At 49.3% G+C, this 72,089-nt stretch overlaps 1 pseudogene; it reads left to right on the top strand.

Moving 5' to 3' along the window:
* Positions 1-23,047: 23,047 nt before the first annotated feature.
* LOC122210610 lies at positions 23,048-65,317 on the top strand (annotated as a pseudogene).
* Positions 65,318-72,089: the final 6,772 nt, after the last annotated feature.

Raw genomic sequence — 72,089 nt, 5'->3', positions numbered from 1 at the left:
GGAAGGATAAATCAGAGTCAGCCAACATCCCACGTTAGTTACATGCAAGGGCGGGTGGGATTCTGTGTAGTTTCGACTTTCCCAACTGTGTTATGTTTCCCAAACCCAAGGGAAAAATCAAGAAGGTCAGGGGATAAAAAGTAAAAGGGAGTATGGGGGTGTGGGGGTGGCTCAGTTCATTAAGCGTCTGTTGCTGATTTTGGCTCAGATCATGATCTCCCTGGTTCGTGGGTTCGAGACCCACCGAGAAGCCTGCGTAGGACTCTGTCTTTCTCTTTCTCTGCCTCTCACCCTCTGTGAATGCCTCCTCTCTCTCTTCCTCTCTTTCTCTCTCTCTCTCAAAATAAATAAATAAACCTTAAAAGAAAAAGTAAAATGGACTACAAACAAATAAATGAACCTAACTGTATTTCAAATGAATAATATAACCAAATTTAAGAAAGGCAAAAAAAGAGAGAGAGAGAGAGACTGAGAACTGGGATAGTTCTCACACACAGTAGTTGGACTAAATAGCCTCCAAGCTAAAGACTAAAAGAACTGTCCACAAATACCAAACTTCAGGTAGGGGGTTTGTTTTTAACAGCGGTGTGGTTTGGCCATTCTCCAGTGATATAATATATATTCTTGGATTGAATAAATGAGATTCGGTCTGCTCATGGTCAGAAAAAGAGAGTTTCCAATATGGTGTTGAGCTGGAATTGGAGGCCTATGTGTGAACTTACAGTTTTAATAAAGAGGAAGAGAGACAGAGACAGAGAGACAGATATATGCATATGCAGATATATACACAGAGAGTGATATATATATATACATATCGCAACTGCATATTTTTAAATATATTTTATAAATTATATTTAAAAAGCAAGGAACTGTATAGTTTGGGAATTGCTAGATTAAACCTAACAAATTTCCTTACTGCAAGGTTCCACGGGGTCTTTAATTCCCTAATGCGAATGAAAGGCCAGCAAGACAATGTAATATCCCCTGGTTTCCAAAACTCTCTGACCACGGAACCCTCTCATAGGGTAGGACACAGGACTAGGGCTCATTCTAGAGATTGGAAGCTGAGAAGAGTGGGGTTAGAGGTTCCGTGCCTTTCTAGCTGGCAGATGTGGGCAAGCTCCCTGCATCTACCAAAACTAGGGGAACGTGATGAAATTCTCCGGGGTGCGGTGAACATTAAAAGCTCACTCTCAGGCGCCTTATTAGTTTTCTCTTTCTCTTCTGTCCCCGATCCCCTTCTCTTTCCCTCCCTGCTTTCCTCCAGCTCTCCCATCCCATCGCCTTTGCAGCCAGCTTCCCGGCAGAGCCCCTGTTAGCACCGTGCAGAGAGTACAAATGAGGTGGCCTGCCAGCCCGAGAGCAATTAGCTTTGTGGAACCATGGCCTTTTCTTTCCTTCCTTTGAAACTGGCTCTGCCTGAGCTCAGCACCTGGGTGACAAGTTGGATTTGATTTACACCAAAGAAAGTAGGGAAAAAAAAAAAGTGGAAGGCAATTAGCATGGCTTGCAGAAAAATTATAAGCTCCTCATTCTGATCTTCAGGAGGCGAGAATCGTGGCAAGGGGAGGGCAGAAGGACCCCCTCATCCTTTGGCCCTACAGAGAGGCTGTTTTCCTCAAGGAGGCGAAAAGCTTCTTTCTCTTGGTTTAGTTCAGTCTTGGCTGGCAAGATCTGGGTCACGGGTTGCAGACTGAGCAAGCAGCTCCGATTGCTTGGGAAACCCTCCACCGATTTTAAATGCATTTAAAGTGAGCCAAACCCAGAGGAACCTGTGCGTTCAGACAGTTGGAGAAGGGAGGGTCGACATTAGTCCACTGTGATTTCTCCTCGTTTTATTTCCTCCAGTGGGTAATCACTCAGCCCCGCCTGCAGCTTCAGCCTCGAAGCTCAGCAATTCCCCACGTGGGGATCAGAAGTGACTGACGAGCCCCCTGGCAGCAAGACACACGGAGGCCAGGCAGGGTGGTTTAGGTGACCAAGGCCAAGGGCATCTGTTCCATCCATGGGAGTCGCAGCTGTGTTCCTCCTCCTTCCCTCCTGCCCCTGCTCACAATGGTAATGAGAATGGGTGCTGTCTATGAGTCAACACCACGCTAAGTATGTAGTGTGTATATTTATTAACTCTCCCATTGAATCCTCATAAGGACCCTGCAAAAGACATTCATTTCATTAACAATAGGTATGAACCTACCGAACACATTCTACACGCCAGAAGCTGTGCAGAAACTGAGGCCCAGAGTGGTTCCATGACATGCTCAAGGTCACCCATCCAAGGAAGGGGTCAAACTCTTCTTGGAAGTCTCCAGAAGGGAAAGTAGGATTCTAGTTTGGAATTTCCCTGAAAACGGACTTCCAGTACTGATTTCCTATGAGGAAGAATGTTCCCAAGTTAGAGCTGTCCTGTGATAAAGTAGAGGCGGGAGGATAGAACTGTCCGAGCAGGAAGACACAAAGGGTGACGGCAGAGTTGGAGAGGGGGTTTCGGTATCCTGGAGGAGGGTGTTCTACACCGTCCTGACTGCTTGGGCCGGAACAGATTGGCCATGCCGCCATGTCGGTACCTAGGAGTCCTTTCCACATAGAGACTGTCTGCAGAACTAACGTTAGCACCGCAAACCTCTGGTTCCTGGTCCAGGGGCCTGCCCACCACCCACTTCTCCTAAAGAAGCCTAGCGCGGCGATGTCATCAGTGATGAGAGGCGGCCGAGTGGCCCGGCTGAGAGAACTGGCATGGGGAACAAGGATGCCCTTAAACACACGGGAAGTTGCCCGATCTCACGCATAATAAGAGAAATGCACACACACACACACACACACACACAGGTCAACAAGCTGTTCCACTGATGAGGCTGAATAGGAAACCCTCCATCCTGCTGGTGTCACGTATATCAGTGTGAGCATTGGGGAAGATGGTTTGACGATATCAGTCAAAATCACAAATTCATACAGCCTCTAATCCGCGATCCTACTTCTGGGAATTTATCCTGCGGCTATACTGGCATCGTGCGGAATGACATGTACACGAATTTAATCATTGCAAGCAGGGCCCGGAAGGACCAGAGATAGAAAGGTTCTAAACGTCCACCGGTAGGGAACTGGGGGAAATACTATGGCTCCTCCGCGATGGCTACTGTGCAGCCACAGGGGGACACAATGAGGACACTGGGGATTGCTCTGGAAAGAAGTTATGTTGTTAAGGTGAAAATTCCTGGAAAGTGGAGAACGCAATAGCATTTACCAAATTAGCTTTCAGTAACAAGGAAGAAAAGATTGTATGTTCCTGTATCTTACATTTGCATAAACCCTAGAAGGAAACTAACAAATATGATAGTGATCGTCTGGAGGTGGGGAAACTAGGTGGCTGGGGGGGTGGGTGGGGTTGGCAATGACCGTTTTCACTACTTTTTCTTTTGTATTGTTTGAAAAATCAATACAAAAAGGAAAGCTAGTTTGGCGTCTCACAGACCTGGGTTTAAATTCTAACTACATAGACTGTTATACATAACACATGTAATATATAACATGTTCTTCCTCTTAATAATAAATAGTAGCATTTTTTTAAAGGTTACATGGGGCACCTGGGTGGTTCAGTCTGTTGAGCATCAGACTCTTGATCTCGGCTCAGGTCACGATCTCAAAGTTCATGAGTTCAAGCCCCATGGCAGGCTCAGCACTGGCAGCAGGGAGCCTGCTTGGGATTCTCTCTCTCCCTCTCTCACTCTGTCCCGCCCCTGCTCTCACTCTCTCTGTCTCTCAAAATAAATAAATAAACTTAAAAAAAGGTATTTAAAAAGCCACATGGGGATTTTCTAGGTTGTGGATTGTTTTATTTTGTGTGTGTGTGTTTTTTTTATATATGGTGGAGAAAACACAGGTGAACATCGGATAGAATTAATTCCTCCAAATGTCAGTTTCCTTAAAGGAGCATGATGATATATCTATTTGGGGGAGCGAGGGGTGAAGGTTAAGTGAGATAACGCTATAGGCATTTAGCTCATGGTCTGGTGCATAATAGTGCACCACACATAACTACAGATTTTTGTTCTTGTTATGAGAACTTCCAAGATCTACTCTAAAGTAGACGGTTTTTAAATTTTTTTTTTAATGTTTATTTCTGAGACAGAGAGGGACAGAGTGTGAATGGGGGAGGGGCAAAGAGAGAGGGAGACACAGAATCAGGAGCAGGCTCCAGGCTCCAAGCTATCAGCACAGAGCCCGACGCGGGACTTGAACTCACAGACCTCGAGATCGTGACCTGAGCCGAAGTCGGCCGCCCAACCGACTGAGCCACCCAGGCGCCCCTAAAGTAGACGGGTTTCAAACCAACAAAGCCATAGAGCAAAGGCATTTTCAAACTAAATAATAACAAGACTGTAGCTGCTTCCAGCTGACAGGTACTCCAGATTGCACAAGACACCACGCAGGAGGAAGAAATGGAGCCACGGTGAGAAACACCCAGAACATTGACGAGATTCTCCTCCTGCGCTCCTGGGTCACAGAGGCTGGATTGATTAAATGACCTGGGGTAGATCAGAAAATCTGGCTTTGGTGAAATGTCCAAAATATTGCTGAAGAACAAGTGCTAGGAATCAAAATACTCCCAGCAAACCTACTTATCTGACCATACGTCAGCTCAGGTTATTTACTAAAGGAACGATCATATAATAAAAAAAAAAAAAGAAAAAAATCAGTTTTTTAATTTAACAGTTACTATAATTTTGTTATTTTCTACAGATTCTTTTTTTTTTTAATGTTTATTTGTTTTTGAGAGAGACAGCATGAGTGGGGGAGGGACAGAGAGAGGGAGACACAGAATCCGAAGCAGGCTCCAGGCTCTGAGCTGTCAGCACAAAGCCCAACGCAGGGCTTGAACTCACAGATTGCGAGATCATGACCTGAGCCGAAGTCGGAGGCTTAACCGACTAAACCCCCCGGGCGCCCTTCCACAGATTCATTTTTAAAAATGGACAGATTCGATAGACGTGGTTTCCTCCTGCTCACCATCTCCTTGGGGAACCGCTCCTCACCAAACTTCGGTCCTTGGATTTGGGGGGACACCTGATGGAAGCCTGTCCAAGCAGACGATTTCAGTTCTCAGCCTAGAGGGATCGTTCAGAGCTGGCATAGGACCTAACGATGGTAATTAGGGACAATCCTGGGACTCTGACCAAAGCTGTCATCTCCAAAACGAACCATCTCTTTCAAATGAGTTTACCTCGCTGGTAGACTGGAAGTTTGGAATGACTACTGGGAAAAACCAAAGTGGATGGTCCCAGGAGCGTTCCGGGGACAGCCCAAAGCATTTGCCACCCGGGCTTCATTTATGCCAGCCAACACCAGCCAGAGGCTGACCATCAAACTCCCATGACAGTCCAGAAATGCCAATGAGTTAACACCTTAACCAAGGAGAGAAGAAGCCAAGGATAAATGTCATAGTTCTGAGGAAAATTCTCAGGCAGACAACTCTGAGATGCTTTCTTAACACTCCTCGGAAAGTCTGGGTCAGAATCAAGCCCCAGTTGCCCATAGCAGTGATTTTGACAACATACCTATATTAGGGTTCTCCCGGGAAACTCATTTATAATGAGAGACATTTATTTTAAGGAATTGGCTCATGTGTTGTGAGACCTGGCAGGTCAAAAATCCGTAGAGCAGGGCAGAAGCCTAGAGATTCAAGTAAGAGATGTGGCTGCAATCTTGAGTCTGAAATCCACAGGCTGGAAACTCAAACAGGTTTTTTTCTGTGCTGCAACCTGAAGGTAGAGTTTCCTCTTCTTCGGGAAAACTCACATTTTGCACTCAGGGCCTTCAACTGATTGGATGAGGCCCACCCACGTTATGGACGTCAGTATGCTTTTTTTCAAAGGCTACTGATTTGAACATTAATCACGCGTAAAGAATACCTTTACAGCAACACCTGGACTAGAGTTTGACCAAGCAACTGGGCACCGTAGCCCAGCCAAGTTGACACATAAAGTTGGCCATCACAACACTCTTAGATTGGCTTTTCTCTTCCACTCGTTCTCCCCACTCCTCACTTCTGTTCCCTGCGATTACTTCCCACATGAACAACCTGCATGCAAGGCCTCGTCTCAGGCTCTGCTTTCGGGGGAGCCCAAGACGCACCCCATAGAACACGACTGGCCATCTTGCCTGGCTCCGATTCTTCATAAATTTCACTATTTAACCATTTCACACTTCTTTCCAATTTCTTTCAAAAGCACGTTGTATACACGTAACATAACTATGAATAATATAAAGCAGCCTTATTTAAGCGAGGGCTACCGTTTACAAATACTGTGACTAGGAAAGAGGTGATGCCTACAGGTTGTTACGGTCAGAAAAGGTTTTAAGAAGGAGCTGAACTTTTTATTTTTTTATTTTTATTTTTTTTAATTTTTTTTAACGTTTATTTATTTTTGAGACAGAGAGAGACAGAGCATGAACAGGGGAGGGGCAGAGAGAGAGGGAGACACAGAATCGGAAACAGGCTCCAGGCTCTGAGCTGTCAGCACAGAGCCCGACGCGGGGCTCGAACTCGCGGACCGTGAGATCATGACCTGAGCTGAAGTCGGACGCTTAACCGACCAAGCCACCCAGGCGCCCCAGGAGCTAAACTTTTTATCTGGCGCTTGGAAGGTGTGGGAGATTCAGATGGGTGGGGAAGGGAGGGACAGTGCTTCCAGAAGGAACTATTGTCCAGAGACAATACCTGGCATTCAGAGAGCGTGTACTACATGCCCATCCTTCTTCTCAGCCCTGTTCTTGGATGACTTCAGCTAATCATCATAATAACCTTGTGACATATGTATATTATTTATACCTTATAGACGAGGAGACAGACATAGAGAGGTTTAAGGGGCTTGCCCAGGGTCTGATGGAGCTGGAATTCAGACTCAGCATCCAACACCTGGTCCCACACTGGAAACCACTATACTGCACCCTTCTCGCTAGGCTACAATGCATCTCTCTTGAGCTGAGAGGAGGAGCTAGGTTTTTAGTTTCGTTTTAATTGTGGTAAAATACACATCACATAAAATTTACCATCTTAAGCATTCCTAAGGGTAAAGTTCAGCCGTGGCAAGTATATTGACATTGTTCTACCTGTAGAATCTTCGGAAAATGTTCAAGTTGCGAAACTGAAACTCCATACCCCTTAAACGCCAAACTCTCATTTCCCCCTCCCCTAAGAAGTCCCCGGCAACCCCCGTTGTATTTTCTGTCTCTACGAGTTTGATCGCTCCTGGACGTCTCCTAGTAGTGGCATCATGCAGTATTTATCCTTTTGCGTCTGCTTTTTTTTCCACATGGCACAGCATCTTCGAGTTTCATCCACGTTGGAGCCTGTGTGAGAATTTCCTTCCTTTGTAAGGCTAACATTCTCTTGTACATGTACAGCAAATTTTGTTTGTCTTTTTATCAGCCAGTGAACCTACGGGTGGAAGCCTTTTGGCTACTGTGAACAATGCCACCAGGAACACGGACACCCAAGTATCTGTCAAAGACCCTCTTTCGATTCTTCTGGCTGTATGCCCAGAAGTGCTAAATCATACGATAATTCTACTTCTAATTTTTTGAGGATCCACCATAGTGTTTTCCATAGCGACGGTGCCATTTTACATTCCCACCTACGGGGCGCAAGGCTTCCCATGTGTCCGTATCCCCAGAGGAGCTAGGTTTGGACCCTTCTGAATGACCGCCGCTCAGGTGACAGGACGGTGTAGTTGACACGTTCGAGATTTCTCCAACAAAAAGGGAGAGAAGCCATGAAAGATAAATGAGTTCACGGAGACAGTGGAGGGAGGAGAACAGGGGGTGAGGACTAAGCCTTGGGGGACGGCCCAGTTGGGTGGCACATCAATTCACCAATGGTGGCTGCTGATTGTTTTTAAAAAGCTCATTCTCTAAGTTAAACGTTCCCCTGCAACTCCCGGATTTGCTCAGCAAACTCCTTTGCAGAAAATAAATACTAACTCATCTCTGATGGAGTTGGTTGGCCAAAATCAAAATTAGAGACTCCAGGGGCGCCTGGGTGGCTCAGTCGGTTGGGCGTCCGCCTTCCGCTCAGGTCAGGATCTCGTGGTCCGTGAGTTCGAGCCCTGAGTCGGGCTCTCAGCACAGAGCCCGGAGCCTGCTTCCGATTCTGTGTCTCCCTCTTCCTATGCCCTCCCCCATTCACGCTCTGTCTCTCTCTGTCTCAAAAATAAACATTAAAAAAAAATTTTTTTTTTAAAAATTAGAGACTCCAGGGATGGTTAACATCTGTATTATTTTTCATATATGTAATCCTTATAACAACCCCGTGGGGTAGAGATTGGCATTTGTACTATGGTCCTTGAGGTGGGAGGCAAAACAATGAGTGCCTCCGGGGAAGGGACAGGCTGTCCTGACCCTGGTGCTTACCCCCACCCAGGTGGGGGCATTAGAAGGGAAGGATCAGACGTGGGGCACTGAGAATGATGTGTTTGCCAGTTGGCAGGAACACTGCGCATTTAAAGGATATGCATAAAGATCAGTGGTTGTCAGGGCTTTGGGGAGAGGGAGGGATGAGTAGGAGGAGAACAGGGAATTTTTAGGGCAGAGAAACTATTCTGTATGATACTGTGACGGTAGATACAAGGCATTGCACATTTGCCAAAACCCATGGAATGAACGACATGAAGAGTGAACCCTAATGCACCTTAGTTAGTAATAACTAACTTAGTCTTGGAGGTAGAGGAGCCTAGACCCAAGCTCAGATCTTCTGCTACTGGAGTCTGTCCTCCTTCTATGACTTCACCCCACTTCTCTAGAGAAATACGGTCTCCTTTGATATTTAAAATTTTTTTTCTGACTTCTGAAGCTTCTAGTTCTCCAGCCATTCAAGAGAAGCCGACGACAGCGCACGCGTGTGGGCACGTGCCCGTCTGGTAACATCTGAGTCTCCTTCCGCAAGATGTTACGGTCTTCCGGCACCTCAAGTGCCACGTTTAGTATGGGGCAGGGCTAGCCCTACGCAGAATCACACCAGGAAACACAGCAAGACGACCAAAAGTAGGGCGAGGACTAGGACAATGAATCACATGGAGATACCCAGGACTGTATGTCCTGCAGGAGAATGATCTTTCTGTTTGGGGAGGAAGACTACGATGGACTCCGTCATTCAGTAAACATTCATTGAGACCTTGGGACGTGGATGAGTAAGACATAGCTGTTGCCCTCAAACAGATCACCGTCTCAAGGGTGGGGTAGGTAAGGAGAGTTAACATATAATTGTACGCAGGGGTAATGCTCAAAACATCTTGCAACCGGAAGAGCACGGAAGCCAACCATACGAATGGATGCTCAAGCACCCAGAACACACGCCAGCTATACATAAGCCACCTGGACGTACCCCTATGTATTCGTCGGTTCAGGCTGCCCTAACCATAGACTGGGTGGCTTAAACATAGATAGCACGACCGGGCTGGAACTGCTCTGAAGGAGCTGATCGTGGGGTGCTTGGAGATAAGGTCTTGTAGGAGGGGAGACTGGAGCCAGCTTTTGAAGGACGAATAGAAGTGGACTCAGACGAGAAAAGCGGAGGAAGGGCTTTCCAGAAAGTTGGACAAGTCGGTGCAAAGCAAGTTGCTGTGACCGGGCAGAGTACATTTAGAAAATGACAAAGTATGATCAGGCTGGAGCCAGAAGTAGGTCCGAGGGAGCAAAGGAGAGTGAAAACCAGCCCCCGTGTGCCATGTTAGGGAGCGTGAGTATGACCAGAAGGCAGTTAGCAGACCACAGAGACTCATTAAGTATGATTTCTTATTTAATTCAATAATGTCCACACAGGACAATGATTTCCTACTTACATATCCTGGAATAAATAATACAGTTTTATCTCATTTTTTTGTTCTCTTTTCTTTATTAGTAATATTCTCTGTATTACAAAAGTAGTACAGGTTTATTCTTTCCCTTTTAAGATCTAGGACGTGATGCATAAATAGTATTGTGTTCAGGTGGTTTCATAATTTTTAAAAAAAATTTTTTAAATATTTATTTTTGAAAGAGAGAGACAGAGCATAAGTGGGAAGGGGCAGAGAGAGGGGGAGACACAGAATCTGAAGCAGGCTCCAGGCTCCAAGCTGTCAGCACAGAGCCTGACGTGGGGCTTGAACTCACGGACTGCGAGATCATGACCTGAGCCAAAGCTGGACGCTTAACCGACTGAGCCACCCAGTCGCCCCTTGTAACTTTTTTATAAGCAAATCTCTGCTCAAAAAGAATCCAGAGCTGAATCCCAATAAACAGCAAAGAGCAAAAAGGTCAAGCTGGCTGGTTAAGGGGGACAGAGGGGACAAGTGTCCCATGCTGTCAACCTCCCCTCCCCCTCACATGCTGAGACTTCTCTGAGGAACTCAAGGGCACCACACTGTAACATTTCTAAAAAGTCACTACCCTCAGGATGACTCAGTCAGTTAGGTGCCCAACTTCAGCTCAGGTCATGATCCCAGGATTCATGAGTTCAAGCCCCGCGTCAGGCTCTGTGCTGACAGCTTAGGGACCGGAGCCTGCTTCGGATTCTGTGTCTCCCCCTCTCTCTGCCCCTTCCCACTTATGCTCTGTCTAAGGGAAGTTGTTTCTTTTCGCATCACAACGACTCTATAAAGTTAGGTGACATTGGTCCCTCCGTTACACAGATGAGGAGCTTGAGGTCCGATGAGGTAAAGTAATTTGCCTGGGACCGCACAGCTAGCAGGTGGAGAAGCCAGGAGGTGAAGGAAAGTGATCTCCCCAATACCCCTGCCATCTCTTTCTTCTAATATTTGGTCTCTGACCCTGGTTCCTGGCACCGAGCTCCTAAATTCCTTGGAATTTCCTAGGTGGTAGGAGTGTCTTTTGTTTAATGAGTCGACTCTTGGGGGGAGGACTCCGGGCTAGCTTCAGGATGGGGCTGGTCACCAGAAAGACCAAGCTGCAATTAGAAAACTTGGAAGGGGGGAGAGGCTAGAGATCGCATTAATGCTCAGTCGCGCCTATGTGCTTGAACCACACGGATTCTGCGTCTCCTTCTCCCTCTGCCCCTCCCCGTCTCATGCTCTGTCTCTCACCGCCTCTCAAAAATAAATAAAAAACATTTACAAATACGTTTTAAAATAAAAACAACGAGAAAAATTAGCGTTGATTCGTTACCATTAATAAGTTATTTTCACACCATCTTTTTTGGATTCAGTGCAAACCAGCCGCTCCGAGAGAGGTTCAGCGCCTTGCCCCAGGCCCCACAACTAGTAAGGGACCCAGAGCATGGCTTTAAACTAAGTCTTTAGCCCCAGGGACCAGGCTCAGCAGCCCGAAGGGGACTTACTGCACCCAGCTCTCCCCAGCCCCGGCCGTCCTCTGAATTTTCCTCTACTTGCAGGTTGTGGGTGGCCCTTTAAAATATTCCTCAAGGGGCGCCTGGGTGGCTTGGTCGGTTAAGCGGCCGACTTCGGCTCAGGTCATGATCTCACGGTCTGTGAGTTCGAGCCCCGCATCGGGCTCTGTGCTGACCGCTCAGAGCCTGGAGCCTGTTTCAGATGCTGTGTCTCCCTCTCTCTCTGCCCCTCCCCTGTTCATGCTCTGTCTCTCTCCGTCTCAAAAATAAATAAACGTTAATAAATAAATAAATAAATAAATAAATAAATAAATAAAATATTCCTCAAGACCATATTTCATTCTTTCTCATTGCCACGTAGTATTCCATCGTGTATATCAACCACAATTTCTTTATCCATTCGTCGGTTGATGGACCTGTAGGCTCTTTCCATAATTTGGCTGTTGTTGAGAGTGCTGCTATAAACATTGGGGTACAAGTGCCCCTCTGCATCAGCACTCCTGTATCCCTTGGGTAAATTCCTAGCAGTAATGAAATACGGCCTTTTGTAGCAACGTGGAAGGAAGTGGAGAGTGTTACGCTAAGTGAAATAAGTCATGCAGAGAAGGACAGGTTCCGTATGTTTTCACTCCTATGTGGATCCTGAGGAACCTACCAGAAGACCATGGGGGGAGGGGAAGAAAAAAAATGGTTAAAGAAGGAGGGAGCCAACACATAAGAGACCCTAAAACCTGAGAACAAACTGAGGGTGGAAGGGGGGTGGGGGGGAGGGGGAGGTGGGTGACGGGCATGGAGGAGGGCACCTGTTGGGATGAGCACTGGGCGTTGTATGGAAACCAATTTGACAATAAAAAATATTTTAAAAAATATTTAAAAAAATAAAAAATAATTTGACAATAAATAAAAAAACCAACTTGACAATAAAAGATATTTAAAAAAATTAAAAAAAATAAAAATAAAAATAAAATAAAATAAAATAAAATAATAAAATAAAATAAAACATTCCTCAAGGGCAGAAAGGAACTCTTCATCCTGCTGCTGCTTTTCCAGGCCAGGCCTCCACCAGGACTCGAAATGCTCAGGCCCCAAGCAAGCTCTCGATGCTAGAACCTCTCACAAAAGGTGAAGCAGACGTGCAAAAAGAAAAATCTCAGGCCTCGGCAGAGTTCACGCCGTAAATACCGTTCTAGGTCCCGGGGACACAGCGGTGAACAACGCAGTCAAAAGCTTATGTTCTAGCGAAGACTATGTTCTCCAGAGGAACAAACAGACGACAAAAGCAGGTGGTGCTAAATGCTCTGAAAATAAAGCAGAATGAAGAGCCGGAGGGTGGAATTGTAGAAGAGAGGGCCCGGTGGGGGCACATTTCAGCAGATTGGAATGAGCGAGACAGCGAACCAGACCCAGAGCGGGCGAAGAGTGTGCCAGCCGAGCGAGCCAAGAAGGCACGCAGGGAGCTTCTGAGTGCGTGCAGGGAACACCGTGGAGGCCGGGGGGTGGGGTGGGGGGGCGCATAGCACCCTCTGACTTCTCTTTTATTTTTTTGAAGTTAATTTTTATTAATTTTGAGAGAGACAGAGAGAGAGCACAAGCAGGGGAGGGGCAGAGAGAGAGGGGAGAGACAGGATCCCAAGAAGGCTCCAGGCTGCCAGCGCAGAGCCCGATGCGGGGCTCGAGCTCATGAACCGTGCGATCATGACCTGAGCCAAAACCGAGAGTTGGACGCTTAACCGACTGAGCCACCCAGGTGCCCCTATCTGACTTCTCTTTTATTTATTTATTTATTTATTAATGTTTATTTATTTTTGCAAGAGAGAGAGAGAGAGAGCAGGAGAGGGGCAGAGAGAGAGGGAGACACAGAATACAAGGCAAGCTCCAGACTCTGAGCTGCCAGCACGGAGATCATGACCGTGAGATCATGGCCTGAGCTGAAGTCAGACGCTTAACTGAGTCAGGTGCCCCCTGACTTGTCTTTTAAAAAATCATCCTAGCTGGTGGAAACAACCCAAATGTCCCTCCATGCATGAATGGAGAAACAAAATGTGGCAAATCCGTGCAGTGGAATATTGCTCAGCCATAAACGGGAAGGAAGTACTGATACACACACACACACACACACACACACACACTCACACACCATGGGATTTCATCTATATGGAAGAGCCGGAACAGGCAAACCCACAGAAGCAGAAAGCAGACTAGTGGTTGCCAGGGTCTGGGGGAGAGCGGATGGGGAAGGACCCCTTAATGGGGATACAGCGTTTCTTCCTTTGGGGTGATGCTTTGTTCCGCGACTGCATAGTGACGGTGGCCTCGCAATATTGCAAACGTCAGTTTCACACTCTCCGTATTTTACCGCAATTTTAAAATGAAAAATAAAAAGCCCGTCCTGGTTTGTGTGTGCAGAGAAGGCCTGGGAAAAGAACAAAAAAGAGACCAGTAGGAAAGTTCACCCCGGCCCTGCCTGGGGCGTTGGCACATTCTTTCCCTTCTCAGAGCCTCAGATCCTTCATCCGTGAAAATGCAGTTCCATAGGCTTCACCACCCTGGGCTTGCTGAGAGGCTTGGAATACTTTTGAGGTGACCCAGGGCTCAGTCCACGGACCTTTCCTCTTTCTGACTCAGACTCATGGCCCTGGGAATCTCATCCAGTCTCATGGCTTTAAATTTTCCCCCCAGCTTCCCTCCAGCCAGATGTCTTCCCCGAACTCCAGCTGGCTAACTCAGCGTCAGCAGTTGGGTTTCTAACCTCCAGCTTCACACGTCCAAACAGACTGTTGATCTCTGCCCCTCCCCTCACTCCCCATCTTGTCAAAGAAAACTGCATCCTTCAGACGAAGGCCAAAAATCTAGGCATCCTTGACCTATTTCTCTCTCTCTCTCTCTCTCTCTCTCTCGCCCCCATCCAGTCAATAACCACAGCCGACTCTGCCTTCAGAATATACCCAGAACCCAACCCTTTCTGGTCCAAGCCACCGTCACCGTCACGATCAGACGGCATTATTGCAGTAGCTTTCTGGTCCCCCAGCTTCTGCCTTTGGCCCCCTTCAATCTGTTCTAACCACGGCAGCTTGAGATCCTATTCAAAAAAGAGTGATATCATGTCAACCCTTCAACAGCGTCACATTGCACTCAGAACAAAAGGCGAATTCCTCACCCTGGCCAACAAAGCTTTATGTGATGAGTGCCTCTCAGCTCTCTGGCCTCACCACCTGCCGCTCTCCCTGACCTGTCTGTGCCTCAGCGGCCCCCTTGCTGTTCCTTGAACAATCGAAAAATGTTCCCACTAAGACCCTTGCCCTTGTTCTTGCCACCTGGCTCGTCTCCCAGAGACCCGTGTAACTCTAGCCCTCACCTCACCCGTGTCTACACTCAGAGGGGACCCCCAACAGAGGGTGGCCAGGGAAAGTACAGGACGCCTTATCAAATGTGCATTTTAGATAAAGAAGGAGTACATTTTTAGCATAAGTATGTCCCACACAGTACTTAAGATGCTTTTGCACAGGGCACACTGAAACTTTAAAATTGTCTGTTGTTCCTCGGAAATGCCTATCGAAACCAGGTGTCCTGTATTTTTATTTGCTAAATCTGGCTCTGGCAACCCTAACTGAAGTTGTAACCATCACCCTAATTCTAGCAAACCTCTTTCCGGGTCTTTATTTTTCTCCCCAGCATTTATCACCGTGTAACATATCCTATGTGTTATTTATTTTGTTTATTGTCTGTCTATACTCATTAGAACTATGCTGTCTGATACAGTAGCCAGTGGCCACAGGTGGCTGTTGAGCATTTGAAGGGAGGCCAGTATTTGGGTGGCTCGGTGGGTTGAGCATCTGACTTTAGCTCAGGTCATGATTTCATGGTTCATGAGTTCAAGCCCTACATCGGACTCTGTGCTGACAGCTCAGAGCCTGGAACCTGCGTTGGATTCTGGGTCTCTCTCTCTGCCCTTCCCCTACTTATGCTCACTCTCTTTCTCTCTCTGTCTCAAAAATAAATGAACGTTAAAAAAAATTGAAATGAGGCCAGAACTACCGATTAACTGGACATTTTATTTTATTTTAATAAATTTCAATTTAAAAATGGATACTCAACTTAGTTACCAGATATAGTTATTTAAGTGTGTTTAGAAAATTTTGCATAAGGGAATATACTTTTCAACTGCAGATTTTGTGAAATCAAAATACAGATCATGTATTGCCAAGGAAATTTTAGCATTCGAATTGAAATGTGCCATAAGCATAAATTACCCATCGGATTTTGATGACTTAGGAAAAAAAGAATGCAAAATACCTCCTTAATAAATGTTTACATTGATTACATGTTGAATGATAATATTTAGGGTCCACTGGATTAATACACTATTAATTAATTGATACACTTGGAATTAACCTCATCTATTTCTCTTTGCTTTTATTATGTGGCTACTGGAAATTTTTGAATTCCCTATGTGGCTCACATTGTTTCTTTCGGAAGGCACCACACTGGAGTATAGGCTCCTTCAGGACTGGGTTCCCCTGGAAGCAGAGCCAGACTTGGGAGCCTACGGTTTATTCTAGAATGTGATACCAGGAAGCAGAAGCGAGGAAGTGGGAATAATGATACAAAGAAGAAAGAAATCAATGCGTGCATTATCAAGATCACTGTAGGTAACAGGGACTTCACTCCATGGAGACTTCCTGAAAAGTTACATAATGCTGCCCAGAATCATCTCCTGGGAGACAGAAAGCTGCAGCCTTTGTCTCCCAGCTCCCAACCCCACAGTTGGGGACTGCTCCTGGGGGTGTTAACTCTTCCACACTTTGGGGCTGCACTTGTTCATGGAACAAAGGAGTTCCCACTGCACTGGGGGGAAAAAGCCCCCAGAAACCCCAGTCTTAGTCACAGGAGGACGCCAGCCATCTGAAGCGACTCTGAGCTTGCAAGAGACCGTCCACCATATCTATAACTAAAATCAGAGGTTGGCCAAGGGGCCATGAAGGGCACGCCAAGGGCACTGCCTTGTTCAGCTTTTAATCTCCAAAACCTAGAGCAGTACCTGGAACATAGTATATGTTCAATAAATAGTTTGGGTTGGGGGTGGGGGGGAAGAGTGAAAACATCTCCATTCAAGAAAACATTTATGGAAGGGCGCCTGGGTGGCTCAGTCAGTTGAGCGTTCGGCTTCAGCTCAGGTCATGATCTCATGGTTGTGAGTTCCAGCCCTGCATCAGGCTCTCTGCTGGCAGCACCGAGCCTCTTCAGAACCTTTGTCTCTTGCTCTGTCTGCCCCTACCCCTGTTCTTGCACAGGCATGTACACTCTCTCTGCCTCTCAAAAATAAATAAACATGTTGTTAAGAAAAAGAAAACGTGTATTGAATAGTTGCTATGCGCTCAGTGTACAAATGGTCAATAAATAATAGTTCTTGCTATTTTCTATTTGAGTACCATCTTAAAATTCCTGGCCTCAAATTTCACTAGTTTTTCCAATCAAGAATTATTCTTCCTGATGTTTTTTTTTTTTTCTAATTTTTTAACGTTTATTTATTTATTTATTTATTTTAACGTTTATTTATTTTTGAGAGAGAGAGAGACAGAGCGCGAGCAGAGAAGGGGCAGAGAGAGAGGGAGGGCACAGAATCAGGAGCAGGCTCCAGGCTCCGAGCTGTCAGCACAGAGCCCGATGCGGGGCTCGAACCCACGAAGTATGAGATCACGACCTGAGCCGAAGTCGGTCGCTCGACCGACTGAGCCACCCGGGCGTGCCTTCTTCCTGATGCTTAATAAACAATTCTACCAAACACTTGAACTTTCTCCTGGATGTCATGGCAATGAATCTTTCCTGCCCCTCCCTCCACAAGACCTAAGACGGCAGACAGGGTTGAGGACTTGGCACGGGAGTCTCTTCAGCAAGACAATCCATCTGCAACGTCAGCTGTCGGTCCCCGGGGGAAGCAAGACAGCTTGGGGTGTTTATTCACAGCCCCACAAAATGCACTCAGCACATGTAGCTCTCTCCCCTCGGTCGCGCCTGCGACAGGCACACCTCACCTTAATGTGCTTTGCTTTATAGCACTTCACAGATGGTGCACCTTTTTTACAGATTAAAGGTTTGTGGCAACTTTACGTCAAACAAGTCCGTTGGTGCCTTCTTCCGACAGTATGTGCTCACTTTTATGTCTGTGTCCCATTTGGGTAATTCTTGCAACATTCAAACCTTTTCATCATTATTATACTTTTGACGGTGATCAGTGATCCATGATCCGTGACTATGTCTCACTGAAAACACATGACGGTTGGCATTTTTTTTAACCATAAAGTACTTTTTAATTAAGGTACGGACGTTAATTTTTTAGACAGAAAAAATGTGCCACTGCACACTTAATAGACTACAGTATAGCGTAAACAAGTTTTACGTGCCCTAGGCAACAAAAAACAAAATTTATTTGATTCGCTTTATTGCGTTATTTACTTTCTTGCAATAGTCTGGAATTAAACCCACGTATCTCCAAAGTATGCCTGTCTATTTCTTTGTGCACACAGGAAGTGCTAATAAATGCTTAACGGGCACCATCCCAGCTCCCACGGAAAGGATCCAGGACTGCTGAAAATCTCTGCCTACCACCACCCCAGCACCCACAAGGGACCAGCCCCTGGGAAAATGCCTACATTGTCAAGTTCCCAGAAATACCCGTAGTACTGCCCTTGCTTATAGGCATAAAAAGGGTAATCTGCTATTTGTATCGAACACCCTTCCTTAGATGTTAATTTATCTCTTTAACTGAGGCAATGCAGTTTCCGCCTCTAATTGAGACCCTTAATTATCCACACCTCTTACTACTGTTTACCGCATCGATTCCCCGCAAGACTGACCTTCTAGATGTAATTACAGAAAAGCTATTCCTTCAGCTTCAGAGTGAGGCGGTACCTTTGATTTCCTGGAGGGCACTCACATTCCCACATCAGGTGAAACCCAAGGGTAAGTGAGTGATTCTTTTTTTTTTTTTTAAGCTCATATTCATTTTTGAGAGAGAGAGAGAGCACAAGCAGGGAAGGGGCAGAGAGAGGGAGACACAGAATCCGAAGCAGGCTCCAGGCTCTGAGCGGTCAGCACAGAGCCCGATGCGGGGCTCGAACCCATGAACCACAAGATCATGACCTGAGCCAAAGTCAGCCGCTTAAGCACCTGAGCCACCCAGGCGCCTCCTAAGTGAGCGATTCTGACTCTCCTTACCTGAGGGATAAAGAGAGAGGGAAAGAGGAGGAGACTCAACTAAAGGAAAAACAAAGCGTAAAAAAAAAAAAAAAGCAATTCCACAATGGAGATCTGTTAAGCAAAATTATCTCAAAACGTGGCTTTAATACCTGGAGGCCGGGACCAAGCTAAGGCCAGATGTTCACCGAATCCTGTATCATTTTCCGCTTCCTAGGCACCTGGAAAGACCACAGGTCCCAGTAAGCGCTGCAGATAAGCTGATGCCCATGTGACCAGTTCAGGCCAAGGAGCGAAAATCCCATCAATGTGTCACGCTCCATTTCCCCAAATGGAAGCCATGGGTTAAGACGGTGTCCTACAAAATGGGGCAGCCGCCTTCAGGGGACCACGGCAGAGAGGACAGCTGCCCTGAAGAGCCACACCAGACTTTGCATGAGTCAGAGACTGGGGTCCGGGGTTGATTGGCTTCTGCAGCTTAAGCCTGGCCTTTCCAGAACAAGACTGATTTTCTATTATTTCCCAGTCCATGTTTAAAGGGTGTCATAAAATATTAAGGAAGCTTTAGTTGAATGAGACATTTTAAATTTATACAGCCTGGGAAAATGAGTTAGAGAATAGGGAAGTTACCTCATTCATTTCTGCGCTTGACCTAAGCCTCAGTTTTCTCCTCAATAAAATGGGCGTAAAAAATAACACCTATCTCAGGGAATTGCTGTGAGGCTCTTAAAAAATAATTCGTTTAACAAACATACAGTCCTAACGATGGCCACTCACTGTTCTATCTCCTTACAAGTGTTAACATATTCAATCTTTGTATTAGTTTCTCAGGGTGTGGTAATAAATGACCCCAAACTAGGTATATTACAACATTTAGCAATTTATTCTTTCACATTTCTGGAACCTAGAAGTCAGAAACCAAGGTGTCACCGGGGCCATGCCCCCTCCAAAGGCTCTAAGGAAGAATGTAGGGCTCAAGAAACGAGATTGCAGTAGGAGTGAGACTTGCTTTGCATTGTATGCCTCTCTGTGCTGTTTGAATTTCTTTTATGAGGCACATGCATTACCTTTCTCCTTTTTAACACCGACGACAACATGAGTTTTGAAAATGAACTATCGTGGGGCGCCTGGGTGGCTCAGTTCGTTAAGCAGCTGACTTCGGCTCAGGTCATGATCTCACGTCTCGTGGCTGTGAGCCCCTCGTCGGGATCTGTGTTGACGGCTCCGAACCTGGAGCCTGCTTCGGATTCTATGTCTCCCGCTCTCTCTGCCCCCGCCCTGCTCTCTCTCTCTCAAAAATAAATAAATAAACATTAAAAAAAATTTTTTTTAAACATAAAATAAAACTATCTCTAACAGTGAAAAGATGGACTGTGTCCCAGGAGAAGGGAATGTCGGGAATCAGGGAGTAGTTGGAAGGGTGTATGAGTTCACTTTGGTTTATTTCATTGTGGGGAGAAGATACAAGGCATTCCTTAGCCCTGAGCTCCTCCCACCTCCCTGGAAAGTCTGTCTAACTAGATGGGCATCAACTGCCACGTTTTCTGTCTCTTCTTTGCTGTCTGTTTATTGTTATGTTGTTTCTACAGATTTTGGAAATGACATGTGATTAGAGGTTGTCGATAGTTTCCCAATGTCGTCCTCCCCTTACTGTCCAAGAATCTCCCCGGCCACAAAAGACCCACACGCTGTCTATCGCCTCTTACCCAGGGGTGGCTAAGTGTCGCCTCCGTGAGGCGTTTTTGGTCGATTCAGACCAGCAGCAGGAGCCCCACGAGTTATCGCTCTCCTCGGCTCCTGGGAGAGTCGGGGCTCCTCACTGAGGCGACAGCCGCACATTGGTTCTACTTTCAATATGGCGCCCTCATTGGATGCCAGTGGCCAAACTGACACCATGGCTCTGTCCAGCTGATGGCAAATTTCAGCAGGGCAAAGGCGGACAAGAAGGAAGACTGTGTGCACAGGGCAAAGAGCATGGGCTGCAGGGCCAGAGAGGATAGACTTGGGTTTCCACAGACTCCAGACAAGTTACTCCACCTCTGTTACCCCGTCTTCAAACAGTGTTCCACACAGTCCCTCTGGTCATGGAGGCTCAATGTGCTCGAGCTCATAGAGCACTTAGCACAGCACCTCCCCCACCGCGGGCCGTCAGTGCTGGAGGCCATGTTGCTACTGCTGCTGACTACGTTGCGTCTGGGCTGGTCCTCGCCTGTTCACTCCTCCCACAGCCCCGCGTCTGTTCCCGTGATGCTGTCCAGCACTGGCGTCAGCCGTGGAAAAGGGAAGCTGTAGGTGGTTATAATGGTGATTACTGTCGATGCTGATGTTTCAAGCTCCAAACTATAGCTTTCCTGATGAGGGAGACGGTCCCCTGGACGGTGTGGGGTGGTGAAGTCAGCACCACCTGCACACAGAGAAGACCTGGGTCCTAATTCCAGATCAGCCACCTGCTAGTGGGGTGGCCTTCAGCACATTGTTTAATAATTCTGAGCCTCGGTCTCCTTATCTGGAAAATGGGCATAATCATCGCCAATCCATCCAATGAATTTTTGTTAAGTTTTCTTAGGTGCTAAGTACTGTGCTCAGTGCTGGGGATGCAAGGACAGAGAGAACTCGTCCCTAACTCAAAGAGATCACCGTCTGGAGTTCTCTGCTCCAGAGAACAGAAATGAAGGGCACGGGCTTTGGAATTGGACAGACCTGGGTTCAAATGTCAACTCTGAACTCACTGGCTGTGTGATCCCAGGCAAGTTAATCACTTTTGCTGGTCCTTTAGCGCCCTCTTCTTAAAATGAAGATGGGAACAGCAACACCTACGTCATGGGTGGTTTTGAGACCTCGAGTTACATCATGATGTAAGGTGCTTAGTCCAACGCTGATGGCCAGTAGGCGCCCGGGAAGGGCTAGCTACGGTGACAAAGTGCACTCGAGTGTGGCCAGAGCCGAGAGGGGAGTCTGTACTGCTTCCAGTGGATAATCATCCAGGGAGCCAGGGGTGTGGGAGTCGGGAGAGGCTTCCTGGAGACTGTAATGTCTGGACAGAATCTTGAAAAATAAGTAGATGTCTGCCAAAAGGGAAGGGAGAACCAAGAAACACAATCAGGGAGCTACGGGAACTTCAGGATGCTAGGAGCACAGGGTATAGGGCAGGGTGGTTGGAGGGTGGAGGTTTGGCAATGACAATGGGATAAATGATGGCCAGAGTCAGGAACCAGAGCACTGAGGGTCTTAAATGAAATTCCACAGAGCCCTGGCTTGATTCTCAGGGGACTGGGGAGCCATTGAGGACTCTTGAGAGCAGAGGATGACGCCATTAGATTACCATAGAAAGGACGGATATCCACGGAAAGGTTCTAAGGACAGCAGGTGCTGGATGGTCTGGAGCGGGGCAGGCCTGGAGGCTGGGAGCTCGGCGAGGAGATGTCATCACAGCCCCGGGAGAGGAGAGGGAGAGAGAAGGGGGACTGTACCGGGGCAGAGCAGTGATTGCGGAAAGCGGCCATCCAGTGCACCCTCCCAGGTAAGCTGTGTTTGCTGTCACCTTTCCCCGTCCCTGTACCCTTCCGGTGTCTCCCTTTCCTTCCCTTCAACACCCCCTCACCCCTTCTCTCACTGCCTGTTCCTTTTCCCTCCCTCCCCTCCTCCCTTTCTCTCTCTCTCTCTCTCTTTCTGTCTGTCTCAGAGCTTTGTTTGGAGGAGGGAACTGGAAAACCCAGCTTTGGTTTAATCCAGACGTGCAACATCTCAGGGGGCGGGAGCCAGAGAGAAAAAAGGGGACGCGGAAATTCACTCTCATTCCAGTTTTTCTTTTTAACTTTTTTTAAATGTTTATTCATTCTGGAGAGAGAGAGAGAGACAGGATGGGAACAGGGGAGGGGCAGAGAGAGAGAGGGAGACACAGAATCCGCAACTGCCCGACGCAGGGCTCGAACCCACGAACCATGAGATCATGACCCGAGCTGAAGTCAGACGCTTAACCGACCGAGCCGCCCAGGCTCCCGACCCGTTCCAAATTTTCTGAAAAGCGATTCCCTTTTGGCAGCAGGACAAACTCCATGGGAAAATTTAGTGACCCTCGTCTCCTGAGGACGGTCGCTGCACCCACTGCCTTTGGACCTCAGGTTGCTGGCCACCTCTGTAACCAAATTGCTGTTTGGTTCCTGGGTCACCATCTTCAATCACACCCTCTGGCAACAAAGCGTGACGGTACAGCTTACAGTGAGGCAGGAGCTGGACAGGCGCTGGGCAAACGGAGCCAGAGACGACACCGTCCCTACACGGGGGTGCTCACCACCTGCACAGGAGAACGCATACGCACCAGGAATTCCAGGACGGTGCAAAAAGTCTCACAGCGGAAGTCTGCACAAAATCCTGCGGGACCATGATCCTAACGACCGATTTACTGAGCTTATCCTAAGTTTCAGGAACGGTGCTCAGCCCGTTTCATAAACTACCCCATCAACGCCTCAGAAAACACCGCCCGTCTTGTTTGCCACGGTGTCCTCGCAGCTTAGCACGATGCCTGGCACGCAGGGGACGCTCAAGAAGCATTCCGCTGAGAATAGCAGCCCCGTGGGGTCTCGGAATTACCTCCAGCTCACAGAGAAGGAGACGGAGGCTCAGAGAAGTGAGATCCCAGGTCCACGTTCACAGAGAATGTAGCAGAGCTGGGATTTGGCCCGGGTCTGGCTCAGCCCGTGACCTCGAAGGCTGTGCCCTGGGGCTGATTATAGGAAAAGAAGCAATGCATGGTCTTGGGGAAGGATGTGGTTGAGAAAGGCTTTCCAAGGGAGGTGATTCTCAAGCAGGCCCTTGAAGAAGGAGCTTGCCAGGTGGACAAGCAGAGGAGGAGCATCTGGGAGGACGGGGTTCGGGGCTCGGGGGGGCAGTGGGGGGACCCAGTGCCGTGTGGCTGAGCATCAGCTCATCTGGAGAAGAGGCAGCAGCAGGAATGTAGGGGCAGCAAGACGATCACTGAAGAGACTCAGAGGCCCATTCCCCTTCCACTTCCCTCTGTGGCTCTGATCTGGAAGATTCCTCTGAACGGTGCAGGCGGTGGTTACGCCTGTGTTTGATTTATTTTATAGCTGGGGTTCCGGAACTCTTGTCTTGGCTGCAACGTATAATGTGGAATTTCCCTCCCGAGCAATTCTTCATCGTTGGCAACCCACCGGAGCGTGATTTTGGCACACTTGGGTGACGTGGCGGGGTCTCAGTTGGTGCAAGCCCGGGACGCCCCGTGTTGCTGCCCCAAATGCTCAGCCAAGGTGCGGGGGCTCCTACCAGAGGGGTCAAACCTGCCACCCTCCTCAGCGGTGGCACCAGGAACACATCTTTGTTTTTCCCACGTTGCCTTTAACTCCTCCACCGAGAGGAGGGGGAGAGCTGGGATACCGAGTGTTTTTGTTTGTATCTGTGTTTCCATGACTCATGATGTGACTTCATCTCTCCTGGGACACGTATCGCTTTCTACCTGCAGGTCATGAAAAGGTACAGGCTTCTGAATCAAAACTTAGTTGGATTCTAGTCTCGGACGTCCCAGATTGATTTACTCTAGGACCTTGAGGAGGGGAGCGTCTTAACCTTCCCTAAATACTGGTTTCCTCGTCCGCAAAACGGAAGCGACAGTCATATGTACCTTAGAGGGATTTTATAAGGTTTTAGCAGTTACCTGGGTAAAACACCACGGGTGGCCCATTGTAGGTGCTATGGACTCAATGTTTGTGTCTCCTCCAAATTTATATGCTGAACCCCTAACCCCCAGTGTGATGATGTTCGGAGGTGGGGCCCTTGGGAGGTGATTAGGGTTAGATGGGGTCAGGAGAGTGGGGCCTTGGTCTAATGGGATTAGTGTCCTTTAAAGAACAGACACCAGAGAACCCTCTCTCTCTCTCTCTCTCTCTCTCTCTCTCTCTCTCTGTCTCCTCCATGCAAGGCCCTGTCTGCAAACCAGGAAGAAGAGAGTCTTCGCTAGGAACCAAATCTGCCAGCACCTTCGTCTTGGACTTCCCAGCCTCCAGAACTGTGAGAAATACATTTCTGTCATTTAACTTCCCAGTCTGTGGTATTTTGCTACGGCAGCCGGAGCTGACTGGGACAGCAGGTACTCAGTAAATACCAGGTCATATTCTATGGGTCTCATTTCCCTTCTCCTTGAGGGCAGGGTCCACCCTCCATCTTCCTGGCTTGCAGAGTAACTTCTAGATGCCCCGTAAATGTTCGTGGAAGAATTCGGCAGTTGGCAAACGTGTAAGTAAATGGATGAGCGGGTGAGGGGGCGAGAGGCAGAGAAGCGGCCCATGGAATCCACTGACCGGAGCAGCAGATTCTCTTTCCCCCACCTCTTCCAGGGTACGAATATAGATCGACCTGGAGGCTGACCCTCACAAGGCCCTCCTGGCTCTCTAGAAGCCTTGAAGGGTGGCCTGGCCTGGGTACTGCCGTGGCTCCTTGCCCCAGAGTCAACCACAAGGCCCTGAAACTCCCTGTCTACAAAGAAGGTCCCCGGGTCAGCTGTGAAGAGAGAAGGGCCCCCAACCCAGGTGTGAACAGAGAAGTTCCCCCTCCCCAGGTGTGAACAGAGAAGGGACCCCATCCCGGGTGTGAACAGAGTAGGGCCCCACCCCAGGTGTGAACAGAGAAGTTCCCCCTCCCCAGGTGTGAACAGAGAAGGGACCCCACCCCGGGTGTGAACAGAGAAGTTCCCCCTCCTCAGGTGTGAACAGAGGAGGGCCCCCACCCCGGGTGTGAACAGAGAAGTTCCCCCTCCTCAGGTGTGAACAGAGGAGGGCCCCCACCCCGGGTGTGAACAGAGAAGTTCCCCCTCCTCAGGTGTGAACAGAGAAAGGTCCCCACCCCAGGTGTGAACAGAGAAAGATCCACATGTCAGCTGTAAACAGAGAAGGGCCCCACCCCAGGTGTGAACAGAAAAGGGGCCCCCTCCTCAGGTGTGAACAGAGAAGGGCCCCACCCCAGGTGTGAAGACAGAATGCCCCCACCCCAGGTGTGAACAGAAAAGGGGCCCCCTCCTCAGGTGTGAACAGAGAAGGACCCCCTCCTCAGGTGTGAACAGAGAAGGGCCCCACCCCAGGTGTGAAGACAGAATGTCCCCACCCCAGGTGTGAACAGAAGGGGGCCTACCCCAGGCCTGCCAGGATGGGCTCTCCCTAGAACGCAAAATTTGCTTAAAGAAAGCCCAGAGTTCACCGTATTCACCATTTTAGTTCTAAAGAGGCCCTCGGGTTCCCCAGCCCAGCCCCCACCCCCCACCCCAACAGTTAGAATGCCGGCATTGGGTCAGTGGCCTTTGTTGCCCTGTCCCCAGATATCACCTCCTTAGCCCCGTTTCCCTCACCTCCTCCTCCCCGAGTCTGCACAAAAACACCATTTGTGGGAGCCAGGCTCCCAACCTTGGCACAGAGCCACGAAGTGAAGTAATTGTCAATTAGAACTTAATTGCTGGATTTAATTTCGGTTTTTTTTTTTTCTTTTTGTCTCAATTGTTGAAAAAGTGCAGTTCCCGCCTTCGAATGTCTGATGAGTTCCTTCTGTCTGCCCCAGGAAGGGATGGGGTCGGGGGAGGGAGAGGCAGAGACGGCCCGGTGGATTTTGCGTCTCGAAGAGAATTTACAAAGTTAACCTTCCCCGGGGGCTGGACGCCAAGAGAGAAGGAGAAATCTAACTCCAAGGCTTGGTGGCAAAGGACGTTGTCCCTTAAGGCCAAATTTTCAGTGACCTTCGATGACAGCGGCGTCTGAGCCTGGCGGACGTGTGGCCTGTCGCTGCCACCACTCACAGAGGATCTCCGGGGAGCGAGGCACCTTGCACTGTCCCATCTACATCCTCCCGACAACCCTACCACCTACCGCCAGAGGGTCACAGTCCGTCCCGTGGGGAGACAGGAGGAAGCCGAGACTCACTGGGCTTCAGCACCTTGCCCAAGGTCACACAGCTGGTGCTGGAACGTGAAAGCAGCACCCCACTTCCAGCAAAGGGCCCGGCAAGTTCTCCAGGCCCCGGGGGCCACTCGGGAAAAGATGGTGATCTGCATGGATCTGGAAAATGAGAGGGCGGGCTCACGCTCCCTCCTTCCTGCTCAAGAGCAGAGAGGCCCTACGGCCCACAGCCTGCACACCCCCCTGCTCAATGGTGCCACACATCACAGGCCTCTGTAACCCACCCAAACTGCATCATTCCTCGGGCAGCTCCCGCCCAAACACCTTCCTTCCAGGAAGACTGGCTTCCATCACAACCGCCCCGGCGTCTTCTGAGAACTAATGGCGTGAAGAGGGAACTCAGCTTGGCTCAAGGACCAGCCCCGTCCTGCCTCCACCACGCACAGCTGCTGGACCCCTTAGCAGGTGCCCGGAACCGGGGTGTTCCTGACAGCAAGAGCTCTAGGAAGGCGCATTTATCTGCACACCCGGCTCAGGGTTCCTAAGGCAGAACCTCTGTGTCACTTATCACGGTGCCATCATGAAGGCCAGGTCATTCGGGGATTTGCTACACGAAACGCACTCGTCAGAAATCACAGCACTCACGTGGCCCCCTTGTGCTCCTGTGACAGTTTTAATGGAAAGTGTCGCGCCCTGGCCATATTCTCCGATAGCCTCCAACGGGGCCAAGTCCTCAGATGTTTCCGCAAACCACGGCCCCCTGGCCAAATCCGTTCCCCTGCCTGGTTTTGCACGGCCTCAGGCTAAGAGTGGTTTTTGCATTTTTCAATGAGTAGGAGACAGCAGAGGAACCGATAAACAGAAAAGAAAAATAGTATTCATGACATAGGAAAATCATATGAGATTCCAATTTCAGTGTCAATAAAGTTTTATTGGAATACAGCCACGCTCGTTCATTTGCATATTATACGTGGGGTAGTTGTGATAGAGACTATATGGCCTGCAAAGCTTGAAATATTTCCTGTCTGGCCCTTAACAGGAAAAGTTTGTCACCCTTAGTCTAGATCCTTACAGCACTTTGGTACCCAGTCTATACCTTCTTTCCCAACCCGTGTGACAGATACCTCCACAAGCCTGGGCTCCTCTCCCCATTACATGGGACTCTGAGCTCCTGCCCATCCACACTAATGCCCTGCCACAGGGCCCAGCAGGTCTGATAGGACAGTCACTGGCCCACACGTGTGGGCCACTGTCAGCAGTGAGAATGGCCCAGTGACGGAGTGTAAGCTTTGACTTTCGACTACTGGCTTCTCCATTTACCCCCTTGGGTCTCACTCAGCTCCCTCCTGTGAACAGGGAGGGAGTAGTAATCAAGCCCACGGCACCGGGCAGATGTAAGGATTAAATCAAGGATTTGGTTACAGGGCTTAGCACAGTGCCTGCCACACGGTGAACGTTCAATAAATGCTGAGCTGTGGCTGATGCGTTACAGAGACAAGAATGTGATTCCCAAACCTTTCTCGGGAGCATTTCTCAGAGTGGCTGGCCCGTCTCATGTCTCCAGTTCTCTTGCCCACTTTACCTCCTTCTTTCCTCCCGCCACCCAATTCGTGGGTTTTCCCTAAATATTTCTAACAGCTGTCTATGTGTCCCTTGCTGCGACTTAAAATGTTTCACAACTCAATTATCCTGGCTGCAAAATGGGCACAGGGCTTCCTCCCAATCTACCTGACAGAGCTGCTGAGCAAAGGAGACAGGGCAGAGGGTTTAAATTTTTTTTTTTTTTCAACGTTTTTAATTTATTTTTGGGACAGAGAGAGACAGAGCATGAACGGGGGGCAGACAGAGAGGGAGACACAGAATCGGAAGCAGGCTCCAGGCTCCGAGCCGTCAGCCCAGAGCCCGACGCGGGGCTCGAACTCACGGACCGTGAGATCATGACCTGAGCTGAAGTCGGACGCTTAACCGACCGAGCCACCCAGGCGCCCCATAGAGGGTTTAGAAAAACATTTGTGGGGGCACCTGGGTGGTTCCATCAGTTAAGCGTCCAACTTGGGCTCAGGTCACGATCTCACGATTTGTGAGTTCGAGCCCCGCGTCGGGCTCTCTGCTGTCAGCGCGGAGCCCGCGTCAGATCCTCTCTCTCTCGGTCCCTCCCCACCCTCGCACGTGCACGCGTGCACACGTGCTCTCTCTCAAAAATAAACGCTAAGAAAAAAAAAGAAATAAAATTAAAAACAAAGAAATACTTTGTGAAGTGCAGGGCCCCCTGCAGATGTTCCTTGTGATTCTTAGTATCTTGGGAGGACAGGAGACCCGAGCTGTGAGTTGAATTGTGTCCCCCCCCCACAAAATATATAATCAAGTCCTAACCCCCAGTACCTGTGAACGTGATCTTATTTGGAAACTGAGTCTTTGTGGATGAGGTCCTACTACATTAGGGTGCCGTAACCGGTGTCCTCAAAAGAGGAGGGAAATTGGGACGCAGAGACAGAGAGAAGAATGCCTTATGACAAGGGGGACGGTCACAGGAGTGATGCCAAGCCAGGGAACGGCCAGGACGGCCGGCAACCATCAGAAGCCAGAGAAAGACGGGACGGATTCTTCCCTAGAGCCTTCAGAGGGAGCACAGCCCTGCTGACTTTCATGCTCAGCTTGTAGCTTCCGGAACTTTGAGACGGTGCGTTTCTGCGTGAGCCTCCAAGATCGTGGTTGTTATGGTGGCCCGAGGAAACTCGTATGAGTACGACGAACCTCTTACCGGTGAAGCCCCCAGAGCTACCCTCCGTCGGTTTACTCCGGCCAGGCTCCCTCCTGGCAGGGTTCCCCATCATGCCAGCCCCCAGACCGCGACGAACACAAGGCAGTGTGCCACCCCAGGACCTCAGCACGGCAGATGCCAGGGGCACAGCTGCTGACGTCGAAAGGCACCGTGCCAGCGCTCTGTGATCGAGCCAGGCCTTCCTCGCTGGTGGCCTTTGTTTGCTTGCAAAGGAGCGGAATGGAAAAGAGCCCATTTGAAAATGGGGCTGGGCTTCTGCATGACGCTTAGAGCTCATCAAGCCCTAATAAAAGTGAAAAATTACCTCTGGTGTCCCCAGAGCCAGAATTCATCTGTTATTAATGAAACCCACCCCAAAATAGAGCTTGGAGGAATGAGCCTCAGACAGATTTTTTTTTTTTTTAAACAGTGAAAGAGAGTGTCCGCCCATGACCTCTGGGCTCGTATCAGGAGGTGTGCTTGTCCACCTTCTTGCCTACACCATTCCACCCCTCTGTCTGAGAAGGTCGCTCCCCAGGCCCAGATCTAATCCAGCTCAAATGCTGCCTCCTCCTCCATGAAGCTTTCCAGGATGTACTCCAACCAGGGCTGGCTTCCTAGATCTGTGACCTGTGCTGTCACACAGCCCCCTGAGCTCGCAAGGACCCACGGTTGAGTTAATGCCCTGCTGTCACGGTCTTGAAACTCCTAATCATTTTCAAACAAGCGGCCTTAGATTTCCATTTTGCACTGGGTCCCACAAATTCCGTAGCTGGTCCGAAGTCCTACCTTCTCCAGCCAACCAGGCAGAGCGATCTCTCCTCCCTCTGGACCCTCGAGATACCCACCGACCCATAAATCTCGCCATTATTCACTCAAGGAATAGCATCAAGCACCAGCTGGGCAACGTGACTCAGCAGCCAAGAGGGCAATTCCAGCCCCCCTGTCACACTCCAGGATGAGGCAGACAAATCGAACACAAGAAGGGCAGGGGCGCCTTGGTGGCTCAGTCGATTAAACATCCGACTTCAGCTCAGGTCATGAATGATCTCAGGTCCGTGAGTTCGAGCCCCGCATCGGGCTCTGTGCTGACAGCTCAGAGCCTGGAGCCCGCTTCAGATTCTGTGTCTCCCTCTCTCTCTGCCCCTCCCCCACTCATACTCTGTCTCTCTCTCTCTCTCCCTCAAAAATAAATATTTTAAAAATAAAAAAAAAAAAACACAATAAGGGCAGATTCAAAATCCTCTTACTTTCTCAAAGTGAGCTTCAATTTCTACTTGTGTGCAGATTCTATATACTCGTCACTTCTGCCCTAATAATACTTCAACGGCTCCTGCAATAAAGACCAAAAAATCCCTAAGTCGGCCTGTGGGACGTGACGCACGCCCCACCCCCCATCTCCTTCTGTCCTGGCCGGGGGTCCCCAGACTTCTGATACTCGGTGTGAGTCTGTTAAGGCTGCCACAGACCGGGTGACTTACACAACTGAAACCGATTCGCTCACATCTCTGGAGGCCGGAGTCCAAGATCGATGTCAAGGTGGGATTCTCCTGAGGCTTGTCCCCTGGGCTTGTCGATGGCCGTCTTCTGCCTCTGTCTTCATGTGGTCTCGGCTCTGGGCACACGCATCCCTGGTGTCTGAGCCTCTTTTGGTGAGGACCCCAGTCCTATTGGATTAGGACCCCACCCTTGTGACTCATTTAGCCTTAATTACCTCCTTAAAGTCCCCACCTCCAAATGCCATCATATGGGGGGTTAGGGTTTCGACACACGAATGGGGAGTGTGGGGACACAATTCAGCCCAGAATATACTCCCTGTGTCACAGGCACATGAAGTTTTCTCCGCTCAAAATGCCCTTTATTTCATAAGCTCCTGTGCGTCTTTCAGGTCTCAGTGCCAACATCACCGCCTCCCAGAAGCCCTTCCAGATTGCCCTGGATCCTCAACCATCTCACCCCACCCAGCACTCCAGCCTGCACTCCACCTGCGTGTGTGATTACCGGATTCGCCTGCGCCTCCTCCATCAGACTGTGAGTCCTGCTGCAGCCTGAACTCACGCCTCTCCCTCCTGTTGGATCTCCAGTCCCCAGCCCTGCTCTGGGAATATCGAAGGCGCCTGACTACTAGATGCTGAACTTACCTTGACAAGAGAAACCATGAGCTCCTGATGAGAACAAGACCCCCCTGCAGCCCCCCAAGACACTTGACAGTTAGTGAACACGCCATTAGGTAAACGGTCAGCCACAGGGAACGCGTCAGCTCTGCTCCCATGTCTCCCAGATTCCGCCCCAGGCTCTAGATTTTGGTAACTATAACCCAAACATACCAGCTTGATATAAGATCTAGTTCTTATCTTGTGATGGTCAATTGTTAAATATTAACAGCCATCATTCACAAGGAGAATTTTTACGTGCCAGGAATTAACATATATGTGTTATACATGCCATTTCATTTAAATTTTATCATAATTCTTGGAGTGCCTGGGTAGCCCCATCAGTTGAGCATCCATCTGGCTTTGGCTCAGGTCCTGATCTCGCAGTTTGTGAGTTTGAGCCCCGCGTCGGGCTCTGTGCTGACAGCTCGGAGCCTGAAGCCTGCTTTGGATTCCGTGCCTCCCTCTCTCTCTGCCCCTCCTCTGCTCTCTCTCTCTCTCTCAAAAATAAATAATAAGCATTAAAAAATTAAATTTTATCATAATTCTGTAAGATATTTAACCTATTTTTAGGTAAGAATTTGAGGTTTAAAGAGAATATCAATGAGAACTCTTTTTGGTGTAAGTGACAGAACATCCAGTTCAAACTGGCTTAAAAGAAAGAGGAAATTACTGGGTCTCATAACTGAAAAGACCAGAGGTGGACGAGAAGGGCTTCAGGCTCTGTGTGATCCAGGAGCTCATAAATGTCATGAGGATGCTGGCCCCATTTCTCTCTGCTTCTTCAGGCCTTTCCTTCCTCTGTGCTTTAATCTTCAGCTTGCTCCTTCTTGCAAAAGAAGTTCTTGATCACGAATCTTTACTCGTTAACTGTTTTCCGGGGAAAAACACACGGTCTTTGCAAGAAGGCCCAACAAGGCGGTCTCTTTGCATCTCATTGGACCACACTGTGATTAAGTTAAGGATCCTGAAATGAAGATTTTCCTGGCTCATCTGGGTGAGCCCTGAGTGCCATGACAAGTGTCCTCACAAGAGAGAGGCAGTGGGAGATTAGACACACCTAGAACAGGAGGCAATGTGACCACGGAGACAAGATTAGATTTATGGAGCCAGAAGCCAAAGAATGCCAGGCAGCCACCAGAAGCTGGAAGAGGCAAGGAATGGATTCTCCCCTAGAGTCTTGGGGTTTGGCCCAGCAAGGTTGATTTCGGACTTCTGACCTCCAGAGTTGAGACAGGATACATTTCTGCTGTTTTAAGCTATGATGCTCTGATCATTTGATGTAGCAGTAATAGGAAACGAATACGTCACCTGACACCCACACACTTCTGGGCAAGAGCACACAGGACATGTTCACGTCACCATACAACCTCAGCTGGGCACATACATGGTAGCTTCTGGATGTCGCTAGGGTCCCTCCCAGGACTTCGCGTTTGGCTTTGCAAGCAAGGGGGCCTCAGAGGAACAGGGTCGCTCTGGCCAGGTGCTGAGGCCAGACTGCAGGGGGGCATGGGTTGAAAGAGGACACCTGGAAGGAGAGCCTCTCCCTGAGCCGCGTGACAGGTGACGCGGTGGGGGTGGGGAGAGGGGGTCTGCTCAGGTTCTGGATACCTTCTGAAGGTCGAACCGGTGGGCGTTCCGGATGGGATGAATGTGGCATGTGAGACGCGGGAAGAAGTCAAGGATGACCGCACGGTTTTGGTCGGAGCAGCTGAGAGGATGGTGTTGCTGTGAACGGAGAGAAGGAAGCGTCATACCCCGTATCGCGCGGTGTCCCCAGAGCCCCATAACACAGGAAAGCCCTCTGGATTCTGAGTCCCCGGAGCACGTCCATAATTTAAAAAGAGGTGGAATCATCTCTGTCTTGATTTTTTTTCTTTCTTTCTTTTTTTTTTTTTTTTTGCCTTTGCTGTTCCCTGTAGACCTTTCTCTTCCCTGCAGCTGCTGTTTTCCCCAGGAAACACCTGTTTCTCCCCACCCCACAGGTGATGCTCTCACCTCCCAGGATGCCTTCCCTTCGCCCCAGCTTGGTCTCTGTGCTGCCTTTTAAGGACCCAACTTGTGTTGCAAGTTGTCCCCCGGTCTCCCTGCGGATTGAGGCAGAGGAGCTTTTGAGGAGACTTCCCAGCTGATTAAGTGGCTTGGTCCCCACCCCCAGCCCCACCCCCCCTCCTTCTGTGCTGCTGACAGCCTGCTCCTCCCACAGATTTACAAGGAAGGGGTGTGGGGGGGGGGCGTTGGGGATGAGCTGAAAGCTTGAAGCCTGAAATGCCAAAATCTGCACTGTCTCCAAGGTGGTGTTCGGGAACAGGAATCCGACAGCCACAAACCGAAACCCCTCGTAGATGCTGTGTATATGTGTACTTGTGTGTGGATATGCGTGCATGTGTCCATGCGTGTGGAGGCGGGGCGAGGTAAGGGTCTAGTGTCATTACGAGTTCTAGAGCCTAAACCATATTCTCCAGGGGAAGTCACAACATACAACTAATGAATCTGTTGTCTGGTCTGGGTGAAAGCATTTATTTGCTCTGTTAAAACCTCTCCTGAACTAAACGATAATCATAATCTTGACAATGATAGCTGCAGCCTCGGCAGTTGGTAGGCGCCCCTGTTACCATTTTACGGATGAGAAAACTGAGGCTGAGGTCATCTTCCCCGAGTCACTTGCTGGCTCTTTCCCAGCTCCGGTCCTCTGCACTTGACTATTTCCCCTGCCTGGCTTTCCTCCCACCGCCTGGCTTTCCCCTCCCCGGGCTCTGCGGCAGCTGTGTCCTCATCCTTCTCACCCTTCATGGTTCTGCTCAAATGTCACTTCCTCCAGGAAGCCTCCCCGACCATTCTCTACAGTGGACCCCCCCACCCCCCGCCCACCACTCCTGGTTTCTATCCAATCACTCCATGTTCTTCTCAAAACTTGATGTGATCTAAGTTGTTATTGTTCATTTATCCACCTGATTAGAGTATGCCTTTCTCCCTTAGAAAATAAACTCCCTCCTCCTGGAAGGTGGGCATCTACCCTGTCTTTTTCACTCCCACGGCCCAGAAGCTAGAGCAGGACTCAATAAACGAAACTCTGGCCGGGTCCTCTATTTTACTGCACCGGTCCCAGCATTTTGTGCCTTCCTCTGCATCACTGTTCATTGCACAGTGGGCCCCGTGGTAAGCACGTTCCTGATCCAGACGGGAATGTTCCAGTGCTCTGAGCACAGAGCTCCTGACGCTGTCCTGCAGAGAAGGCCCCAGGTGCAGGCCGAGGTGACCGCGGGAGACCCAGCAGAGAGCATTTCGGTTTCTCGGAGATAAAGTGACCTGGGGCAGAGTGTTCGCTCCAAAAATAGAGACAAGGGGACCGATTTGAGAGGCGCTTAGGGGGTAAAAGCAACAATACAAACCAGGGGGAGAGGAAAGTCTCGAGGAGGACTCCGAGATGCCTGGATGGAGAGAGGGAATACCAGAGGGGCTGACCTTGGGGTCACTTACTCCAAAGACACTTTTCTCCCGGGGAACAAAGGATGCTATAGCGTCAAAGGCTAATGTCCTGATGAAACGGTCTTCCAAAAAAATTACATTTTAGGTAAGCTTCTCAGCCTTTAAATGTCCAGGAGAAGTTTTTGCCCGCATGATGGACGTGTTCTATAATCTGTACTGTCTGATGTGGCAGGAGAGTCACATGTGGCTGCCGAGCAGCTGAAATTTTACCTAATTTATTCTGGTTTTGGCTGGTGACTACCATATGGGACGCCGCAGCTCTAGATGAAACGACCAATTCACGGGAAGTATGGAGGGTATACTCGAGCACGTGAACGTGCAAGCAGCAAAGTCCACACAGGAGAGGCTTTCCAGGGCCCAAGCAAAAACTGGTTTCTTCCGCAAATAAATTGCAAGGGTTAAAAAAGAGAGAGGCAGACGGGAAATCTGTACATTAAAGGATACTTCAATGACATATTAACCAATCACAATGCGTGGGTCTTGTCTAGATCTGACTCAAACGGAAGAATTGTAAATAAAAGTACATTTACGGGGGCCCCCGCATGGCTCAGTCGGTTAAGCGTCCGACTTCGGCTCAGGTCATGATCTCACAGTTCATGAGTTCGAGCCTTGTGTCTGGCTCTGTGCTGACAGCTCAGAGCCTGGAGCCTGCTTCGGATTCTGTGTCTCCCTCTCTCTCTGCCTCTCCCCCGCTCGTGCTCTCTCTCTCTCTCAAAAATAAATAAACATTAAAAAAATACAGTTACTAAATAATTAAATATTTGAACACCATCCATACAATCGCTGGTATTTTAAAAATAATTTTTAATGTCATAATGGCCTTGTGGTTATGTTTATTATGTTTCAGAGATACATATTAAAATGCTATATTTATGGATCATGTAATACGACGCCCAGTATTGGCTTTAAAATAAGGGAAGGGACGGGCGCCTGGGAGGCTCAGTCAGTTGAACGTTGGACTCTTCGTGTTGGCTCAGGTCACGATCTCACAGTTGGTGACATCAAGGCCCTTATTGGGCTCCAAGCTGTCAGTGCAGAATCCTGCTTGGGATTCTCTCTCTTCCTCCTTCTCTGCCCCTCCACTGTTCACACACACACTCTCTCTCTGTCTCTCTCAAAATAAATAAACTTAAAAAAAAAAGAATTTAAAATAAGGGAGGGGAAATGGATAGCAGTAGGAATAAGACAGGATTATCCTGAGTTCATGCTGTTTCGGGAGACCATTGTGTCATTTTTGCCTATGTTAGGACTTTCCCCATAATTATAACGTTAAAAATTATATTAAGCAACATGAACCTGCTCCCAAATAAAAGCTATTTTAGGCATAATCTTGCCAGGCCACCTGGGTCCCCTATGGATGTGCTATCATAATATCCCGTGTCCCTTCCCACAGCAACAGGACAGCATTTGAGTGACACCTCTCCTCCCCGACTTGCCAAACTTCTTTCCGGTGTTGTAAAAGCAAAAGAAACCTTAAAGGAAGATGCTCACTTATTTTCACCTCTTAAAAATCAGTCTCCAAAGGAGGAGCATTCCTCACTCTTTCCAAATGATTGCCCTCTGCCTCAGGATTATTTCCAACTCCATCTAAAAACATCTTGACCTACAGCCTCCCTCCTCTCTTCTCCCTTCCCCCTCCCCCCACCAGCTCTGCATCCCCGGGGGCTGGACCACTTTGACCTCCCCTGGCAGTGCTGCCCTCCCTCTCACCTCTTGCACGTGTGGTCTGTGCGTCTGGAACACCCCGTTACATGATCGGCCCGAGAGGCAGAGCAGGTGCAAAGGCGGAGAGAGGGTCGAGCGCAGAACAGCAACTTGAGTTCCAGGAAATTTAAATTTTTTTTTTAACATTTATTTATTTTTGAGACAGAGAGAGACGGAGCATGAACAGGGGAGGGTCAGAGAGAGAGGGAGACACAGAATCTGAAACAGGCTCCAGGCTCCGAGCAGTCAGCCCAGAGCCCGACGTGGGGCTCGAACTCACATACCGCGAGATCGTGACCTGAGCCGAAGTCGGACGCTTCACCCACTGAGCCACCCAGGCGCCCCGAGTTCCAGGAAATTTAATAAGCAGCGTTACAAAACTGAGAGCCATCCTGGGCAGCGTAGCTGGGGACATCTTTCACAGGCGGCTGCCCTTTCTCTGCAGTCATTCTGGCCCATATGTCTGTAAGTACTAATTAGGATTCTAACATTCACAGACACCGAATATCAGTGGCTTCAACAAGACAAGAGCTGGTTTCTCACTCAGCAGGAGGTTTTCGGGGAAGGTGGGTTTCTCTGCCCCAGGATTGGGTCCAGTGAATCAACCAAGTCTGATGCACAGTTTGGTAAAGGCTTCTCTGAAGTCTTGCACGAAGGACACACACCTGTTGGGGGAACCCATCCGTCTGGGCTCACGGTTGGATCTCGGCGTTTAGCACATTGCCGTCACATCCTGGCAGACCCCTGGGAAGTGCCGTGCTTCGCACACAACCGAGATTCAATAAATATTAGCTTAATTGATTTAAATCTGTGCGCCTGCAAATATACGTGTATGTGGGTGTAAACGTGTTTATGCAGAGATCTCTGCCAAAACAACATATGGGAAAACGTGTCATCTCTGTGAGAATAGAAGACAAGGGAAGTGCCAGCCGAAAACCGCTCCATTGTTCAGGTAATTCTTTCTCCAGTTCACCTTGGAGAAGAAACTGTCCATATCTGAACAGGACATTTTCAGGGCTTCTGTTGGCAGCCGTCATGAAAGAGGGTCACGCCCTCTCCTCCCTTTCTCTTCCCGTCCTTCTGACCATCCTTTTCACATCTTCTTTGTGAACCGTCTTCGTCTGCCTGTTTCTCAAATGGTGATGCTCCTGGGGGCTCTTGTCACCCTACCACACGCTCTCCCTGGTAGGCTCAGCCACTCCCGTGGCCCTGTTTGCCATCTATGTGCCCACATCTCCCCAGTAGATACGAGGAACCCAGATCGTTCCCAGAGCTCCCGTCCTGAACATACAGCTGCCCGTGGTGGTGGTCATTTCCACAACGCCTGACCATGGTTCCGTCCTTGGGGAGACCTGCTTTGACCCCTGGCCCCTCATCGCCCCCCTCAGCTGCTTGTCTCTGGGGTTCCCTGGCCCTTGCAAGACAGCTCAAGCTCTGGTACTTTCCGGGCATCCACTTGGCTTGTGGGAACTCATGTTTTCTGGACACCAGAAAGCCTCTTCTGCTCTCTTCCCCAGCCCTACTCAAAGAGGTGGAGGGGCTGGATGGGTCAGGCTATTCCATGAGCAGGTGTTCAAGAGGGGAAGAAGATTCCAGGCTCATCACCTCACAGCCCCTCCTAGCGCTATGAGTACCTCCAGACTGACCTGGGGACCCCATGCCCCACACTCAATGGGGTGCTGTAGAAAGAGCTCAGGCTCTGCAGCCTGCCTGGCAATAATGGCATTCACTAAGCCACCCACCAGACACGGGGCTGGGGCAAGTTACTTCACTTCTCTGTGCCTCAGTTTCCCTACCTGTAGAGTAAGACAGTAACGGTAACTGTCATAGGGGGTTGTAGTGCAGATTAAATAAGTCAGTAACTGTAAAGCGTCTAGAACCATGCCTGGCCCATAGCAAACACTTCAATTGTCTCTGTCAAGTACATTAAAAAAAAAAAAAAATCACAGGAATTTGTTGAATGGACAAAGGAATGAAATGGAAGAATGAACGTAGCCCAACCGACCTGGGTTCTAATCACAGCACTGCCCTGTATATGCTTTACTGGGAGTGTCTAAGAGGCCAGGGCCTAAGAATTCAAATAGACCATGAGTGTATTACCGATAAAGCGAAAGAGCCCAGAGACATTAAACAACTTACCCGTCACCACACAGATAGTATATCTTGAGCCCAACTCTGCTCTCAGACTTTCTCTCTTTTCTTTACAATGATTTAAATATAGTTTTAAAAAGGAACATACGTCCGGGGCGCCTGGGTGGCTCAGTCGGTTGAGCGTCTGACTTCGGCTCAGGTCATCATCAGGTTTGTGAGTTCGAGCCCCGCGTCAGGCTCTGGCTGACAGCTCGGAGCCTGGAGCCTGCTTCAGATTCTGTGTCTCCCCCTCTCTCTGCCCCTCCCCTGCTCATGCTCTGTCTCTCCCTGTCTCTTTTTATTTATTTTTTTTTAATTTTTAACGTTTATTCATTTTTGAGACAGAGAGAGACAGAGCATGAATGGGGGAAGGTCAGAGAGAGAGAGGGAGGCACAGAATCTGAAACAGGCTCCAGGCTCTGAGCTGTCAGCACAGAGCCGGACAAGGGGCTCGAACTCACAGACGGTGAGATCATGACCTGAGCCGATGTCGGACGCCCAACCGACTGAGCCACCCAGGCGCCCCTCCCTGTCTCTTAACAATAAAAAAAAAAACGTTAAAAAAATTAAAAATAAATAAAAAAGAACATATGTCCATGATTTTAAAAAGTTAAATATGCCAGGGGCACCTGGGTGGCTCAGTCGGTTAAGTATCCAACTTCAGCTCAGGTCGTGATCTCATGACTCATGAGTTCTAGTCCCACATCAGGCTCTGTGCTGACACCTCAGAGCCTGAAGTCTGCTTCGGATTCTGTGTCTTCTCTCTCTCTGTCCCTCCCCTGCTCACGCTCTGTCTCTCTCAAAAATAAATAGACATTAAAAAATTTTTTGTAAGTTAAATGCTCCAGAAGTATGTATAGTAAAATCAAATTCCTGCTCCTTTCCCTGAGTCTCTGTCCCTGAGTGTGGAAGCCCCAGCCGGAGATGATAACAATTTGTACATTTAGGAGCTTGTCACATGTCATTATAGAGCCGTCGTGTTGCTTTTAAAGGCCACAGAGTGGGGCGCCTGGGTGGCTCAGTCGGTTAAACGGCCGACTTCGGCTCAGGTCATGATCTCGTGGTCCGTGAGTTCGAGCCCCGCGTCGGGCTCTGTGCTGACAGCTCAGAGCCCGGAGCCTGTTTCAGATTCTGTGTCTCCCTCTCTCTGACCCTCCCCCGTTCATGCTCTGTCTTTCTCTGTCTCAAAAATAAATAAACGTTAAAAAAAAAAAAAAATTTAAAGGCCACAGAGTGTTTCACTGTAAGAGTGCCTGGCATCTCAGTTAACCTGTCCTCTGTAGATACACATGTAAGTTATTTCTGATCTTTTACTACCCGTAATGTCCTTACGCACACGTCCCTGAGCAAAGGCGTGAATGCGTGTGCAGGATGAATGCTGAGCAGTGGTGTCCCTGGTCAGGGGTTAGTGCATTTTCCTTTTTGAGAGAGCTCACTAAATGGCTTTGCCAAGAGGCTGTGCCTTCCAACAGCAGTGACGGTGAGTGCTGGTATCTCCCCTTAACAGCAGGTTTGCAGACGTCTGTATTTTGCCCAGTTTAACAGGTGAACATGATCTGTCACGGAAGTTGTAATTTGTGGTGTTTTTCCCCCCAACGGTGAGGGTGAGGACCCTCCATATGTTTAAAGGCCACTGTTACTTAGTTTTCTCTGAACTCAGAACTCTGTTCATGCCTTTCTCTTCTCTTTTGAGTTGCTAGTCTTTGTTTGTTTATTTTTCAGAGAGCGAGAGTGAGTGGGGCAGGGGCAGAGAGAGAGGGAGAGAGAGAGTCCCAAGCAGACTCCCCACTGCCAGCGCAGAGCCCGAGGCAGGGCTCGAACCTATGAAATGTGAGATCATCACCAGAGCACTTAACTGACTGAGCCACCCTGCACCCCTGGAAATGTTGGATTTCATGAAACGATTTATGCCAAGCTTCTTTTCTTATGTGGAGTCTGAACTTTTGTGTCAGGTTTAAAAAGACAAAGTCCTGGGCCTGGCGTCGGGCGACAGGGGCGGGGGACTCGGGCGGAGCCCCCGCGGCCGGGTTAGGGAGGGCCGGGCCCGCAACGACCGGTTACACGCGCTGCCCTGGCGTCCCCCGCAGATGTCACGAGCCGGGGGCCTCGTCATATTCCGGACGGTGAGCGGCCGAGGGCGCCGGGCCCCGGGGCCGCCCCCGACCCGCCGGGACGGGCTCCAGATTTTGGCTAAGGAAAGGGGGAGATGCACTAAGCAAGGCCCGCCAGGAGGCACATTTTGGAGATCGATCAGCTTGAAGATCTTGCAGAGGCCGATCCGTTCTCCTTCAGAGAGTTTCTGAAAACCCAGAACCCGGGCCTGTCGGGAGAAGACACCGCCAACAACAGGATTTATTCAAAGGAACCCGCAAGGCACCTGCCGGGACTGGGCCGCAGCTCCCCAACCCCCCAGACCGTGGGGTACGGCCTGGAATAGCAGCAGCCGTTTTTCGAGGACCCTACAGGGGCTGGTGACCTTCTGGACGAGGACGAGGGGTGGATCGGGGCCTACTCGCCGTCCAGTGGTGGAGGCTCCTCCTCCTCCACCCCGTGGGAGCTGGTGGGGCCCGAGACCCTGCCCCCGTGGATGCTGAGCGACCCTGACTCCCGCGCCTGCCTCTCTCTCCGGCGGGGAGCCCCAGCGCACACATCGCGGCTCCCGGAGAGTCTCTGGGGGACAGGCGCCCGCGGACGCTGCAGATACGCCACGAAGCGCTGAAAGCTGAAAATTCTAGGCCGAGAGGAAAGCCGCCTGAGGTCCAGAGCTTCTCCGAAACTCAGGCAGAAACGGGGAGGACGCTGGAGCGGAAGCCGGAAGCGAAAACGATAAAGGCGGAAAGTGACGGCCGAGATCTGGAGTCAGTGGTCCAGCAGGGGCAGCAGCACCTGGCGCCGTTGACAAACCGGGCCGTAAGGGCGGAAGGTCCCATCCTGAAACCGAAGCGGGACAGAAGCTCGCTGCAGGCCTAGGTCTCGAACTTCAAGCGCCAGAAGGAGGCCTTGCGGTCGGGCCAGGGCGCCGCGCCTGCAGGGGGCGAGGCAGACCACCCACGTGGCCTCGCAGAACCTTCGCGTCCGCGGGAACAACACCGGCTCCTCCATCCGGCAGCTGGTTTCTGGAGCGGAAGCGTTGAATCGTGTTGCCGAAATCCTTCAATCCGTAGACAGAATTTCCGAAATGCAAGATGAGGAAGAGGAGTCTTGAGAGCCGTGAGGTGCCCCCAGGTCGCAGCCCTGCTTCCGCCCGGCCGCCGCCGCTCGCTGGGCTTGAAAATGCCGTTGTGTCTTTACGTACGGGGTCCTCGGCCGTAGCGAAAGTATTGATCGTGCCGCTGATTTCACGACCTAAACAGCGCTGGCAGCCAGGGGCAGCGAGGAGCCCCCCGCGTGTGAGAGCTGCACCCGGTTTCTATGCGCCCCTTCCTGGTGAGCTCCTGCTACTTGGCGGACTAGTGCTCCTTCAAGAAGACGTTTCTGTGAAAGCCGGTGGTGTTTTGAAGTTACTAAACATGAACACGACCGTTCCGTCGTAAGTGTTTTCCGTCGTCATTCCAGAATGTTAATCGTAAGGTAAGGTCAGTCGATCGTCCTCGATTCCGTAAGGAGCGGGGGTAGGTGAGCCGCAGCTCTGTGCTCGCCTGCCAAGGCCCTAGTGCCTCCTTGACCTCATTTGGTGCCCCGGCTGGCTCAGAGTCCACTCCTGGGGCCTCGGGGTCAGGGGCGGCTCGGACAGTTGGAGACCTGAGCCTGGATGCCCCGAGTGGGGGCGCTGCTGTCCTTCCGCGGGGTCCCAGGTCACGCGGGCGCGACCATCTCAAGGCATCTGTGGGCCTTCAGACTCGAAAAGCTGCTTTGGCTGGAGGGTTTTGATGCGTGTTGCAAATGGCATCTCGTACAATCAAGTTTGGAATTCAGGGATTTGGAGTGTGTGCGCAGGCTTCCTGGGTCAGCACGAGGTCTCCCAGGGTGCTTTTCCAGCCGCTTTCCAATGTAGGGGGGGCACCACACCACAAAAAGGGCATACCCCTTTTTGACCACTTTTCTCTAGATGTTATTTTTTTTAAATACATGTCCTCTCTTCTGTTCAAATAGACAGCTTTCCTATTTAATAAATTGTAAAACTCACACACACACACACACACACACACACACACACACACACACACACAAAGTCCTTCCCCATTTGGATACTATTTAAATAAAATCTCCCACCTCTTTTTAAAAATACTTTCACAGTGGGGTTTTAAAAAATGTAGATATTTTCTCCACCTGGAGTTTATTTTGGTAGAAGTAACTAAGAATGGACCTGAACTTTGTTTTAGACGCGGCTACCACTTGTCTAAACCTAACACCACTTATTAAATCACCTCCTTTTCTCCCCCTGATCTGAAATGTCCTCTTAATCACAAACTAAATTTCTGCGTATATTCGGATATATTTCTGGCTGTTTCACACGGTTTCATTGGTCTGTGTTCTACTCACACACCATTTACCAAACTGCTTCATTTATTTTAGCTTTATAAGGTAGTTTAATATCTTTCAGACCTAGACCACCTTTCATTATTCAGAATTTGACTGTTCTCATCTTTGTCTTTTCCCATAGAATATCAGCATATTTAATTCCGGGGGGGGGGGGGGACGGGGAATCCTATTTTTAATTGGAGTTATGTTAAATTTAGAGATTAATTTAGAGACAGTTGGCATATACGTAGTGTGGGTCTTCCTCTCATGGGGGCGTCTTTTCATTTATTCACACGTTTGTGTCTATTCCTTAATAATATCTTCAAATTTTATTCATATACATCGTACGCATAACTTGGTAACTATGATGCGTGAGATCTGTTTGCAGCTATTGTAATGGACTTCTTTGTTTCGTTATATTTCTTCTATTACATTGAGAGATACTCTGTTACCCCAACACGTAACTGAATTCTATTATTGGTGATGTTTTCTAACTGAATAACCTGGATGTCGTTGAGTAGAGTACTCCTTGTTCCTGTTCACTTCTTCCTTCTTTGTAATTGCATCTACGATGCCTTGTGCCCATTGTCTAGTAGTGATAAGCATCATGGATATGTCATGTTCCTAACTTTAAGGAGACTGCTTTCTGGGGTTTCATGGGTAAGCACACAGGGTGTGTGTGTGTGTGTGTGTGTGTGTGTGTGTGTGTTCCCATCCCCTACATTGCCCTGTGTGTGCCCCATTGTTTTTATAGCCGGGATTGGGAGAAGGGTGGCCCTAGAAAACAGAGGGCGAGCAGAACAGATTAGAAAATGAGCCAGGCAGGTGGGGTCTGGGGCTCTGGCCTGGGTACCCACAGAGATGGCTCCTCCTCTGTCCTCATCCATTGAGGTCTCTGACACCGCCCCCCGCACCCCCCACCATGACTTCCCCGGCCCAGGATCGTGTCCCCATCACAGAGTTCACCCGAACTCAGAGTCTAGTCCCAGCCCTGCACCCTGTCCTCCTGAGCCTCACCTTCCCATCCTCAGAGTGACCTAATACCACGTCATCAGCTGGTCACGGAAGGCACTTTTGTGAACAGCGATGCAACCGGGACGCCTTTCGGCAGCTGGTGGTCCTGTGGCCACACACGCTGTACTCACGATGATGACATCAGCACTCCAGCCAGCGGAAGCTGAACAGAGTCGTGTGCATGGAGAGGTAGGGGCTACACAACACTCACCTACGGCGACCGTGAACCTCCCTGGTTCTGAGCCCTGGCTTTCAGCCCCCAGAGCAGAGGCCTGCTCTTCCCAGGAAAGGAAAATAAATGGCTTTGGCGTTCTGACTGGCACACTGGGGCCTTTGAGGGCAGAACTGCTTTATTCCAGCTCAAGCTGCTCAAGAAGAGCCTTGACAGCCACAGGCAAACCCTCCTGCAGCCAAGGTCAAGGCCTGTCTGTGCGCCACGCCAGCTGGGCAGCTCCAGACCACGAGAGGGTTTCTGCAGGGCAAAACCGGTCCCTTAAAATCTAGGCAGTGGGGCACCTGGGTGGCTCGGTCGGCTAAGCGTTTGACTCTTGGTCTCAGCTCAGGTCACGATCTCACAGTTTCATGAGTTCAAGTCCTGCGTCGGGCTCTGTGCTGTCTCCTCTCTCTCTCTCTCTGCCCCTCCCTGCTCTCTCTCTCTCAAAAATAAATAAACATTTAAAACACTTTTTAAATACTTAAAATAAACGCTTTAAAAAATCTAAGCAAGAGCTTAATTCAGGTCATGATCTCACAGTCCGTGAGTTTGAGCCCCTTGTCCGGCCCTGTGCTGACAGCTCAGAGCCTGGAGCCTGCTTCCGATTCTGTGACTCCCTCTCTCTCTGCCCCTCCCCTGCTCATGCTCTGTTTCTCTCTGTCTCTCAAAAATAAGCATTGAAAACAAATGTTTAAAAAAATCTAAGCAGCCTCTTCTAACCTCCAAAAACACTTTTTAAAATGTAATAACACACAACAAATTGGGAGAGGAAAAAAAAGACGTCTGCCACCATTATGAATATAAAGGATGCTGTCCTTGAGCAAACCGATAACACGATCATTAAGATCATCCATGGGTAAATGAACAAGGACACGAACAATTTCCAGGAGAAAAAGCTGGAAAACATACGAGTGTGTTTTTCTTTCTTTTTTACTTATTCCTAGTTTCTCGGTGTTCTGCAAAGACCTGTGATGTTATTTTGGCAATCAGAAAAGAATCGCTTTATTAATCTAGACAGCTTTTTCAAGAAAGGCCTAAAGCTTCTTCCTTGCTGTCATGTTCTACGACGAATAGCACCCGACGTGCACTTAGGCATCGGAAGCCGACAGACATTTGGCACGTACGTGAGAAGCCCCCCTGGGCTCAGCCGGGAGGGCTGGGAGTGGGGCCATGAGAGGAAGTAGCAGACCCAGAAACGGGCAGGAAGAGGATGCAGGTTTCGGTCCAGGGTCTTCTGTCAGGTGTCCCGGGTTTAGGTGCCAGCTTGGCTACCTAGCAACCGTGTGACCTTGGTCCACACACTCACAGCTGGAGTGGTCACATTGCTGTAAACTGGGGGCCATCGTACCTTTAAGGGTTGTCGTGAGAAGTCACCGAGATGACGGACGGAAAGGACTCAGCACTGTGCCCGGCACGTGGTAAACATTCAATAAACGTAAGACGACAATTTGCATGGTCACTATGATGGAAAAGGTTCATTCCAGGGGGCCTGGGTGGCTCAGATGGGTAAGCGTCTGACTCTTGATTTTGGCTCAGGTCATGAGCTCACGGTCCGTGGGTTTGAGCCCCTAGTCCGGCTCTATGCTGACAGGGCAGAGCCTGCGTGGGATTCTCTCTCTGCCTCTCCTCTCTCTCTCTCTCTCTCTCTCTCTCTCTCTCTTTCTCTCTCGCGCACACACGCTCTCTCAAAAATAAATAATAAAAAAAAGAAAAGAAAAAGACTCCTTCTGGAGCAGGAATGAGCAATCAGATGTGATTTTAGTCCTAGTACAGAGTTTACGGTGTGGCCTTGGGTGAGGCACATCACTCCTGGGTCCCAGATGGTCTCCAAAGCCTCTTCCAACCCAGACATTCTGAGTCTTACGCTTAGACTGTCCCCGTTGACCTTCTGGGGGCTCAGCGAGGTCACAGCTCACTCTCCTAGTGACCACCCTCACCCAGGGGGACCCGGTAACATGGCACCTTGCAGACACGCCGTGGTTTGGAGCCCAGACTCTGAGGGTAGGAGGCTCTCCACCTCCAGGCTGCCCTCCCTTCCCCAAGGAAGTGACTTCTTGTTTGGACCTCTTCACCATTTCCATGGAGACAAGGGACAAAGCAAGAGGGCATTGAAAAGCCTTCCTTCAGGAAAAGGCTCCTCCCCTCCCCGGGGAACCCCCACTCCAGTGACGCACTTTCCTAGATCCACAGAAACCAAAAGGATTTCCCATCCCAGCAACCTCCGGGCCATTCTGGGGAAAGGAAACGGGACCAGGCTACCCATTTCCTGGGTAGGGGACACCCTACCGAGCCAGTCCCCACCAAGTGTCGCCCTGCTACACCCAGGCAGCTTCTGTCTGGGCTGCAGATTCCTCCTCTCCTACGGTTCCTGCTCGTTCCTTCCATACAGGAGGAATTTTCCATAATCCCTGCGGTGGGACCCAAGCCCTCAAGCAGCAGAGGACAAAACCTCACAAAGAAGGCCTGAAATGAATCGTCTCTTCTCTGGGTGGAGCTCAGCCCCGTGCCACACACCCAGCTGGACAAGTCAGGACTCGCTTCTGTGATGGTGCTTCCAACAACACCCCATCCTGACTCAGGGGCAGTGCCCGTGTTAGGCCGGCCCCCATGTCGGCAAAGTTGTCTTGTTGGATGCTCTTCTTTTTTTTAATAGTTTCTTCATATTTATTTATTTTTGAGAGAGAGCCCGTGCACGAGCAGGGGAAGGGACAGAGAGAGAGGGGGACAGAGGATCCAAAGCGGGCCCCGCACTGACAGCACAGAGCCCGATGAGGGGCTCAAACTCACAAACCGCGAGATCGTGACCTGAGCCGAAGTTGGCCGCTTAACCCACCGAACTACCCAGGCGGCCCTGGGTGTTTTTCTTGCTCCTCCCTTCTGCACGGCTGGGCCCTCCCTTAGTGCCCAGCCCCCTCACATGTCCAGGGCCACTGCATTACCATGGGGACAGTGTGGGCATTGGAATCTTGGGTACAAACACCAGTTCGGTAACCGACTGAGTGATGTTAGGCAAGTCATTTAATCATTTGAGTCTCCATTTACTCGTCTGTACAACGGGAAGAAGGAAACCTACATCGCGGAGTTCTGCGTATTCAGCCAACGCCTCCTGAGCGCTTACTCAAGTACCGAGCGTTATTTCAGGTAAAAACTTGCTGGAGCAAAACCGGCTTGAGTTCTGGAGAACTAACGGAGGTGACCCTTGAAAGGGACCTTATAGACATCCATCACGAGCCATGCTAGAGTAGATGGTGTCAACGCCAACACTCCTTCAGGGAACAGCTGTGAAACCTGGATAAAAATACCAAAACAGGGGCGCCTGGGTGGCTCAGTCGGTTAAGTGTCTGACTTTGGCTCCGGTCATGATCTCACAGTTTGTGGGTTTGATCCCCGCCTCGGGCTCTGTGCTGACAGCTCGGAGCCTGGAACCTACTTCGGATTCTGTGTCTCCGTCTCTCTCTGCCCCTCCCCTGCTCATGCTCTGTCTCTCTCTGCCTCTCAAAAATAAATAAATGTAAAAAAAAATTTAAAAAAAATACCAAAACAATTGTTTGAAAGCCCGGTACGACGGCTCGCGGGTGAAGATACGTAAGAGAACACGTAAGGTCTGTTTCCTGCGCTTTGTCTCCAGAGATTCTGACTCAGTAGGTCAGGCTCGGGCTCACGGCTTGGCTTTTCTAACAAGTTCGCCCATGATGCCAATGCCATTCGTTCAAGACCACTCTGAATGACGCTGGCAGAGGAGAGGCACCTGGAAGGTGAGAGGTTGCGATGGGACACACCCACGGTAGGCCTGATACTCTCTCTTGCTTTTCCCTTGGAGGCAACTGCCAATTTTGAAGCCCCGGGGAGGGCTTGAAAGGAGGACCAAATAGAAGGCAGAGGATGACAGCACCAGGGTCGTGGCACTTAGGAAACAAAAAACTTGGAGTTCAGGGCTACCGTGGGAGCCAACATCTTGCAGAAAAACTAACTGCGGAGAAGGGGGTCCGATGTCTTTCCCTGAAGACATTTTCCAAATGCCAATTCCCTCCTATCCATGCCACATGCCTCTGGCCGCCCGTCTGGTGCTCTGAGGCTCCACCCACTCAGGGTTCACGTTCACACGTGCACACCTGTGAGGTACAGGGGACTTAATGCCTCACGGGAGGAGGGGCGCCTGGGTGGCTCAGTCCGTTAAGTGTCCGACTCCGGCTCAGGTCACGATCTCGCAGTTCGTGAGTTCGAGCCCCGCGTGGGGCTCTGTGCTGACAGCTCGGAGCCCGGAGCCTGCTTCGGATTCTGGGTCTCCCTCTCTCTCTGCTCCTCCCCCGCTCACACTCTGTCTCTCAAAAATAAAACAAAACATTAAAAAAAATTATGATGCCTCATGGGATGAAACTTTGGCCACACCGTAAGATAGAAGCCCCTGGAGAAATTCCGCCCCTGGGAAGGGTCTTGAGATACAGCCTACGTGGTTTGTTGAGGGCACGGTCCTGTGAACTGAGCTAACACTTTTGCTTAGATCCTGTAGTATATACGTGAGGAACATGACGCCATCTCGCTTTACAGGTGGGAAAACTGAGGCCCAGGGAATATGAGGAAACTTCCCAAAGCCCCAAAAAGCTAGCAAGCAGCAGAGTTGGTTCCAGAATGTAAGCGTTACATTAATGATAAAGGAACTTTATTACCATGTGTCAGGCACTGTGCTGAAAACTTCGCAAGCACATCCATTGAAACCCTTACAGCAATCTTAGGAGGTAATTATTAGATCCCCCCCTTTTAGACAGGCCAAAACCAAAATGCAGAGGGACACAATGAGGTCGCAACTAAAACAAAGCAGAGCTGATCTTTCTGGGTAACAGCCTTATTGAGATGTAACTCAAACACCTTATAATTCATCTACGTAAATGTACAATTTAATGGTTTTTAAATATATTCACAGAGTTGTGCAACCACAATTACGTTTAGAATATTTGCATCACCAGAGCTGGGATTTGAACTCACATCCGTCTAATTCCAAAGCTTATGCCCTTAATCATCACGTGCTATTGGCACCAAAACCCCGGGTCCAAGCTACATCCGTGATACAGCCTGTATGGACGGGAAGCAACCACTCCGAAGCCTGGGCACTTTCCACCATGAGACCCTGCCACTCCACTTTGGATGCAGAAATCGCTGAGGGGGATGCAGATGGGGTGCAAGGACTACCCAAGCCCCAAAGGCTGAAATGAAACCAAACCCAGTGTCTCACTCATGTTTGTAAATGTCGTGTTGAGCTAGCACTCTCCACAGAGAGGGCTCCATCCAGGCTGATTGAGCTGAAGCCACAATTAGAAATTGGTCACAAGGATGAGGGGCCAAGAAGAGTACAAGTCGATGGCCCCAGCCTTGAAGTGTTCATTGGTGGTAGGATGGAGATCCTGAAGGGATGTGCAGGGCCCCCTGGGTGGCTCCGTCGGTTAAGCATCCGACTCTTGGTTTCAGCTCAAGTCGTGATCTCGCGGTTTGTAAGATGGACCCCCACATCGGGTTTTGTGCTGAGAACGTGGAGCCTGCTTGGCATTCTCTCTATTCCTCTCTCTCTGCTCCTCACCTGCTCACTCTCTCTGTATCTCAAATAAATAAACTAGAAGAAGAAGAAGAAGAAGAAGAAGAAGAAGAAGAAGAAGAAGAAGAAGGGGGAGGAGGAAGAGGAGGATGAGGGATGTGCAGAGTGAATAAAATACTGCATCTTGGGCATTCATTCATGCATTTATTCAGTATGCACTTACCGAGCACCTACTATGTACTAAGTACTGGATTAGGCATTGGGGTGGCAGAGATACCTGCCTTCAAGTTGTTCACAGTCAGCGGGAGGGACCGAGAACAGTATATGATAAGGCATTTAGCTATTCATTCCATAAATGAATGTTGAATACTTAACGATGTGCCAGACCCCATTCTAGGTGCTCGCACCATCGCCAACCATCCCCCAACGCCATTCTCCTTTCCTTCCCCGGTAGGGCTACGTTTCCCAGCCTCCTGGCCGCGTGTGGCCACGTGACCAGGTGCCGGCCAATAGGAAGCAAGATGGCCAGTGGTGCAGGAAGTAATGTCCTAACCACTTCCAGGGGAGGACTTTAAAGGGAGGTGTCGTGGCCCTGCTCCCTCCGTCCCTTCCTCCATGCCACCCCTGAGTGTGAGCATGGCTGCAAGTGGACGGGAACAGCCCAGGGCTGACAGAGCCGTGGGAGAGAAGCGGCCCGCACCCTCGCGCCACGTCAGCCTTGAACTGCTAACACCTGAGCGGAGCACGTCTCTTGCTTGAGCCGCGAATCCACTGGTGTCTGCGACAGAAGGCAACCTCACATTCTATCACAGAGCAAACACGGCCTCCGCTCCACAAGGCGGCGTGTAAAAGGGAAAAATAAAGAGCCTCTGTCTCCAAAGAGCAGAGGGAAGCCACGTGATTAGCCGGAGGGAACCGGGATCCGCCCACTTTCCAGCAAGGAAACCGACAGAGCTTCCCAGGGAGAAGAGAGGCTACGCGCATCTATCTGGACTTGGCCGTCCACGTAGTCCTGACTCTTCTCAGGACCGGCGGGGAAGTGTAGGGCCCCCAGAACATGGTACCACAATAATTTGTGAGTGTGTGCTCGCGTGTGTGCATGGCAGCGGGGAGGGGAAGGGGACAAGAAGCACGTGCCCAGGGCTCCCGGGGAAGGACGGGGAGGCTCCCGCTGACACATGCTCTCTGGGCTCCGGGTGTACGTCCACGGCGTCTCGCCGGTTTGGGGGAAAATGAGAAGGCCGGGGAATGAAAAGCCCTGGGAATACTGAACGGTTCCGCAGAGGACACGCTTACAGAGACGAAGTAACTTGCAGGTGGCTGTTTGCCTCAGAGACCTCCAGAAGCTAAAGAATAGATTCATTTATGCTTATGGTTCCCGGGGGCAAAGGCCAGACTGCACTTATTCCTTGATCTGGGCTTGGTACGGCCCCCAGTATGTTTCTGTACAATAGGCTCTTCATAGGTTCCCAAATACGATCGTGCTGCCAACCCCCACTCCCCCCCCCCCCCCAGCCCCACGGTCCTATGGCACTTGTAGGAAAATCCACACCCCTTGCCTAGCCCGCTTATCTGCCCATCCTCAGGCCCTTCCACGTCCCTTCTCTCCACACCTGCTACACACCCAACACTCAGTCCTGCCTCAGGGCCTTTGCACGTAGAATTCCCTCTGTCTCAAAGCCTGTTCCTCCAAACCCTTGCAAGGCTGCCTCTCTCTTCAGGCCTGTGCTGATCACGTAACTTAAAGTAGACCCAACCGCCCTAGGCATCGTGCGTGTTTGACTGTGTCGACCTGTTTGACTTCCCTTTAGTACTCATTTCATCCCAGTTTTCCTGTTCGTTACCTGTTTCATCTGTATCTGTTATCTGGCCCCCTCCCACTTAGTAAACAACGACTCCATGAGGGCAGCCTGGTCTGCCTTATTCCGCATTCCTTGTGAGTCCCTAGCACCCGTGTTCGTGTCCCCATAGCGAGGATATATTTGCTGAGCAAATGACAGAGAGGGTCAGTTCAGGTGGAATCGTTCACAAAGACTTCACGATTCCCTGAGCTGGAAATAATCGTCTTTCTCTAAATGTCAAAGCCATGTTCTCTGCCTCTCCTAAGGTCCTCAGCACCGTCTGCCTGTGCTGCGGATATTTATAGTTTTTCTCTCCCCTACCAGTCCTTTTAGGCTCCTTGATCTGGCGGTACGCCTAATGCATCTCGGTACCCCCGCCTTCTCCCGGCCCTTAGCGAAGTGCGTTGCACACTCAGTGCTCCATCAGTGCTCCGTCAGGGCTGAATGAGTGGTGTCGACTGTCGTCACGGACAGCTAAGAATAATTTGGAATTCCGTGTCTCTGCATACCAAGCGCCGTGCTCATCACTCTATTCAAAATGACTAGGAATTGATGTGAATATGAGTTCCAAAGATGAATATTGCAGGGCCGTAGAATTGAGTAAACACGGGGCTTCGCTGGTGGGTCGTTCTGATGGTAATTTTCTCCCCGCGTTCAGCATAATTGGACGGCTGCATCTGGGTTTTTTGGCACTAACTCTCTTCAAAGAAGAGTGAATGCAGGGAAAGTGGAAATTAAACGCGACGATCTCATCAGGGGGATGGAAAAATGACAAATGTCACAGGTCTCTCTCTAGGGAAGCAATGCAGAAGAGGGGCTCTTTTTGGTACTGATTTCAGGTGGAGTCAAAGAGGTTTCAAGGGCTGTGACTCTGTTTCCTGGCTTGCAGGTTTCCACCGGCAGCCTTGAGGCTGTGTTCGCTGGTCTGCATTTTGCTAGAACGTTCCATAATGCTTTCTCAATATATATGCATGGAGATCTCACCAACTGTGACCTAGCCAGGGATGGATTTGGGGAATGTTTCTGTTTTACCAGATGTTGTAAACACAACCCGCTTACCTCTGAAGTCTCAATTGCCACTTTCCCCTGACGCCCACGGGCATGGCCCTGCCAGACCCCATCACAGGGTTCCAAACATAGCATCTGGGTTTTCAGCCGTTTGCACCTGTGGCTTCTACTGCCCGGGGATGCTCTCCACGTACCACCACTTGCCACGTCCATCCACCAGGCAACTCCGTACCAAAGGTTAACTCCAGCCACCCCCACTCAGTGAGAGCTTCCCAGAGCGATGCGTCTCCTTTGTGCCTTCACTGATGTTGTTTCTGCCTTCGTCATGTGAGTTGTCTGTGTCTCTCTGCCTCCCAACCAGATGCTGAGGTCTCAGTGGCAAGGGCTGAGTCTTAGCTATCTTTCTAGCCCTCATGCCGAGCAGAGTTCTGACACAAAGTAGATGCTCAATAAATGTGTATAGCCACAGAATATAGGACACGAGTCAAAGTCCCGACTGCCACCCGGGATAGCAGAGTTGTTCGGTGCATGGGCCTTCCACCAGACTTCCTGCGTTCAAATCCTGGATCTTGACTGGCCTCGATCTGTGATCTTGACCTTGACCTTGACCAAGTTACATGAAATCATTTCCTCATCCCTAAATTAGAGATGATGATGATAGTAATAGCAATAGTCCCCACCTCATAGGGATGCTTCTGGAATGAGATATTAATACAGCACGTGATATTCACCATGCCTGACCCCTGGTGCCTTTGCTGTTGTGGAGTGTAAGTCATGTACCCATTGTCAGTCATTTATACTCATCTCCTCAGTAACAAACACAATTGCTGAGAGACTAGGATGATATAGTATGATATGTAAAATTGCTTTTCAGGAGGAAAAATATTATACAAGCAAGGTCAATCCCCATGTCACGATAAATCACGATGAGCTGTCCATTCCTGTCCCCTAATTCTGCCCTCCTTCTCTTCTTTACTTGGAAATTGGTGTGAATAAGTTGCTCTCTCCAAATAAGTCTGAGGACATGGAAATATTAGCTTATGTGAATGAAAAATAAAATGAGAATTTCTAAAATGAGGCCAAATATGCTAGGAACAGTTGTTCATCTAACCCCTTGGGCTAAGGTTGGGATAATCTGCCTTTGGTGCCTAGTGCTATTATTAATACCATACTCCATGCTTCTTGTCCTTTGAACTTTCACCTCTAGTGACCCTCTACCACAGCATACAGAGGAGGGGAGAGTAGGGATGTGTTTCCTCCACTTCTGATCCAAATAACACTTGTACATGTTTTGCTATATCTGCTAAATGGTTTTTTTCTTCAAACTGACTCACTTTTTAAATTTAAGTTTATTGGCAAAGAGAACTTACTATAGAAAAATGGAAAGTATATGCCATACGTAAAAAGTAAGAACAACAAACAAGGGTACAATGAAAACGAAAACATCGTTGCTGAATTCCAGCCAAATACCATTGCCTGCTTAGGCTCTTGGCCTGCCATCTTCCTCACTCTTTGCTCAAGAAGATTAGGAAGAGTCAGAAAAGCGTTACACCTAACTAACTCCAAACCGAAACTTTCTCCATACTGTTACGAGAAGGAATGAAGGGGGGAAAAGTGCGACCTTCCCCACTTTGTGTTTTCAGGTTAGTTAATTCCATATTAGCGTGCCGCCTAAAATCAGCACAGCCGTTCTAAAGGCAGGTTTTACTGGTGGTACCCAGGCCGCCCTGTGGAAACGGTGCCTACCCACTGGGAAGCCATTCTCGTGCACCAACGGGCACTGAACATCAACCACAGACAGCCCAGCCTGAGCGCGGTCTCAGCCCCTTCTCCCTCACTACACAAATCTGTCAGCAGCGCCTATGGATTCTGCCCCCTCAGATCTCTTGAATCCCTCCCTCATCGCCATTGGCAGCATCGTCTTCCTGGTTGAGGTCTTCATCCACTCCCCTTGGGTGAGTGCAACATCCTTCTCCAGCATCTCTCTGTCTCCTAGGGCCTTCCCACTCTTGCCCACCTGCCATGTGCCTGCCCAATCAAGGGCCTCATAAATGTTCACTGACTGTATGAGCCTGTATCTTTTTCTTAAGTTTATTTATTTATTTTGAGAGCAGAGGAGTGGGCAGAGGGAGAGAGAGCGGATTCCAAGCAGTCTCCCCACTGTCAACGCAGAGCTCAATGTGGGACTTGAACCCCTGCACTGAGAGATCACGACCTAAGCCGAAATCGGACACTTAACTGATTGAGCCACCCGGGCACCCCTGAGCCTATTGACAGCTGAAACTCTGGAAACCAGAAATGCAGTGATCCATGAAGTAAAGCTGGGAGCTCCCTGGAGGGGGGGAATCTGTGGGGGGAAAGGTGAAACACCCTTCCCAAGAAGAGGAAGAGCCCCTGCCTCCTTGACCTTGATGGTCACTCAGGGAACTCCTCCTGCTCAACATCCTTCACATGCTATGTTCTTCCGGGCTTTGAGTTGTATCTGCGCCTCTCGCCCACGGGACCGTGAGCTCCTTGAGAGCGGCAACCACGTCTTAGTCTGTACAACCCCAGTGCCGCGCACATCGGAGGAGTGCCCGACGAACGCTGGGTGGAGTGAATTGCTGAAGTCAGTGGGTAGTGATTTCACCTCACCTGTCCCCAGTCAGGGCCTCCTCTGCCAAAGCCAACCATATCCTTGCCACACACCCAAGGCCTGAATGTATCCTTGTGTGGCGTGCAAGCAGGATCGTTTGTTTCTTGTTGGGAGATCTTGTCAGCCTCTATTCTATGGAGGCACAACTTAAAAAAAAAGTCTTGGCAGAAAACAAATCCAGCTGGAAAGCGACGTGGAGAGAGGTGACGCAAGAATCCTCAAGGGGGCTCCTCCAACAACCTTGTACCTGCAGCTCCCAAATCTCCATGTGATGGTAACTGCACGGTACAATGGTACCTGCCAATGGTACAATGAAATCACCTCTGTCAGTGACTGCTGACCTCTGGGGACCTTACAGAGGGCAAGCCATTCATTCAAAAGTAGGCTCAGCACAGGACCTGTCCGTTGCTCCCACGATTTCGTGAGTCAATGTGTGTCAAGGTTGTAAAATGAAGGCATTAGCAGTCCCAGTTTTGCAGCCGCAGGATTGAGGCTCAGAGGAGTCAAGTACCTTGCCAAAGGCCACACAGCAATTGGCACAGCCAACTTTCACAGCACCCGTAACCAGTGTCCCTAACCACTACACGCACCGCCCGTGCTCTGCCCAGACCACCAGCCTTCCCAACGCGGATCTCTCTTTTCCTGGCAAGAGGTCAACATATCGCTCTCGGGCCGTAGTCTTCAGAGAGAAGGATGCTGTAACAGCCAGTGGATGGGAAACCACCCCCCAATCCATAAACATGTAACAGAGAAGACGTAAGGATTTCCCATTAGATACTCTGTACCGCTGCCGAGGAGTAATAAAAACAGGGAGCATTTATTGAGCACTTAGGTACTACTCTGTTCTCAACAATTTCATGACACGGGTCTTGGTATTATCCCCATTGTGCAGATGAGGAACCTGAGACACACAGGCATAAAGCAGCTTGCCCAAAGTCACAGAAGGGGTAAGTGGAGGAGCTAGGATTCCACTAACTGAGCAAATCTCTGCTGACTGCCCTCCACGTGTAGGTGCTACTCTAGGGACTGGGGAAAGCCGAGAACAGAGCGGTCAGAAACCTCTTAGATCTGTGCTCTGTATCTTATCCATCCACACGCCCGGGATGAGGAGGACAATGGTGAAGGTGACTACGTCTACTACTGTTTACTGAGCACCTACTATGTGGCAGGCCTCGACCCACTCAACTATAAAGTCAGGCCGGTACTGTCTACCTCCCAGCCTAAAGCAGGGGCATATTGTCTCATTTAATTCTCAGAAACCCTCCTGAAGTCTCACGACAACGTCCACGTTGCCCATTTCGCCATTGACCAAAGCAAGGCTGAGTCAAGGTCAGTCACCTGCTCCTCCCTGACCAATGAATCCAAATGCGCCCCTTGCTACAGGGCCACCCTCAAGTTCCATCTTCCCTAAGAGACCTTCTTTGACCCAGCCCGGCCTCCTCTGGCTCCTCTAGCTTCTTACAACGGCAGTTATCTGAGCAATTGGGAGAGAGGCATCTGAAACCAGAGAAACATAAAAACGTATTAGGTAATGCTTGTAAGTGCTGGCACCAGATCGAGGTCATAGCTAGGCTCCTTCTCACAGTCCCCCTGCCCTCGCCAGTTGGAGGAGGCTTCGGGATTTCAGAGCTGCCCTCAGTACCCCCTTTCTTTGAAAGATACTTGAGCTTTTATCTGGGTGGATGTGCAGAGCCAAATTCAGGTGGTATTACTCTCCCGGAAAGGTAACTGCACTACGTGACGTTGTTCATTACCAAAGAGGAATTCGATGAGGCCATCGCCAAGAACACTGCTTTTCGTGACAATCGATGCTGGGCTGCTCTCATCCAGACGGTTAACATGGGGAGGCCAGGATGAATTACAGGAGCACCACGCAGCCCATCCACAGGATGGGGGGACTGGGACTGCCGAGTCTTTGCACACGACGCTCCTTCTGCCCAGGCTCTGATGCCTGTCCTTCTAAGCTTCGCCTGGAAGACTCCTATGAAGCCCTCAAAACCCAGATTAAGGATCATCCCCCCTGTGAATTCTCCTTGACTCTCAGAGGCAGATTCAGACCCTCCTTCTTCTGTGTTCCCAACGTACCTTATTCATATGCTCGTTGGAGCATATTCTGTATTACGTATGATATTAACATTTATATACACAGATACATATTTATATCTCTTTTTAAGCTGTGAACTCTACAGGGAGTTGGACCCTTTCCCCCTGTAGTAAACTTCTCCGTCAAGGCCTGGCTCAAATGCCTCCTCCTCTGTGAAGCCCTCCTTGATTAGCACCACTCTCCACATAGCACTTTGTGCAATTCTCCACCATAGCATTTGAACCTGTGTGTGTGTGTGTGTGTGTGTGTGTGTGTGTGCACGTATACAATCCGGTGTTCCCTCTAGGTTGTGCGCTCCTCAAGGGCTTGACTGTTTCATGATTTTTTTTCTGCATCCCTGAATCCTCACCCAACTCCTGGCATGTGGTGAGTTCTCATTATCTGTATGAGGCTAATAAATCCTGAGGCCCGTGTGGCTTGTTTCTGGGTGCCATTAGATTGGAAGGACCGTGGTCCAGCAAGCAATATAATGAAGAGGGAATTGTGTTCTTTGCCCCAGTATCTTGAAGAACACAGAAGGAGTGCAATGTGTAATTCACAGGGACGCTTCCCAAACTCCTTTCCACCGCACCCCACCCCATTCTCTTATACTCTGGGACTGCTCTGGAACCTGTCACTGTCGACCCTTCTCTCCTTCTTTCCCACCATGCACGCGTGCACACACACACACACACACGAGCATGATGTCTAATGCCAGCTTTAGCAGCTGGTTGTCCCTCTTCACACCCCGTCCCCCCTCCCGCTCCACTCTCCTCTCCCAGTCTTTGTTACAGACACCAGTTTAGCTCGCCTGCCTGCTTTGTGTTTCCTTTCCACTTTAAGCGAGAGTCCGTTCCCCTTCTCTGCCCATGTCTTTGAGATTCTGCCTCTCTCTGTCCATTCTCCCGTGTTTGTACCCTCCCCCCCAGTCTAGAGGAACCAGGCTGGCAAAACCTGGTTTCCACAGGAGGGGAAAAAACTCAACATGAGCAGTGGCTGGGGGGCCAAGCAGGGTGCCAGACGCAGGAAGCATCCACATGCTAAGGAATGTTGTCTGGGCCGCGTTGAATGGATGGGGACATGGATGTATAGGTTAATCTCATGTATCTACTCAGCAAATAGCCATAGTGGACCTACTGTGAAACAGTCATAGGCACCGGGAAACAGACCTTGATAGGAGAAGCAAGGTGGAAATCCTATGTGATTAGGTACGCTCATCAAACTATCCCTTTACTGAGAAAGGGGTCACAGTATACACCCCCACCCTCTAGGATGAGTTATTCTGTTTCAAGCAAAACTCCCAGGGCTGAAAACCTCCGCCCTTATTCGTTACATGCAAAACTGACCCCAGAGAAGTCAAAAATGAATTACCCAAGATCTTTCAACGAGAAAACAGAGGCTCCTCAGCCTTTTCCCTTTACCTCAGGTTTCAGCGAAGAGACTGTTTTGATTGGAAATCCATGAATCTTGGGCCCTTTAACTTCTCAGGGTAGTTATTTCAGGATTTGATGTGAGCCAAAAGGCCAACGATGAGTCACAGTGTGAATATATTAATATAATTATTATAACAAGACAACAATGATAGCTACTATTCACTAAGCATTTACTGCCCTCTACAATGCATGATCTCATTTAATTCTTTCAACAATCCCGCAAGACAGATAGATATTAAGACCAGGAGACTGAAATTGCGGAGCTTAACTTGTCTAAGGTCCACAAGGTCAGCTCCAGAGTGAAGATGCAGATACAAGACATTGCGTGCTCTTGGCTACAATGGTCAAGTTCTCTCCATCAGCCAAGACCCTCAGTGCCACTCAGAGCCGTCTCCGGGATGCTGGGAACCAGGGTGAGCTTTCTGGTCTATATTTAGCTTCCTTTTCCACCCCTTATCCCCAGTTCCTACACACACACACACACACACACACACGCACACGCACATGCACATGCACACACACACGTGGTAAAGGTGGTAACTTAGAGAGGGAGAAGGGGTGGGAGAAGAAAAGACGGTCTACCATCTGGGGATAAAGGAACCGCAAAGCCCACATACCGGAAGATGGATGTGATCTAAATAACCTCAGCACCCTGAACAGCTCCTCCTTCCAAGCCCAGGGATGTGCTGCTGGCTGGTTCCCTGTAAAGCCTGCCGCAGGCTCCAGAGCCTGGGGAACAGCTCCAGGGCCCCTCCCCCTCCATTCTCAACTGGCCTCCACTTTTCCCCACTTTCTACTCAGAGCCCAGCCTCTGGGTTGAGACTTCATCCAGCTGCCTCCTTCAGCCATTGCTTTGGAATGCTGCCTTTCAGCCAGAGCTGCAGAGAGAGAGAGTAGGGCCTCTGGGCAGGCTCACCTCCCTTAAAGGGATGTCCTTTTAAGTATCCATTCAGCACCGATTTAAAGCAAAGGGGTGGGTTGGCAAGAAGGCCTGCTGGCGGCTGGTCCAGCCTGTCCTCCGTTTATCACGACAGTTTGGCTCCCACCCTTGCAAACTCCAAGCCCCACGACTGACTCAGTCACAGTCTCCTTGGAGGGCAGTTGGCAGTCTGAGCGGCTTTTTTGGAGGTCACCCACATATGCATATTGTCAAAGTACTTCTTACAACCATGCGCTGTATTCTTGGAACGAGCGCTGGGGTCATTGTTTCCTCCACCTTTGTCTCTCTCCAGCATTGGCTGGTTACGTTTCAGGGCCTGCCCAGAGGATCCCTCCTGCCTTTGGCTCTCTCTAAGCTCCAAACTGGGCCCCTAAGCGAATTCTGCTCACCCCATGCTGAGAGCAGACGTCCAGAGTCCCCACCCAGGTGCAGGAATCCTGGCTCCAGCAGAGGAGTTCAAACGGGATTCTTTTCACAGGGTTAACATTTCAGCAGCATCTTACAATCAATGTTAGCCATTTAATGTGGCGGCATTTCTGATTGTGTACCCAAAAGCCATTAGTAAATCAGAGAAGCACTTGCAATCAATGGTGTCTTGGAAATATCTGCAGCTTTAACAGACACACACACACACACACACACACACACACACACACTTCTTTTGTGTTCCTACCGCACTTTATGTCTACCTCTTGTATAACTCTTGTCAGGGTGCATCATCATTGTTTGTGTGTGTGTATCTCACCCACTAGACAGTGAGGTCCTCAAGGGCAAAGTCTGTCTAATTCATTTTTATACTCCAATGCCAGCACTGCGTCCAGCACCTCATAGGCACTGAATTCGATTTGTTTGAATTGATGTGTAAGAGAGTGAATTCAGATGGCTCGTCTAGGGGGCACGCATCAGTCTTGGGACCGGAGGGTCTTTTTTTTTTTTCACTGATTAGAATAGGTGGCCATGTCTGTCTCTAGGGGGGCCCAATGCCCCTGTTGTGGAGCGACATGGCCCAAGCACAGAATGGGTCCTTAGAGAAACTTGCAACCCTGGGCTAGTGCTACCACAAAGGGTCCCTTCTCCCAGGCCTTGGAGCCCCCTGCCCGGGCCAGGCATCAAGCTCAGGGTAAAGAAATCCGGTGTGTGACTCACACTGGAAACCTGGAAGGAACAGATGTGTATCGTGGAGGACTTGCTGGCCACTGTGTCATCGGTTATTTAGCGTCAGGTTTTCAGAAAGATCTTTGGGGACTTCACTGCAGCCAGATGACCTCATGCTGAGCGAGATTTATGGCCTCTTGAGGGAGGAGTAAGGCTATGAGGTCACAGAGGGAAGAGAGCCCTATAATTATGCATGAAACCATATCATCCCCCTGCTCCTTTATGAATCAGGCCAACAATGAGACACTGCAATTGCCATTTTGGAAAGAAAAAAAAAAAAGAGGGCACCTGAGTGGCTCAGTCGGTTAAGCTGTGCTGACAGCTCAGAGCCTGGAGCCTGCTTCAGATTTTGTGTCTCCCTCTGTCTCTGCCCCTTCCCTACTCCCTCTCTCTCTCTCTCTCTCTCAAAATGAATAAACATTAAAAAATTTTAAGAAAAAAAGATATGACAAAATGCACCTGCCGATTTGTCTCTTCTTAATAATTGCAATATTCACCAACATTGCATTTGTATTTTTGTGCATCAGATACAGCAATACGTAGCAGGCACTCATTGAATTTTTGTGGACGATTTGAGCGAATGTTCTTTAACACACATTATCTCCTTTAAAGCACACAACAGCTCTTTGGGGTGGACACCAGTGTATGAGTTTCCTCGGGCCGCCATAACAAAGCACCACAGACTGAGTGGGCTTATGTCACAGACGTTTATTTCCTCACACCTTTGGAAGCGGGAAGTCTGAGATCGAGGCATCAGTAGGCTTGCTTTGATCCAAGGGCTCTCTCCTTGGCCTGCAGATGCCATCTTCTCCCTGTGTCCTCACACGGCCTTCCCTCTGTGTCTGTGTCCTAAGCTCCTCTTCTGAGGACACGGTCATATGGGATTAGAGCTCGCCCACATGACCTCCTTAATGATGTGAAGAACGAAGGCAAAAGGAAATGTAGATAAAATTAAATTTGCTTATATAACCTGCAGCCCATTGACAAATACTGGAGACAGGCAGAGAACGACTCTCCTCCAGGAACTCCTAATCTTAATGTTAACGCTTTGGTAGAGGGAAAAACAACCTTCGCTTGATGATAGCTAGGCCTCCAAGATGCTGTCAGTCTTCTCTACATGAAAACCCTTTTGGAAATGTCGTCTTGACCTCTCCCAGCCCCCCCCCGCCAAAGTGTGTAATCTATGGTTCCTCACAATCCCAGGGCAGTTCTTTCTGCCCATGGGTCCTGGCCCCTGTGCTTTAATAAAACCACTTTTTTGCACCGGACGTGTCTCAAGAATTCTTTCTTGACCGTTGGCTCTGGACCCCAGCACTTCAAAGCACATCATGAGGACCACAACAACCCGCTGGTACAAGACTTCAGTAAGTACCTGGGTGTTTTCACAAGTGTCTCAGCTGGTGTCCACATTCATCATGGTTCCCTCCCCTTCTCTCCAGGTTGGAGTGGCCAGGTCAGTTTGGATTAGATTGTGGAACACCTTGACTGTAAACATGAAGGAGGTGGGCTCTTATCTTATGGCAGCAGGGATGTCTTGGCAGTTTTTAAGAAGGGCCAAATTGTTTTTTTCAGGAACATACCACCCAGGAAGGGAGAAGACGGATTGGGGGACAATAGTCTAATCAGAAAGACCAATAATGACACTGTTGACCAAGTCCTGGTCCCCGTTTTTCAAACTAAGTTCTACAGAGTCTATGCATTCCATGGAGGTGCCTCAGAGGTCACCTGAGGCCCAGGAGGCATTGTGTGGAAGAGAAGAGGGGACCTGAGTTTCAAAGAGCAGCTGGACCCATGATCACTTTCTTTGTGAATAGTACACCTTAGCTCAATAACGAACATTGCAAACCTCTCATCTACATGAAACACAATGAGACCATAAATAAGAAGGGAAGAGGAGGAAGGGTGAAGGAGGAGGAGTCTCTCTCTCGAGGAGAGATAACTGGTTCTCCACAGACAGATCCCAAGGAAGAAGAGAGAAGCCATTTTTCAGACGGCTGACCCACACATCCTGCCAGTTCCAGTCTCCCCCAGGGTGGGTCTACTTCCAAACTCACTCACATGGTTGTTGATAGATTTCAGATCCCCGAGGCTGTCAGAATGAGAGACTCAGCTTCTTGCTGGCCATTGGGCGAGGCTGCCAATGGTACATCACCCGTCCACAAACAGCTCATAACATGGCAGCCGGCTCCACTGATGATCAAGTGAGAAGGGGAGAGAGTAAGACTGAAGTCACAATCATGTGTAACCTAACCATGGAAATGACATCTAGTCACTTCTGTTAGACACCGGTCACTGGGTCCAGCCCCCACTCCAGGCGAGCGGTTAAACTCCAGGTTTAACCTAGGGATCTTGGAGAGCCATTTTTATTTTTTTATTTTTTTTAACGTTTATTTATTTTTGAGACAGAGAGAGACAGAGCATGAACAGGGGAGGGGCAGAGAGAGAGAGGGAGACACAGAATCAGAAGCAGGCTCCAGGCTCTGAGCCATCAGCCCACAGCCCGACGCGGGGCTCGAACTCACGGACCGTGAGATCGTGACCTGAGCTGAAGTCGGACGCTTAACCGACTGAGCCACCCAGGAGCCCCTTGGAGAGCCATTTTAGAAGAGCCCACTATACTCAGGGGTAAAGACTTAACAGAGTGCCCCCTGTTGCCCCCTTACTGCCCCCTCAGTTCTCGCTGCCCCCTCAATGACTCCTTCCCAAGGGGGGAGAAGTGACGTCCCTTAACTAGTGAGTTTGGGGGACGTGACTGGGATATGTGGGTCAACCATCTGAAAAATGGCTTCTCTCTTCTTCCTTGGGATCCATCCGTCTGTGGAGAACCGGTTCCGTTATGCCGCTGGCCATGCCAGCAGCTGAGCCGTAAAGGCTCTGTCTCCCCTAGGAGAGAGCTTCCCTTCCCTAGAGCCACTGGGGAGAACTCCCTCAGTCTGGGTCCAGAAGTAGGCAACCCACTTTGGCTGCATACGTATGCCACAATCTCCAGCCTCAGCTTCATCCAGAACGAAGTTGGTGTTTTTGTCACCACTGGCCTGAGAGTTCGGTTCTCTCCATTAGCTTAGAACTCTGGCAAGGAAGAGAGGCGCCCCTCTCAAACCCCACTGCCATTCTTGAAAGAGTTGGGGTCTGGAACCCACCTAACCTGAGCAGGGCAGGCTGCGCGGTCACATGAACGCAGGCGCTCAGCAGGGTCCTGCCCTTGGTTTAACACTCTGCTGTCACCGTCTCGAATTTCTTCACAATTTTTAAACAGAGGTCCCACATCTTCATTTTGCACTAAGCCCCGCAAATCATCTGGTTGGTCCTGAACCTGAGTTTGATCCTGCTTTCGCCGCTAGCCTCCAGGTCTTGGACACGTGACCAACCCCCTCTAGATTTCTCGCTTGCAAAAAGGGGCTGATACCCAATATCTAGCACTAGGGTTGTTGGGAGTCTCAGGTGAGGCGGTATAGGTGTGAATGGTAGAACTACCCCTGGGTGTTTAACCTCCAGCGAATTAATTAGCCACCTCTGCCCAACGCAGATCCTGACCGGAACAGCTAAACAAACATGGCAGGAGGAAGGAATAGAAGACCCATTCTGGTCCCAGAGAGAACGCATCAGTCTGAGATTCTGACACGGAAGCCAATGTACCCTGCAAAGGCCCTTCCATGTATCCCAGCAACTCCATGAGCAGTTCCCACAATGCACTGTTGACGCGGCCACTCAGGAGCCTCTAGGGAGCCAAGGCCATGATGGGACATGAGGTCTCCAGGAGACCCAGACCTCATGGAAAGGTCATCTGCTGTAAAAGAACCAGTACCCTGAACGTTCACTTTGCAAACGAAGAGGAAATGTGTGCAGACATCAGGCTATCAACTTACACAACTCGAGAAAACACTAATCGTTAATGTATTTCATTGAGAAATACCAGAGAGAGAGAGAGAGAGATGCTTTTTTTGTTACTTGACTAATTTACTGCATTTCATGTTTAAATTGAAGTATCTACTTACACAATTATGAACCATCCTGACTCAAAGAAAGTTCACCAAAATAATTTCCTTATGTAACATTATCTTCCGATATACCTGCTATTTTCATTTCATTATGTGTTTTTATTCTTCCAGAGTCGAAAGATCTAATTGTATTTTTAAAGTGTCCCATTAAACCAAAATAACGATTCTGCTACAATAACCATCATGAGCTAGTTGGTCCTGACTTGTATCACATTTTGAAATGTCATGCTTTTTTTAATGGTTGTTTTCCCAAGAGGGTTTATAGCTTTTTGCAATTAGGCAGCCTTGTAAAGCATGGTTTTAGATGATTTCAATGTTTCAAACCAACTGAGCATTTCAAACACCCATTTCCTTTGCCTTTTTAAAATTAATAATAATGCCTTTCACGTCTCTTGGTTCTTTATAATTGACAAAGTGCAATCACATTTATTGTTTTATTTGCTGCTACTTTCCAGCTCTAGGTTACATGCTAGAAGAGGGCTTGGGTCACCAACAAAGCAAGAGACTAGAGCTCACATGAATGTAAAAGGAATTTACTGGCAGGATAGCAGGTGGTTCAAGGATCCACATGCAGGCTGGGGGCGGGGAATGTGGCTCCAACATCAGAACCACGGAAATCTGGGCAGCTGAGAACACTGCCAAGAGCCTGTCATCATTGTCTGGTTCAAGTGCAACCACCAGGACTGCCAACATCTCTTGCTCGCTCGCTCGCTCGCTCGCTCTCTCATTGTATCTGTGAGATGTTTCCATGTGGTTGCCGGTGATAATAGTTCATAGTTTCTTTGTTTTCACTGCAGTATCACACTCTCTGGTATAATTTTACCAAAACGTCTCGCTCATTCTATTTTTTTATGGATTGTTTCTAGTTTTTGATTATGATGAGCACTGCTGCTGTGATAATGGCTTGCACCTGTCTTTTGGTGGACGTGTGCGTTAATTTTTCTTAGATGTCGCAATTCCAGAGGAATTGCTGGGCCGTCAGGTAGGCACAGGCTTCACTGCGTAGATGCTCAGTGATGGACTTTTGAGTCTCCTGCACCCAGTGTGAATATTACCTCCTATCCCTGCCCCTCTGTATCATTCCCTACACATGCAAGATCCTGGGGGTGTTCGATCAGTCCAGCCCAGACCTCTTGCCCTCACCTAACAGGCCTAGGGCAGAGAACAACGTCCTTTGTCAGCTTCCATAGGATGTCCTTCATTCACATCCTGGGATGTCTTCTCAAACAAGGTGGGGGAAATGAACAAGATGTTCCGGTACCCATGAATCTGTGATGTCATACTCAGTCAGTGAGATGTCCCCGTACATATGCTTCCAGGACAGGAGACTGGAGCCCAAGCCATGGCTCTGAGGGTCTGGGCCACATGCCAAGGAGCTTCAATGAGGGGCGGCAAGACGGAAAGTTCTGGGGCACAGTGAGAGCTGAGATAGGAAAGGAGTCGGTGGCCTAGGGTCCCGCCTGCGGTTCACAGCTTCATGTTTTGTGTCATTTAAACATAAAAACCCGTTTGCAAATAAACGTTCACATGTAATGCTAATAACCTACTCCTGACCCCACGATGCCACTGAGTATAAAAGTCTACCACTGATTCAAGGCACTTGGTCAGGAATAAAGAATTGGATTGTGAGCTTCCGTTGATGGCATAAAACTGTTCAAAGGAGGGAATATTAACAGTTTCTACAGATGAGACAGTAAGTCATACAAAACGGATCAAAAGGTCTGTGGCTCAGGCTGAAGTGAGGTGGGCTTGGGACCCTGACAACTCAGCCTCCCTCTCCTTCTCCTTGCCTTTCCCACCGTGGTTCCTAAGGCAGCTTTTCGGAACCCTGGAAACTCCTTTGGGCGTGCTGAAGAGGGCTGTGTTTTGGAGAGAAGCACCTCTGTGGCATCGAGCAAGTAGCTTTACCTCTGAACTTCAGCTTCCTCGTGTGGGGATAATGAAACGTACTTCTTATGAGGATCGGAATAAGGGCATGCAAACCACCAGGCACGATGCCTGGCCTGTCTTAGGCAAGTGGAGAGAGCTTAATTTGCTTCCATTTCTCCATGGCCAACAGAAGGGAGAAGTGGATTCTGGTTTGTTGAACCATCTGTTGGATGAAGCATGTGAGAAAAACCAAAAGTGAGGTGGGCAGTACAGGGAAAGGATAGCATGACGACACTTTGCCTAGCTTCCATTCATGACTGACACCAGCTGCTGAGGTCTTCGGGACAGGGGGTGGTCCATAAATAATAACCCTTTTCTTCTCCTCTTGACTGTAGAACCAGTGGAGGGAGGTGGGACACAGAGAGATGGAGAGCAGACGGCCATCTTTACGACCCATGAAACTGATGGCAGGTCATGGTGTTATACTCCTGGCCAAAAGGATTTGCTAACACTTTGCCCTCTAGACCTAGAGACAGTCCATCCCAGGGAGAGTTTGGGGCGAGCAGTCACATGAGCGAGAGCCCGGAATGTCGCTCTCAAGGAGGGCCTTCTGGGAACAAATGAAGCAAGGGGAGAAAAATCACCATTCTTGCAATCACACACACACACACACACACACACACACACACACACATACACACCCGCCCCCATATGTGCCTGATTCTGAATCCCTAAGGCAGTGGCAAACCCTATAATCATTTAAGAATGATTTTAGGGGCCTGTTTTCGGTTCTTTTCAATCCCCCAGTCTGCATGTTCTCAGATTCTGTCATTCCCTTTCCTTCGAACGGCACCTCCTTCAAGTCTTTGCCCAAGTGATGCGTTCTCTATGAAGCCCACTTAAAATGACAGCCTCCCACAGAATAGGAGAAAGAACATTTGCAAATTACATATATGATATGGAATCAATATCCACAATACACGAAGAACTCCTAAAACTCAACAACAAATTTAATTTGCCCATTTAAAAATGGGCAAAGGACTTGAATAGATATTTCTCCAAAGAAGATTTGCAATATGCATGTGAAAAGATGCTCGATACCACTAATCACCAGAAAAATGCAAATCAGGGCGCCTGGGTGGCTCAGTTGGTTGAGTGTCCGAACTCAGCTCAAGTCATGATCTCATAGTTCATGAGTTTGAGCCTTGCATCGGGGTCTGTGCTGACAGCTCAGAGCCTGGAGACTGCTTCGGGTTCTGTGTTTCTGTCTCTCTGCCCCTCCCTGACTCAGGACCTCTCATTCTCTCTCTCTCTCTCTCTCTCTCTCTCTCTCTCAAAAATAAATAAACATTAAAAAACAATTTTAAAAAAGAAAAACGCAAATCAGCCCCACAAGGAGATACCACATCGCACCCATTAAAATGTCTACAAAAAGAAAACACACAGAACACAAGACAACAAGTGTTGGTAGGATGTGGAGACACGAATCCTTGTGTGTTACTGATGGAATACGTGAAAAGATGCAGTTGTTGGGGGAAACAGCATAGCCGTTCCCCAAAAGTCGAGTGTAGAATTACCATATGATTCACTTCTACTTCCGGGTATGTACCCAAAAGAATTGAAAGCAGGAACGCAAGTGGGCATATATTTGCACACCTGTGTTCACAGCAGCCTGATTCGGAAGAGCCAAAAGGTGGAAGGGACCCAAATGCCCGCTGGCTGACGAGGGATAAACAAAATGTGGTCTATCCATACAACAGAATATTGCTCAGCCTTAAAAAGGAATGACATTCCAACACATGCCATAATATGGATGAATTCTGAGGACATCACGTTAAGTGACACAAGCCAGCCGTGGAAGAATAATTGCTATAGGATTGTCCTTACATGAAGTACCTAGAGGAGTCACAGTGATAGAGACAGAAAGTCGAATGGTGGTTGCCGGGCCCTGGGGGCAGGGCGAAGGGGGAAGTCAGTGTTCAGTGGGGACGGAGTTTCAAGCTGGGAAGATGAACAAGTTCTGGAAATTCATGGCGGGGACGGCTGCACAATGATGTGAATACACTTAATGCTGCTGGACTGGACGCTTAAAAAGGGTTAAAGTGAGGGCCACCTGGCTGGCTCAGCACGCGACTCTTGATCTTGGGGTTGTGAGTTCGAGCCCCACGTTGGGGGTAGAGATTACTTAAAATTAATGAATAAGTGCATAAATAAACTTTAAAAAAATGGTTAAGCGGTAAATTGTGTTATGTATATTCTACCACAATAAAGAGAAAGATGGCAGCCTTGATTCCACCCTGTCCCCGTCCTCCTGATGCTCCCTGACCCTGAGCTGCTGGGTTTTTTCTGCTTCATGGGCCCGATCCCCTCTGATACATTATGTAATTTACCAATTTTCCATGCATATGTTTCACCACTCTCGTGTAAGCTCCACAGGGACAGGGATTGTTGTCTCTTTTATTTTCTTGTTCACTGAGATTTGATATTGGTGCTCAGTAAACACTTGTTGAGTGCATGAACCTTGGTGATGCTCAGTAAATCCTTGATGGGTCCATGAGTCAGTGGAGGGACGGATGGATAAAATGAATCTGTCGCCTGGCTTACCGGGTACCACTTTCCAGTTGGAAATCATTAGAGACACCATCAAAGCCTATTCTACACTGGAGTAAAGAGAGGCACAGACAGGAGTAATGACTTTTCCAGAAGACTGACTCAGACACCACATTCAGAGAGAGTAACAAATCCAGTAGGAAAGGAACAGCAGTGCTCCGTCTCAGGAGAATAGGAGGTTCCCCTCCATATCTTTTTTTTGTTTTGGTTTTTTGTTTTTTTAGCATTTGCCCTCAGGGAAAAACTTGTTCAGCTTATAGTTAAAAAAAAAAAAAAGGCTTCATGTTTCTAGCAATGTCACTGCTGGATTTCATCCGTCTTTTTCTAACTGAAACCTAGTTAGTATCTAACAGAAAGGAAGAACAAAGATTGAAGTGAGGGAGAGTGAAGGGTTGGGTGAGCGGTTTAACACAAAACGTGTTTTCTTAGTGACTTAAAAAAAAGAAATACCTTGAAGTTCGAGATGAATGTCACGAAGGCACCTATATGATTTCCCAGGGCTCTCTGGAGACTGATTTATTCCTGGCTTTAATAGCCTCAGGCTATCGCTCTGCTTAAATAACTTTCTCTGTGGGGCCATAGCTTTATCATCTGGACAGAGTAGGGGGTACGGGGACGGGAAACGGGTTAGATGCAGGGCAGTCCTACTGTGTGCCTAGTTGGTGTGCTGGAGATGGAAAATGGCAAAGAATTCTAAAGACGCTTTAGAATTGGCTTTTGGGGGACTAATGAAGAATGAGGGACAGAAGCCTCTCGAAGGCATCCCTTGTGACTCTCCTCTGTGGCAGAAGACGCTTGATGAGACAAAGGCACCATCAGAGTTGCATCTGGAGTCTGTGACTTTGGGGGCTCTGGGGGACATCAGGATGGGCAGGGGTTCTGTTTTGGTACCTGGTGGTGGGAACAGTGGCAGGACCTGGCACCTGATGGGAGGCTTTAAGGGCAGAAGACGGCCACAAGAGGCCTCAAGTAAACGGGCCTGTTTAAAGCCCACAAGAGACCCCCTTGGGGATCCCAGAAATAACCGGGTCAGAATCCACTGGGACGGAGGTGAAGGTAGAATTTGAACCATAGAGAGGAAAGTTATAAGGACAGAGGTCTTGGCCGTATTTAAGAAAGGACTTTCTCTCCGATAGCTTCTTCCAAAGAAGGTGGCCTGAGCTGGAAGCTGAGTCCTTCGGGTTTGTGTGGGGCAGGGTCCACTGGCTGTGGGAGTCTGGGGCAGACCCACACCAAGGCTGCCAGGGAGAATTGTGCCGAGGCCACAGGCACGGATGAGGAAGTCTGAAGAGGGGCCAAGCCTCGGGAGCCAGACAGAGAGATGGAGAGCCAGCGGTATTGGCCTAACCTCAGCTGGCCGTCACCCATCGGCGGCTCCGTGGAATATGTGCGGAGCCATTATCTTGAAGAGTCCAAGTTATAATAGAGCTGGTCTCTGGCAAAGTCATCTTGCCAGGAAATGTTCTGATCCTGGAGGTGTTCCACAAACGCCTGGTGACCATCCACGCTTTCATGGGCTCAGTTTTGCTTTTAAATTTTCATCGTGGTAACATACACGGGACATAACATTTACCCTCCTAAATTTTCTTATGTTGCACCCTTTTTAAGTTTACATTTCAGGGACAGTAAGTACACTCACCTTGTTGGACAACCGTCCCCACCACACCATCCATCTCCAGAACTCTTCCCGTCTTGAAAAATTGAAACTCTGTCCCCCTTAACCACTAACTCCCCATTCCCTCCCCCCCCCTTCCCCGGCAACCACCCTTCTGTTTTTTTTGTGTCGCAGTGAATTTGACTGTTGGGGGCACCTCACGTAAGTGGAATCATACAGTATTTGTCTCCCTGCGACTGGCTTATTTCACTGTGTATAATGTCTTCAAGGTTCGTTCATGCTGTAGCACGTGTCAACATTTCCTTCTTTTTTTTTGGCTGAATGAGACATGTATATACCACATTTTGTTTATCCATTCACCCACCAATGGGCACTCGGATCAGTTGGATTAGATCAATTTTGTGCCAGGTCCTCCGGTAGGCACTGAAGTCAATACGATAACTGATCTCAGGGTTGCCTTGGGAGTGGGGAAAGGGCGGGGGCAGGGGAGTGGCAATGTCGCAGATTTGTAAGCCAATTTGAATAATAACAGTATAAAAAGTCTGTGCAGGATATAGTGGGTGCACAGTGAAAAGGAGACATGAGTTCTGGGGGTGGTGCAGAGAGGGAGGACAGATTATTTCGTAAAGAGGCCCCGTCTGAGCTGCAGAGATCAATAATGCTAGAGAGCCTTTCTCGAAAAGTTTCTGTCTGGACTACCTTGCAGCCAGTGACTCCCAAAAAGCTGAATCAGCTGCAGCTAACTCCTCGGCAGAGCTTTTAAATAATATTGATCCCAGTCCCAAACCCAGAAATTCTCATTTGATGAATCTAGAGTGGAGGACAGGAGTTTGTATGTTAAACAGTCCCTCTTGGTGATTCTTGGTGTACCAACAGGCTTGGCAGGCATTGGGGAAACATCAAAGGTTATAAGGTTAGGTTTGCATTTATTTTTCTCCCCCAGATGTTTATTTATTTCTGAGACAGAGAGAGAGAGAGTGTGAGAAGAGAGGCAGAGAGAGAATCCCAAGCAGGCTCCACACTGT

This window comes from Panthera leo, chromosome F2 (genome assembly GCF_018350215.1).
Source record: "Panthera leo isolate Ple1 chromosome F2, P.leo_Ple1_pat1.1, whole genome shotgun sequence".
Taxonomy (NCBI): Eukaryota; Metazoa; Chordata; class Mammalia; order Carnivora; family Felidae; genus Panthera; species Panthera leo.
This window is presented reverse-complemented; position numbering and strand designations above follow the sequence as displayed.